The sequence below is a fragment of the Mesoplodon mirus genome (assembly GCF_964341445.2).
Source record: "Mesoplodon mirus genome assembly, contig: HAP1_SCAFFOLD_838, whole genome shotgun sequence".
NCBI classification, from domain to species: domain Eukaryota; kingdom Metazoa; phylum Chordata; class Mammalia; order Artiodactyla; family Ziphiidae; genus Mesoplodon; species Mesoplodon mirus.
Window position 1 is genome coordinate 132,549 of NW_028295201.1, and position 72,089 is coordinate 204,637.

The following is a 72,089-nucleotide window of genomic DNA, read 5'->3' on the forward strand; positions in this document are numbered from 1 at the left end:
ATTTACTAGAAGTTTTCAGCTCTGCATTGAAGTTGAAATAAAAAAAATATATTATTTTTGAGGTGCAAAAATTTCTTGTGAAAATCAATTTTTCTTTTCCATCCATACAAACAAAAGTATGGAATGACATTAGAGGTCAGGTTTATTTGGTAATAGAATGTAGCTTCTTGATATTTTTGATTTTAGGAAAGGAGAATATCAACATCAAAACGTTTTTCAACTTTACTTTTATTTAAAATGAGACCATTTTTTCCTCTTATAAAAAGAGAGTTCGGGCCTCCCTGGTGGCGCAGTGGTTGGGAGTCCGCCTGCCGATGCAGGGGATACGGGTTCGTGCCCCGGTCTGGGAGGATCCCATATGCCGCGGAGCGGCTGGGCCCGTGAGCCATGGCCGCTGGGCCTGCGCGTCCGGAGCCTGTGCTCCGCAACGGGGGAGGCCACAACAGTGAGAGGCCCGCATACCGCAAAAAAAAAAAAAAAAAAAAAAAAAAAAAAAAAAAAAAAAGAGAGTTCAACTAGAACTGTCAGTTTCCTCATCTTTAAACAAGATCACTGAATCAGCTGACTGTATTCATTCAGAACTCAATTTCCTTATCTTATGATCACTAAGGTTCTCCCTACATCTAATATACTAAGGTTCTAAGGAAAGGAAAATATATTACTAACGACATGTTTTGAATTTTATTTCTTAGAGTTCAAATGTCCACCATTCACCTTGGTCTAAGCTTAAGGAACCATTCAAGGGGATACAATGCAGATGGGAGGAGAAAACAGAACCCTCACACAAGCTGTGCCGTGTTGCAATCAGGCTTTCATTTGAAAAACAGTCTTCTCTATAGCTTTAAAGTGATAACTTTGTACCTGCACTGCTTCTTGTTTCCAACGGATTTTCTCTGGCTCTTCCTGAACACGTTCTGAGGAATCATCAGCCTCTTCCACTTCTGAGGAGGAAGGACTCTCTACTGTCACAGTCACAGGAAATTCTGATGGACCTGAGTGTCTGAGGAAGAAGATAAGAAATCACAGAGTTGTTACACTAAAGTGCAAAGAAAGAAGACAAGATTGTATAAAAGATAACACAAGCCAGATACCAAGTATCCAAATATTAGAGGACATTTAACAAAAGTGATCTGAGGTATCATTCTTTATAAATGTCTCTCACTGCTCCTTAGTCTAAAACAGGCAATGACTAAGTAAAATTACAGGAACTTATTTTTGCTATGTTACTGTACAGACCTCTGTTGTACGTGCTTAGGATTAGTAATGGGAATTGTCCATATTATTTTATTAAGTTTCTTTCACAGAAGCCCAGCGAAGATCCAAGGTAAACATTTTTTCTCAGATCAACTTTATACTGCAAATAAAAAATTTATTCTTCACCATCAGACAAAAACAGTCTGGAAGGAAATGTACTTTTTCAGATGAAAATACATCAGTAAAGGGACTGATGAATAATCAGAAAGTCAACATATCTAAGCTGTGAATAATAGACATTAGAATTTTAAAAAATAAATCACATACACATACACAACTAAAACTGACCCATCAAAAATTTCATCTTCTCACCACCCTCAAGCCAAAACTAGGGCAACAGTAATACAATTCTCCCAGCAAGCTTCACTGCCAATGCAAAGTTGTTCAATAGGACATTTCCAAACATTTAAAACCTGACCTGGCCACAACCCCATAAAAGTCTACAGATCATAAAGAAGTGTGCTGGGATTATATAACCGCGCAGAAGACAAGTCACTAGGACATCCTTTTGACAACAGGCAGCAAACCCTGCGGCATAGGAAAACCCTAACAGGAGAACGAGGTGCACAGCCCTCTCTCCGGGAACGCAAGGCCAGTACTGACTCCCAAGACGCTCTTCTCTCAACCTCAGCAGTGGTGCCTTTCACAGAGCAACTACGCAGTCTCCCAAGACCACTGGGAAGGAGAATCTGATACTGACAGTATTAGCTTGCCACGAGGCCATAAGCGAGGGAATGTGTGTGGCCTTGGTGAGAGAGCAGAGGTTTGGGAGATGCTGCTTTATATTGGCTTTCAGATCAGGAATTTGTACATATAGCCCGCAAACAACGTTTCTTGAAAACATGTGAACATTCTTGAGTATGACAGCTCCACGTGAGGGGTCAGAAATGGCAGTCAAGTTCGTTTCCCTGGGTAACAGCTGATTTGCGGACTGGAAAACTGGCTTCCTTGTTTACAGACATAACCACAAGGCTGCCCGTTGTGTGCCAAATCCACACAACTACACAGTTGCATTGGGAGAGCGACCAAACATGTTTTACATGGATTTATTTCAGAGAGGGAAATGCTTCTTGTAAGGCTCTGTCAGTTTAAAAAGCAAGAAGAATGACCATCCACCTTTCCCCATTCAAGCCCTATATATCAAAAATATGATAGCTACACACCAGCAACTGATTACATACATCACAAGCTTTGATGAATGGAAAGCCCCTAAAAAGATATCAACAAAACAAAGTTAGATCTTCATGTAAATACATCACCAGTTAAACCCACTTAATACAACTATTTAGTATTATGTACAGTATCCATACAGAATTGTGTATAAAAATAAATAAGCTCAAAAGAAGGACCTGGAAGGCTCTGCTATGGAGAAAACTGAACAGCATTAAGCCGACTGGCTTGGTAATAACTCTCTGAACTGCTGAGAGGCCCCTTCAGTTCCTATGTTCAGGATGGTTGAGATTTCAGTCTCACTTCTTTAAATGGTGATATTAATCGTTCTCTAATTGACCACTCTGTGTAACGAGGATGGACCTGAGATTAAGTGTCTCAGGAAGAAGATAGGAAACCACAGAGTTGTTAAACTCAAGTGCAAACACTGGGGATTCAACACTATAGTTTATGCAACAGCAATTCACATCACCATTTGGTCATATTTTTTCTACAAAACAAAAGCTGCACTCACATGTATGATAAGACAAAAATTAACTGCCATCTGTATCAATATGTTAATGTGCTTCAATCACATATGTTTTCATGAAAGTTTAAACATAAAATCACCTTTAAGATCTTGACCATGTGATCTGTTCCCTGCCATGTCAGATTATACCCCGTGAAGTTTACTGTCTTAACAGTGATAGAGTTCTTTATACCTTGACAAGTAACTAAAAGGAAAAAAAACACACACACACACAATAAGATGAAGAGCCTATACATTTGTCAATCTTGACTTATTTGCTTTTCTTGAGTCAATTGGAGGTTTATAGCCACATTCTTAAAATCATTAACTACAATCTTCCCAAACAGGTAATTGATGAACTGATGCATCCTAAAACTCGTCAGTAACAAAGTGTTATTCCAGTTTACATCAACAGTTTAATTCTATTTAGGTACTAAAACTGAATATACTGAATACTGCAAACTTTATTCCCAACCACTCAGTAAAGTACTACATACTTTTGAGACAAAGGAAAAAAAAAGAAAAACCTAAAAAGCATAAGACTCCTCCGATTTTCATTTCCAATGATACATGCCAATCTTGATGATCAATCAGCGATTTAAACACCAACTATAAACCCAGTATTTTATTAGCTGCTATGCAGTGTACTAGAGCAATAGAAGAGAGAGGACCTCAAACCCACTGTTCCCTCAAATTGAAAGGCAGGCTTCCTGACCCCTCCAGACCACTACTGGACACAGGGAAGGCACACTAATCTTTCAGGACCCTAATCAAGAGTCATCTGCTTTGTGATTACTTCCATGACACACCCTCACCAACACCACTGAGTTTGCTGCTCCTACGGGACGTTACATGTATTTACTATTTTAACACATACCACAGTGCATCATAATTATGATTGCAGATAGATGTTCTAACAATTTAAAGAGAATGATGACTTTTTTGCTCTTACATCTTGCTATTTCCCTTCCTAATTCTTGAAGAGAAACCATAAAAATATAAACAAACAGAGAAAACAGAAAATATACAAAACATGTGGTTTGTGGCTTAACACAAACTTAAGTAAGATTAATTCTGACAGTATCCAGCATGACAAACTTCCATGGTACAAATGAGAATGGACCAAGGTTTGAGCAGCTACAGGAGACAATCCAGGCCTGAACAACACCAACAAAAGGTAGACAGTCATGGTGTGTAGGAAATCACGAGACCAGTCTGATGGGAAGAGACTTAAACAAGACTGAAACTCACTTTCTAAACCTCCATCCCCAACTGGACAATTCAAAAGACACAGGTGCACCAAAGAAGCCAATTATTCAATCCCTTTAATGGGGACGAACAGTTTAAACTTTTATTGGTTAAGTTCGCCCCAAAAGCAACTATCAAATGTTGGCAGCACACAATGAAGGCTTACCTTTGTTAACATAGTTAAGTCTCTCTCTCTCACAACTAGCCCACTTCGCTCCACGTTCCTTAGCGCACCCGACGCACTTACACAGCATTTATGAGCTTTACACAACTGGAAGGTCACATCTTTATTTCTTATCGCAGGAACACGACTTCTGTAAACTTTATTTCTGTCACAACCTAAAGCAAAATTATTGTAAAATGAGTGATTTAAACCATACATTTTATCATCATTAAAAAGTATCTAAATAAAAACAAAAGCATCTGCTCTGTGCTAAGGATTAGGAACGACTCCTGCCCTTAAAGCCTTCATTAAGGAGGAAGATGTATAAACTCAAATTTCAATCACATGAGACAAATAAACGTAACCTTTATGCACAGAGGTTCCCATGGAGGCAAAAAGTTATATCTGAGTGACGGCTTCATGATAACCCTGAGGTACAGTCTAGAAAGATGAGGCTACGCAGAGCTGGAGTAGGAGGTGCATTAACTGCAGAGGGAACATCTGTGAAAAGACACTCAAGCCTGACTCCTGCTGGGCACTGTAAACGCTGCAGGTGGGGATGACTAAGGCCAGGGGTCCAAGTGTGAGAAGAGACAGAAATGAAAATAGAGGTGTTGGCCCAAGCAAGCCTGGGAGAGAGCATGGCTTGTATCTCACAGGTGGTGAGACCTGGGGCTACCACTGGCTGAGCAAGGGTGCCTCCGCTGATTAGAAAAATGCTCCCCGCTGCTGAAGGACCGACTAGATAAAGGGAGTGATCACAAAAAGCTCCCCTTCCTCAGGGCAAAGAGCCCCAGGAGGCTTGGCCGAACACAGTTCAGACTACACGCCTCCGTGCAGAGCACACGCTGGGCGGCTAGTCTGCACTAACTCTGTGTGGGCAAGCCATCAGCAGCATTAGTTTAAGCACATCTGTTTATGTTAGAAGATCACTTAACCCGAGTAGGCACATGAACTTAGAGGAACTGAACCCAGGGGCCGTGAAACCACCCAGGAGTTTCTGCCATAGTCTGGGCAAAATGTAATATGGATGAAGAAGCAAATTGAGGAGGAGGCCAAAATTTACAGGATAGACCCACTGGGTGCAAGACATAAAGTAAGTTCAGTGAAGGAACTCTGAAGAGAATGGGCTCTGCAATAAACTTTTCTTACATTCAGTGTAAAATATTAGGCAAAATTAAGTACAGTGGCCTTTTAGGTCCCTTCCAGCTCTAATTTCTTTTGATTTCTAACTTATTACACTGGTTGAGTAAAGTCCCTTCAGAGGTACAGAACAGTTCTTATACCTGCATGGGATGCAAAGAATAATGTGACTTCTCTTCACCAGGGGATGAGTTGAACTGTTCTTGCAGAAGAGATAACAGATGGTGTGAACCCCAGATCCTAGAAAAGGGCCAGGCACACGATGAGTATTCAGCTTTTCAAAATCAAATGAACAATCATTTCCTGTCCTAGATCTTTACACCCTTCGTCTGCTGGCTACTTTCTCACAGCTTATAAACATCCTCAAATATACCCACTTAAAAATCTCTCAGACCTAGGATTCTTTGGATCTTCTTGTGGATGACCTCAGTCTCTACCATGCCTCCAAACACCTGTCCTCCCCAAAAGCCCAGATCTGTACCTTGGGTCCAGACCCGTCTACCAGGCCCCTCTAAAGCACTGAAGATGAAGTAAGATCCTCTCGCCACCCCCAATCCCTTTCTACTGTGCTCTGTATCTCTCAAAAAGATGCAGCTGTAAAGTGTCACCCACGCTAGCTGCCCTCCCTTTTCTAACTGGTCACCAGGCCTCACCCATTCTCTCTCAGATCTGCAAAACCCAGTCCCACCTTTTATAACTTAAGTGGGACCCTCAGATTACAATTCACGCTGCACCGAATCAACTGCCTTCCACATGGAGGTCCGAGTGAGCCTCTAAACCACGAGTCCATCTCACTGTTCTTTGGTGGAAATTTCCCACAGCCTTCAGGATAAACATCCAAACTTCTGACAGGACAAACAAGGCCCCCATCACTTGGGCCTCACTAAGTTTCCAGTATCCACTCTCATTTCTTTCCAAAACCCTGACTTCCAGTCCTGTACATTAGTTTTGCCATATTTTCTTATATTTCTCAAACTTCAACACACACTGCTCTCTCCGGCCACCCCAGGACCTTCTACATATCCTTAGAAAGGATGGCACCTCCTCCAAGAATCCTACCCTGAAGTCTCCCTTCCAAGATTCTGTGCTCTGCAAAGGGGAAAGGTGGAGGGGAGGGATAAATTAGGAGTTTGGCATTAACATATACACACGACTGTATATAAACTAGATAATCAACAAGGACCTACTGCATAGCACAGGGAACTCTACTGCATATCCTGTAACAAACTAGACGGGAAAAGACTCTGAAAAGGAATGGATATCTGTATAACGGAATCACTTTACTGTACACCTGAAACTAACACAATATTGTAAATCAACTATCCTCCAATATAAAATAAAAATTAAAGAAAAAAGAGATTCTGTGCCCTGTAGCACCAGAACTCACTTCTTCCAGAGCACTGACTACTGTGCTTGTGTTTACTTGCTGCCCAGTAGAAGGGAAGATTACATACGGCAGAAGCATCGTCTCCAGCAGCCACTGGTTCTGACAACTCATTCAAGTGCCAGGCTACTTTACACACATAACCTGCTTAACTAATTCTAAGAACCCACAGAAAGAGTGGTTATTAACGTCATTTTACAAGTGTGGGGATTGCAGTGCAAAAGAAACCTGCCCAGGCCACAGAGAGCATAAGCCCTGGAATTCACACCCTAAGCTGCCTTCACACCGCTGCTCTTTGCACTATATGATACGACTATTGAAAAACAATTTTTTTCCTGAGCCCTGTTTTAATGGAAAGGAAATGAAGCCGGGATATATCTATTTCCTAATCGCTTTGGTGTGCACCAGGCAAAGTCATTCAACAGACCAGGTAACATCTGTGCAACAATTAACGATGCTCCAAACTGTGCAAAGTGTTCTACTTTGTAGAGTCTAGAAGCATTAACACAGTGCATCCTTGTATCCACCACAGAGACTGGGTCCTGTTCAGCCCACGCTACAGATGGGAACACTGAGACCTTGAAGCCTTAAGGCACGCGGCCGGGGTCACCGAGCTGGCAGGAGTCCTAGGCCGCACGCCCCGTCTAGTGCACGCACACCCGGGCACTGGGCACTGGTTCTAGTGCCCACCCTCCACCTTGCACCATTTAAAACCCCGCTTCTCAGCGCCCACACGAGGGGCCCTGGAAGCGGGAAGTACAAACCTGTCTCGACAAGCCGTGGCTGGAAGAAGCTCTGGATACAGATCAGGGGTAGCGGGTGCTCAGGAGTGGCGCCCAGTGCACCCCGCGGAGGCGGTCGGCCTTAAGTCCAGCAGGCCCTCCTGTAGGGAAGCGCGCACGGAGGGCAGAGGCACCGAGTCCTGCAGCGCGCACAGGTCCTCAGAGCGCGGAAAGATGTCGGCCGCGCTGTCCCGGCGCAGCTTCACAAAGTGAGCTCGGCCTCGGGGACGCTGGCTGCGGACACGATGGCCACACCCGCCTGGGGCCCCGGCTCGCCTCCCGGCCCCTCGGGCGCCCACCGCCCGGCGGCTGCAGCCCCGCAGCGTGCACAGGACCGGCGTCGCAGCCAGAAGACATAGGGCCACGGGCCCCAGGTGGCCAACCCCGCCATGCCGCGCTCCGGAGACCCCGCGTGGCCTGGTGTTGGCGCAGGGATCCACGCCCTCCACGCCGCGGGGCGGCGGTTTACGTCGGCGGGCGGTGCCGTGGGGGCGGGGCTCGAGGACGTCATCACGCTCGCCGTGCGTCGCGTCCCCCCGCAGCCCTGTCTCCCTTGGTGACGCGGCCTGAAGAGAAGGGGCTTGAGCCCTGAGACTAAGGCAGCGCGAAACGTACGAGGTGTGGAGACTTCGGGGTTTCCAAAAAGCGTTTGCTGACTCATCCTAAGAAACGTGAGACCTGGTTGTATCAACGCATTTTAAACGTAAACTCCCGTAAGTGTCTGGGCTCCCCCGCCCTGGAGAGAGCGTGTATTCCGTGAGGGACACACGAAAGGCGGAGTGAACGTCTGCCTGTGGTCCCTCACCTGGTGCACGGGTGTGTGAATTTATGCGGAGAGCTCTTAATTTCTGGAGTTTCTGCTAACTTGACACGGTAGTTGGCAAATGGTGACGTGTTCCATGCATTCAGGACATGATCCTGGTTACTAATAATCACTTTGTTGTGTACTGACAACTGCACAGAGAATTTACTACTGAATATCCACTTCACAGAAGGGAAACTGAGGCGTAGGAAGTGAAGTGACCGAGTAAGAGGAAGGACTCAGACAACTGGTGTTAGTAAATGAACCCTGCAGGGGGCCGTTAGCCTGCGGTGGCTCGAGTGATGCGGCCGCCTACGTAAACCAACCAAAATCTAAGCCTGTCAACGGCTCAGGGTGACGCACACCGCTGAGGACCACCAGTCACAAACCACCGACTAGGCTTTAAAGCGATAGCAAGTCAGTCACTTCCTTGCTTGGCTTCGGCCCTTTTAAGATAAACATCTCTGCAGCTCCTGTGGCTGGAGCGCTCCTCACCACTTCCGCTTTGGTGGTGCCGGAATTGAATCTATTTTTGCTCACGGAAAGTCTTATTTTAAACGTGCCTCAGTGTGTCTTTTAACATTGGCCGTAGAAGTTGGATTGGTGTCCAGTTTCTAGAACAGTGGTCGTCCTCTGGTCAGGCCTTAGGCGTTATGCACACAGCGTTCCTCTTCTACCACCACCTTCTGGCTGCCTCCACCCACTACCAGCTCCCGCGTATCAGGTCCCCTAGATGTGGTCAGCAATGGCTTTCACACGCAGCGTGCTCACATTATAACATCGCAGACACTCCTCCGTCCTCCAGCCGGCGTGTGAACTGAAACATGACCATTCCTGTGCAAGAGCCTGCTGTGACCACTTTCCCCAACACAGCCACTCCCCAGCTGACCCTGGGTAACCACGCTTCTGAACTTGGTCTCCATCACTGCATGCATGTCTTTCTATTTAGGCTCCATTTTGAAGTACTCTTAAACCTCATATAGTATTCTACTATGTTTTCTCTTCTTCCTTGCTTTTTTTAGTGTTATCTTGGCTAGGGTCATCCATGCTGACACGTAAAGATCTGTCTAGTTCACGTACTTTCCTCACTATGTAGGATTCCCGTGTAGGGAAATACAATAATTTATATGTGCATTTTCCTGTTGATGGACATGTAAATTGTTTCCAATTTTCAGTATGATTTCGGTTTCAAAAAAATTTTGTATACTTTCTAACGGTTACTTTACATTTACAGTTATTACAAAGTATTGGCTATATTCCCTGTGCTCTACAATACATCTCTGAGCCTACCGTACACCCAGTAGTTTACGTCTCTCGCTTCCCCACCCCGTATTGCCCCCGCCTCCCCCTCCGCACTGACAACCATTAGTTTGTTCTCTATATCTGTGACTCCCCTTCTTTTTGTTATATTCGGTAGATTGCTGGATTTTTTAGATTCCATATATAGGTGATATCCTACAGTGTTTGTTTTTGTTTGACTTATTTCACTTACCACAATGCCCTCCAAGTCCATCTATGTTGCTGCAAATGGCAACATTTCTTTCTTTTTTAAGGCTGAGTAGTATGCCATTGGTTATATGTACCGCATCTTCTTTATCCATTCATTACTTGATGACACTTAGGTTGCTTCCATATCTTGGTAATTGTAAATACTGATGCTCCAAACATTGGGGTGCATGTATCTTTTCAAATACATGTTTTTGAAAACACGTGTTTTTGTTCTTTTTGGATTTATACCCAGGAGTGGAGTTGCGAGGTCATATGGTAGTTCTATTTTTAGTTTTTGAGAACCCTCCATACTGTTGTCCACAGAGGCTGCACCAGTTTACATTCCTACCAACAGTGTACCAGGGTTCCGTTTTCTCTAAAAATTGTAGATTTTCTTCCTAGGGTTAATTGAGATGATAGTTGAATAATAACGTAAGATCAGGTGAAGTCTAAAGAAATTTTAGAAAAGCTGGATAGAGTAGGAAAACTTCTGTTTGCTGGCGTCTGAATGTTAGAGAGACACCAAGACATGTGGGCCAAGTTCTGGAGAGAAGGGAAACACAGACGCAAGCTTGACATTTGGCGCAGCTTTTCTCCTTGGGGCATTTGCTGATTCAAATGTTACAGCCTAGGAGCTGAAAAGCCAAAGAGTTCAAAGGACTCTAACGACAGAAGCCAAACGGCAAGAACCGTTTTCCATTGATAAACAGCATTTTAACTATGTAGAAGCAGAAAATGAAAAGAAAGAACTTTGCTTTACATTTAATAAAAGTTGAGGGAGATCTTTGTGGCATATTAGTGAACTTATTTGTGGAAATTTAGCCATGTACATTGTGTTGGAGAGGCACCAAGAGTTCAAGGTTTCTCACAAATTGAGTACACAGTTCCCTTAAATGTAGGCATGGTGGCACCATTTACATAACAATGATTTGGAGGATGTTGTGTTAGTCAGCTCTTGCTGTGATAATGCTTTGGAACAAATCACACCACAGTCAGTTACATAAACAAGAATTTATTTTTCTTGGACCTATGGGCTAGCTGCAGTGGCTCTCTTTTAGACCTCTAGATGGCTAGTTTTGCTCCGTGTTTTGGGTCAATTTGAGGTCTGTCACACACCTCTTCGTCTGGAGCCCAACTGTGAGGCCGCAGCTCCCAGGCCCTGTCTTCTCTAAAAGTTCACTGAAACATAAGAGGTGAGCCCAACCGCAAAGCGCATTTAAGGCCTCTTCTGCTCATTTAAGGCCATCATGTCTGGTCATACTTCAGTGGCCAAAACATGTCACAGATCTAAGCTGTATTTAGAATATGTGTATTTGTTTAAAGTTGGGTGCTCTCACAGAAGAAGATTGCATTTTGGACAGTGTTAGCTTAGCATTTCCATCGGCATTTGCAAACGTGATAAACGTCGTGTGCACTTTTTCACCTTTGAGAACTTTTTGAAATTGTGGGACAATTTCTATGGGAAAAGAGGAAGGTACATTTTAGAACTCAACTTTAGTTATGGCAGTGTTGGGAGAAGAATTAATGAGATAAGGTCAATACAAATGAAAGATTGGGGATTCACATATTCGTAATTAACATTAGCATTCGAAAGAACATTCCTGGAGAATTGTGATGCTTGCTTTACGTGATTTCTATCATAAATCATTATAATCTGACCAAGCCACTTCAGTAAAACATGCATCATACAGTACACATCACATTTTAGTTGTTCCTACCACTGCACAACTTATCGTCAGGCACGAAAGGCTACATATGTTATGGTTCCATTTATACGAAATGTCCAGCAGTGGCAGATCCATACACACCGCAAATATTATACATTAGTGGTGGCCAGGGCTTTGGAAGAGAGGGAAATAGGGAATGAGTCCTTAAAACGGGTGTAGGTTTCCTCTTGGGGTGATGAAAATGTTTTGCCGCTGGACAGAGGTGATAGGTGCACAACATTGTGACCGTACTAAATTCCACTGAATGGTACAGGGAATTGTAAAATGATCAAAATGGTGAATTTTGTGTTCTGTTCATTTTACTACAATAAAAAGGAGAAAGCATTAGGGAAAGACTTAGAGTTTGGGAAAGTAAGGTGAACTGGTCAAGAAAAAGACAGCTCTACTGTTCAGTTTTCTCTGAGCTCTCCCAGTGCATTAATCCTCAGCAAAAAGTAGCCTTAACGTGTACATGATAGTCATTCAACACAGTCCAGGGAAAAGTAAATAAAATAAAAGCCAACTCTTCTTCTTTAGCACATCTATGAGAGGCTAACTTCCTGCTCAGCCACATGGACATTCATGAGGACGTTTCACTTTAGGTTTCCTCTACTTCAGTACTTTACTGACAGCTCATTCACACGTGTAGGCAACAGCATTCCTTAATTCGATGGGATCTGCAGTGCTGGTTGTGACCAGTGTCATGAAAAGAAAAGGGAAGGAGGAAAAAGCCTCCACGTTGACTTGGTGGTCTTGACGAAATGGATGCAGAAGACAGCTTGAGTGTCCAACTGGAAACTTTTATTTTCCTTTTCCTTTTCTTTTTATCTTTCCTATCAGGTCTTCTGCCCACTTCCCACCCCCTTCTTTCAAACAGGAGAGACACTAATTAGCTGCTTTTTTTGGTTTGTGCTAAAACAACTATTGTTTTGGGTTTCTTGTTGTTCGGTGAACATTATTGTTTTTACTGCCAAATGAGCTTTGGTGGTTGATGTAGGGGGTCTCTTGGGAACTTAACTTTTTCCAGTTTAAGTGGAAAAGCTTTTTTGTTTGAATGGGCTTTTACTGGGTGCTTCAAGGTTTGCTCTTGGCTCTTTGATGGGGGACTGGATAGCACTGTGTTTCCTTTGAGGTTCCGATAAATAAAGGATCCTATGTCCTCCTGGGGACTTTTTGTTGATTTTGCTGTGTGTCCTCTCTAATAGCCAGATGCAGATTCCAGGAAAATGGCATATAAATGAATATAAGTAATCTAATATTTTTAGAATTTGCTTTGGCCATACTCCTGGTCTTATTCTACTTGTAGCAGATGGCATTAAAGAGCATTAGCTATGTATATATTAACTATAATATACCAATATTAAATATTATATAGATATATAAATTTAATATACTAATATTTATATTAATGTATAACAAATTATGTATTATATTTATATATATTTTTGCCTCACATATATTATATACAAAATATATGAGTAATGAAATGTATTTATATGGTTAATCTGTTCATAATATTAATATGATATATCCTATAATATTGATTATCAAACAATTATATCATAATATATAAATTATAAATATATATATTTATATATATATTATAAATATATAATTATTATTATCTGATATAATACACTCTAGTTAATATATTCTATATAACACAATACATAATGTATTAGTATGACAATTATATTATGTAATATAAATATAATGCATCTATAAAACTATATATATGTTAATTATACATTACACATACAAGTATGTATAGCTATTTATAATTTTATTTACATAGGAATCTGTTCATCATAACAATTGATGTAAAAATAGGCAATATTTTCAATCAAATGGGCCTTAACCTCACTACCTACACATAACTACTTTTACAATCGTGAACCCTGTCTAACTCATGCTTCCATATCTCTCAACCTGCTGTTCTACACATGCACATAGACACACATTTATATACGATATATATGTATACTACCAGTTTTCAGTTCAATGTATATAACTATATAATATATATAATTATATTCCTGTGTATGTATACAAATATAAATCATAGGTATGTGTATAGGTATGTATTTCATATGTTTACATAACTATATCATACAAATAATGTATGTGTATATAAATACATGACTATATACATACATTCACAGAAATATACTTATTTAAACAAAAGGGACCTAAATAAACATAGTTCTCTAAGAATAAAACTAGTTATGTCTCACTGTTTCAATAACAGTTTATAGTTTTCTACTGTATGTGCTTCTATAATTGTTATGAACAATTCCCATTTGTTGAATGTTAAGTTGTTTTAATTTTTTTGCCATTATTAATGAAGCTCTAAAGAATACGGTGGGCAAGATTACTTGAAAAACTCTCCTAAAGGAAAAGGGTTAGGTATGCTAGGTTAAATGTACACAACTTATTTTTCAGTGCGTGGTTGATTTTTGAAGTATGCAGTAGAAATTTCCAGGACCCATGAAAGAAGGGTGGTACATGTGTGAGAGTTATAGCTATATTAGGAGTGGATTGAAGATCTTGATAGCTTAGAACAGAAGCTGGAAATCCTGTTTTTATGGAGCCAAGTGGCAAATATTTTAGGCTTTAAGAGACCAAAGTGGCAAAATTGAGGATATTATTTAGGTACTTAGGTAACCATTTAAAATGTTACCAGTTAAAATGTGAAAATTATTCATAGCTCATAGGCCATAAAAATAGGCATCTGTCTGGATGCCTTAGTTTAATGACACACCTGACATAGAGACTTGTTTTTAAATGGCCATGACCACATGAGAAGCAGGAGGTAAGACTCCATCCCTACTAGATGGGAAGTTAGAACTAAACCTATCTATCCCTAGCTTCACCTTCAATGAAAGGGTGTGCCAGGAGGAAAAATATCTGCTGGCAAAGGGAGACTAAGACCAAATTCTCTTAGCCTCTGCTCTGGGTAGGAAACAGGAAATCTTGAGAATTCTGAACCCCAGATCTGTGTTCACAGTGTTTGGGTTGCAAAGTTATGTGCAAACAGAAGCTAAGAAATTAACTTAAAAGGCTCCCAAATCGGTGGTATTCCAAACACAAAACTAAACCCTTTCTGGAGAGGTAGACCTTCAACACAGGCCTATAGCATTCCCACAGATAAAGTTTAGCTAAACATGAGCTCATGATCTAAATTTACACAATAATGAAGAAATCAGCTAGAAGTGGAGAGAATCAGCAAAAAACAATCAAGACCACAATTAGATTCCCAAGGCCATCCATCAGATGTTGGAAGAATCAGTTGCAAGGCAGAAAATATACATAAAACTAGAACTGAAACAAGGAACAAGGATGTTCTAAAAGACTGGGCAGGATCTTTAAAACATTTTTCAAGTACATGTCATTGATAAAGCTAAAAACTCGAAGGTCATGTAATACAGCAGATTAATCATGGAGAAGAGTGAATTTATGCTGTTTTTAAAAATATGGCAGATCAGATTTTCTGCCTAATTATCTAAGTAGATTTATCTTTAAAAAATACACATTATTTTAAAGACTTATTGGCTGTAAAATAAGTTAAGGGTATTTCAACGGGCTTCTCTCCAAAGAAAAGTGAGAAGTAGCAAAACACAGAAAGTCGATCGGAAAAAATATCAATATATACATTGCGATAGGGTGAACTAAGCCTTAGGCTAGCAACAATGTGGACGAGCTGACCCTTAGATACTTACAACTAAGCTGGAATCTTCAAAAAGTTCAACTATTTATAACTAAAAAGATTTCCTAAAATTAATAACCAAGTGTTTTAATTGACATCAGAAGAGTAAAACAATAAACCCTGAGAACATAGAAAAATAGATAATAAAGATATGAGCCGAACTTAATAAAACAGAAAAAAGTATAAAATTGCGGTGATGCAGTAAGTCAAAAGAATATTCTTTGAAAAGATTTAGAAAACACACTTTGATTAAGCAAAACAAAAACACAAGTAAATAATATACAGAAAGAATCAGGACAATGTTACAGCAGAGAGTACAAACAGAGAATATATGAAATGCCAGTAAATTTGAACATTTCTGTAAAGTGGACAATTTCCTAGCTCCTAAAGTTTACCAGAACTGACACAAGAGGAAATTTATAGCTGGAGTTCTTTCACCAGTAAAGGAATTCTGTCAATAGTTTACAATCTTTTACCAAGAAAATACCAGGCCCAGCCAGATCATTTGGGAGGTGAATTCTATCGAACTTCTATTAAACAGATAACATCAATATTAACAAAGAAAAACTTCTAGAGAGTAGCAAAGTAAGAATGCTCCTTTATTCATCTTATGAAGTCTATATAATCCTAATACTGAAAATAGATGAGGACTATAAGGAAAAAGAAATTTACAGGTCAAATTTACTTGTAAATATAAAAGCAAAAATTTTAAACTGTGATGTTAGCTACCCAAGTTCACCAGAGTAAGAAAAAGCATGAGCAAGTTAGGTCATCCAATGAATGAAAAGGTAGTTTAAAGTCAAGAATATATATCAATAGATTGAAATCACCACATTTGATTTCTTTCATCTGTCTCTTTAAAAATTGATAGGGCCTCCCTGGTGGCGCAGTGGTTGAGAGTCCGCCTGCCGATGCAGGGGATACGGGTTCGTGCCCCGGTCTGGGAGGATCCCATATGCCGCGGAGCGGCTGGGCCCGTGAGCCATGGCCGCTGGGCCTGCGCATCCGGAGCCTGTGCTCCGCAACGGGAGAGGCCACAACAGTGAGAGGCCCGCATACCGCAAAAAGAAAAAAAAAAAAATTGATAAGTACTTCTATTGAGCTCTCTTGTACTAGGCACTGTGCTAAGTCACTTACATATTTACTCCTTTAAACCTTCTATCATCCCTGCGGAAAAGTTCTGTTTTGCTTCCATTTCGTAGCTAAGACTCTAACCCCCAGGAAAGTGAAGCAACATTTGTAAGTTTCTGTGGATGGTCAGTGATGGGACCAGTACAGGAACATCCAAAGTCTGTGCTTGGAAACAGTGCCGCATGCTGACACTCACATTACAGATGAAAGGAAAGGAACCATGCACTTACCATATAGATTAAATCTCACATTACAGGTTAAAGGAAAGGAACCATGCACTTACATTATAGATTAATACCCCCATAACAGGTTAAAGGAAAAAGAAATATGTGCTTCTCTCAAAAGTTGTAAAGAAAGCATATCCATTTCTTAATATATTTCCCAATTTCTTTTGCTTGTTTTCTGACCTTTGTAGTGCATTTTGCCATGAGGCAAATTTTAATTCTTATATAATTAAATGTATCCTTTTTTCTTTGTATCTTAGAAAGGTATTCCTCATGAATACTTTATTTCATGTCTCCCAGGTTTCTGATGCCTTTACAGTTTCATTATTTTTTAACTTTTAACTAGTTGCTGTATCTAGAATTTAGTAATGATAGCCATATTTTCCCACTTTTGTTGAATAATTTTTGCTACTGATCCAAAATGTGAATTTTATTTTAATCTCAATTCCCTTATGCTCTTGCATTTAATTTTAAGATGCTTCCTATTCCACTGGTTGTTCTATCTAAAACAAAATGCTACCTTAATAATAATGTAATTATAATGTAATAAATGTAATTAGTAAATGTAATACAATATATAATAAATAGCATATATAAAATAACAAGTATAATTTACCATGTAACAAGGTCCAAGGAGAGCAAAACTATACAATCACTTGAAATATCCCACAAAAGATAGTTTATAAAATTCAATATTCATTTGTAATTTAAAAGAAACAGTAAAATAGGGATTGATGGATGCTTCCAAAATAAGAAGAAATGATATGTCTAAAAGAGAAAGAGGTAAATGATAAACTTTAGTAACACTGGCAATATGCAGGACAAGATGAGGATGCCTGATATAATGTTAAAGAAAAAGTATTATGTAACATTGTTTTTGCAGCACTGATGAGTTCAGTGAAAAGAGAATCTCATAGAAAAGAGTATCTCGTTCTTCTTAATGTCTGTACACTTGTCCACTGCATGAACATAACAGCTTATTTAGCCAATATGTTACTGATCTGCATCTGGATTTCTAGGTTTTCATGGAATTTTATTATGCACAATTGTTTCAAACATTAGGACTTCCTCTTATGTTTATATCTTTTGAAAGAAACAATATGTCCACAGATGATTTATCTGTGCTGGCTGCTAGCTGACTTTGGGTACTTCTCAGTTCTTCCCTTTACCTTCCTTGTCAATATGAAAAGGGAAGGCAAGAAGGTCTCCTGTTTAGAGACTGTAAAGATAGATCTTGGTGATAAAGTCTTGGTGGTAAAGGCTAAAAGTATCAACCCAGAACAAACGTTTTTCCAGCTGTAACTATGTGTGATTCCCTTGGCTTGATTCCGTAGAAGGTGTAAGACAAGACTGTAGAATCTACGTCAAAGTGCTTCCAGTAGGATGGGCTAAGTCAAGTATGGTGGCTTATGTAATTCAAGACAAAATATAATGTCTCCTTTTCTCTCCTAGCAAAACTTGGTGGAGTGAATGTAGAAGTCACTGTCTGCTTTGAATTAAAGGAACACAATAAATCTTGTTTTGGAAGGTAAGTATTCTGGTCTCTTTGTGGAGATGAATTGGAAATTGTCTAGAAGAAGGAAAACGAGGTTAACCAAAGTTAAACTCGTAAATAATTGAGCATTAATTAAATATCTGTGGTCTATGTTTGTCTTTGATCATAATTTCTCCCAATTTATAGACCTCTTTGATACTTGATGAATCCTTGTCAAAGATGCACTTAACAATGATTATTACTTGTGTATTAGGTTTTGCCTGGGCCCTGAAGAAATTACCCTAAATTACCAGCTATGATTGTCACTTGATTTCCTCACAGAGAACAACCAGACCTCCTTGTCTTAAGTGGCTTGGAATGTGAAACTAGTTAGTCTCTTAGAAATTGTTAGAGGACCCTACAGAGCCCATTGGTGAAAGTTTGGAAAACATTGGGCTTCTTAAAATTGATTCTGAACCAAAAGGATAACAGTGTTTCTGGTTCTGTTGTTAGCGTTCTCCATGGAAACATTGCTGAAGCTTCTGGACTCAATTTCCTTCCCCATGTGTGAATGTCACTGAAAATATCCAACTCCATTCTATCCCCATATAACTTCAGAAACTAAGCAAAATGAAGACTCAAAGTGCATTTCAAATAATGAAATGAATATATAACGTAGAATGGAACTGGGAAATACCTAGTTTAAATTCTGGAAAGTACCAACTATACAATTCTGGATAAGTTGCTTACTCTTGCTTAGTCTAATTTAATGCCCATCTCACAGGATGTTATGATGATTAATTTAATATCTTTGTATAACACACAGTGTTATGTAATTTCTTCTTGTTTTTCTTGAGTAAATTCATATCCTTAAGCAACTCACTGTAAACAATAGTTACTTACTTGCTTAAATTACTCTTATCTTCTATTATCACCTGAACTGTGTCCTGCTCAAGTTAATACGTGGAAGTCTTCACCCCCAATACCTCGTAATATGACTGTATTGGAGATAAGGCCCTGAAATAGGTAACTGTGGTCAAATGAGGTCAAATGGGTGGGCTGTAATTCAATATGACTGGTGTCCTTATAAAAAGGAAATATTAGGACACAGACATGCACAGAGAGAAGACCATGTGAAGACAAAAGGAGAACATGGCATCTACAGACCAAGAAGAGATACCTCAGAAGAAATCAATCCTGTTGACACCTTATCTCAGATTTCTAGCCTCTACACCCGTGAGTAAGTAAATTTCTGTTGTTTAACCTCCTCAGTCTCTGGTACTTTGTCATGGCAGCTCTAGGAAACTAATACAACTTTTTATGGCCTCCTTGTCTCAAGTTGAAAGTTCAATATTTGGCATCATAGCTAAGAAACAAAAATATCATCTACATTCCTTGTTGTAGTCTTTCTTCCCCATTCTCATTGATAGTAATTTTCATATTTGGGTCTGTTTTCTGTATCTTGTAAACAGAGTGTAACGCTCATTTCTAGTCTTACTGCTAATATACAATAAATGTGCAGATACCGAATAGATTTTGGAGAAGTGCAACATATAGTTGGTACATGTGTGATATATGTGTGTATTCATATAATTTATACTTTTTCTCTATTTTCTTCCTTTGGTGTGAGCTAAGATTCTCTGCTTTTGTGACTAGCACTCCTGAATACTAATCCCTGAATTTAATTCACCAAAAATTGTCAATAATAATAATAATATGGGGAAAGAGAGAGTGATAGAGGGAGAAGAACAAACAATCAGGCAAGGGCAGTACTGTGAATTATTAGGGTCTTCTTAATAACATTATGTTAGTCTAGAGGAAATGACCGTAAGGATCATCAGTGAGCCCAGTTGGTCTTTACTGACTGCTAGACACATCCCTGAGTTCTGTTCTTAGTCTCCAACTGTATGATGACTACTGTCTGGAAGTATTATCTGAACGACTAAAGTCACTTAATGGAAAAGGAATCTGTCTTTAGAGAAGCAACAGTAATTTTTCTATCTGATTGAAAAGCAATGTTGACTGTCTGGAAACCTCAGTCATATTTGTAAGCAGAAAAGCATTGGCTATTAAAAGTGGATGATGTAAAGAGATGAGCAGAAACTTTGGCGATAGGTGTACCTGGATTTAATTCTCACTTCTACCACTTAGCAGCTGGATAGCCTTAGACAAGTTTCAAACCTCCCTGAAATTCACTTAATTCAGTCTGTAAAATGGCATAATAACTTATTATAGCATCCTTTTAGGAATTTTAAATCAGTTATTGAAATAAAAGTACACACTATATAGACAAGTATGGATTCCTCAGTAGGTGTTTGACCTTTCATTTCTCCAGTATCCCACCCCCATCAAATAAAGAAAAATACCTTTTAAAATTTATGAATATTTCATTGTTCTAAAGTTAAAGCCATAAAAATAAAAATAATCAAATGGCCTACTATCATACCATTAGAAGAACAAAAAAATAGGTGTTCATGAGAGTTCCAAATTAAAATACAAGTTTTCATTAGGCACGTGTTTATGTATGCTACTCTGCTCTTTACAATAAATAATTAAATTTAAAAGACTTATTTCCTCACTTTTAAGACTTTATTAGTTTACAAATTACATATCGACCTATGCTAAATTTTATCCCGACCCATGATAATGAATTCAGTACAGAAAAAAAAAACACTGCACTCAAGCAGAGTACATATATATATATATTACTTAAATGCATTTATATCCTAGCGTGTCTCCTACAGCATTGTGGTAACTCACCGGAATACAGACAATCCAATAAAATGGTAAAAGCACTTAATATAAACAGGGCCAAGGATACATAGACAGAAGATGAAGAAAAGATGAGGGAAATGTGAACAGGAGGAAATGTAGTTAATCGAGTTGTATGTTTTGACCTTAAGATTCTCTGTGTGGGGACTTCCCTGGTGGCACAGTGGTTGGGAATCCGCCTGCCAGTGCAGGGGACATGGGTTCGAGCCCTGGTCCGGGAAGATCCCACATGCCACGGAGCAACTAAACCCGTGCGCCACAACTACTGAGCCTGCGCTCTAGGGCCCGTGAGCAACAACTACTGAAGCCCGCGTGCCACAACTACTGAAGCCCCAGTGCCTAGTGCACGTGCTCCACAACAAGAGAAGCCACAGCAATGAGGAGCCCGCACACCACAACGAAGAGTATCCCCTGCTTGCCCCAACTAGAAAAAGTCCGTATACAGCAACAAAGACCCAACATAGCCAAATATAAATAATAAGTAAAGTTATTTAAAAAAAAGATTCTCTGTGGATAAAACAACATGTAAATAATTGGTTACAAAGCCACATTAGTTGCAGGTGCCAGACTGCACATTAAGAGTCTGACACAAAGGGACAGCACAGGAAAACTATTCAAAGATAAAGATTTTTAAATCTTTGCAGTTTGAAACCTTTTAGAGCAAGTATAATGAGCTCGACACACACTTCAACACTCAACACGTTAATCACATGTTCAAAGTATGTCTCAAAGTCATTGGAAATAGCTGTTGTCTCTGTCCCTGATATCCAAAACTGATCTGTGATGTGTAAAACTCAGGAGGTATTGATATCCACTTTTTGGCATCTGAACAGGAAACAAAGTTGTTTCGCAGTGATAATAAATATTGAAGTAGTGCTTCCCTGATGGCGCAGTGGTTGAGAGTCTGCCTGCTAATGCAGGGGACATGGGTTCGAGCCCTGGGCTGGGAGGATCCCACATGCCGCGGAGCAACTGGGCCCGTGAGCCACAACTCCTGAGCCTGCGCGTCTGGAGCCTGTGCTCCGCAACAAGAGAGGCCGCGATAGTGAGAGGCCCGTGCACTGCGATGAAGAGTGGCCCCCGCTTGCCACAGCTAGAGAAAGCCCTCGCACAGAAACGAAGACCCAACACAGCAAAAATAAATTAAAAAAATAAAAATAAAAAAGTATCAGATACTTGACTTCTTTATAAAAAAAAACAAAGAATGAAGTAAATGCAAAAGGATCCAAAGACAAAGTACTGAGGGAATGTATTAACAAAACGAGTCAAACTAAATTCTGGTGAACTGGGGCCTACAATTGTACACACTCCATGGAAATACCCCAGCCTAAATACTGGCATAGGAGGAAGGGTACTGCGAAGCCCATCACAGTATAATCCTTTAAAATGTCCCTTTCAAGGTTGGCTCCACTCAACACTGAGTATAGGAAATCTTCCCATCAGGCAGAAACACTGGCTGCCCAATGATTGACCAAGAAATTAACACACTAATGAATAAATGATGGTAATTTATTTCTATCCCTGACAACGGGAAACAGCACACACCCTGTGTCAATGGTATGTCCTCTTTCCCACTTTTCTAAATGGTAAATTATGTTTTTCCCTTCATTGCTTTATATCATGTGTGGCAGGCATGATGGGAAATGGCTATCAATGGTTCTGTTATTGATTTCTACCTTCATTTCACTGTGGCTAAAGAAGATACTTTGTATGATTTCAATTTCTTAAAAATGTATTGGTACTTGTATTGTGGCCTAACATATGGTCTTTCCCTGAGAATGTTCCATGTGTACTTGAGAAAAATGTGTATTCTGCTGTTGTTGAGTGGAGTGATCTATACATGGCTGTTAGGTTTAGTTGGTTAAATGTGTTATTCAGTCCCCGTGCCTCTTGACTGATCTTCTGTCTAGATGTGTTATCCATTATTGAAAGCAAGGTATTGATCTCCAACTATTATTTTAGAACTATCTATTTCTTCCTTCAATTCTGTCAATGTTTGCTTCACATATTGGGGGGTTGTTTGGTACATATATGTTTATAGTTGTTATATCTTCTTGATAGATTGAACTTGTTATCAACATATAGTGGCCTCCTTTTCCTCTTGTGATAGTTTTTGATTTAAAGTTTATTTTGTGTGATATTAACATAGCCATTCCAGATCTATCTTCCTTCCTTCCTTCCTTCCTTCCTTCTTTCCTTCCTTTCTTTTTCTCTCTCTCTTTCTTTTTTGTTACTATTTGCTTGGGATATTTTATTCTGTGCTTTAGCTTTCAAGCAACTTGTATCTTTTGAAATCAAGTGAGTTTTTTGCGGACAGCATATACTTGGATTATGGTTGTTTTTAAAGTCCATTCTGCCAATGCTTATCTTTTTATTGGAGAGCTTAATCCACTTACTTTTTCAAAAATTACTGATGAGGAAGAACTTAATTCTGTCTGTTTCCTGCTTGTTTTCTGTATGTCTTATGCATTTTTTGCCCCTCATTTACTCCATTAGTGACTTCTGTGCTTAGCCGATTTTCTTGTGGTGAACTCTTGATTCCCTTTTCATTTCTTTTTGCATATAGTCTATTGATATTTTCTTTGTGGCTATCAAGAAGATTACATTTACCATTCTAAAGTTAAAACAATATAATTTCAATTGAAACCAACTTCAGTAGCACACAGAAACTCTGTTCCTCTACAGTTCCGTTCCTCCTCTTTACATTATTGTTGTCACAAATTACACCTTTATACTTTGTGAGCCCAATAACATGGATTTATGATTATTTTATGCATTTATTTTTTCAATCATGTAAGAAATAAAAAGTAGTGTTACAAGCCAATAACACAATACTGGCTTTAGTATTTGCCCATGTATTTATCTTTACTGGAGATTTCTATTTCTTTCTACAGCTTCGAGTTGCTGTCTAGTGTCCTTTGATTTCAACCTGAAGGTTCAATTTAGCATTTCTCATAGGGCAGTGGTAGGAAGTTGTAAAACAAATGCCCTCAGCCTTTGTTCATCTGGGAATGTGTTAATTTCTCCCTAAGTTTTGAAACCAGTTTGGGCAAATATAGAATTTTTGGTGGACAATTTTTTTCTTTCAGCACCTTAAATATGTCTGGCCTCTTGCTTCCGTGGTTTCATATAGGAAATTAGCTCTCATCTTTCTGAGGATCCCTGCTTTGTAACAAATTTCTTTTTTCTTTCTCCTTTGTGAGAAAAGATTCTTTCTGTGTCTTTTGGCTTCTGAGAGTTTGATTGTACTGTTTCTTGCTGTGGGGTTCTTTGAGTTTCTCTTAGTCCTGAAATCAGCCAAAGATTTATAGCAACCAAACACATACTGAACCAGGGAAGAGGCAATTTGAAAATGGCAGGAAAGCTTTGTGGCATTTTTACTTGCCCTCGCCCCATCCACTGTTAGTGTAGTGATGGTCTTAAAGCGGTGGAGTCTTAATGCAGTGAGAGTCTTAAAGTAGCAGCAGACCATTCCTAGTATGGGACCCTCAATCGTGCTTGAGGAGGGAGCAGAAGAGACCGTACTGTCAGATTATTATGTGTATCTGTTCTAACCTGTCTGGGAGCTACCTGAAGGACTGACACAAGATGCTTATCTCTGTCTTAGCTAACTTGGAACACAGTCTGGAAAAGCGGCGGTCATTGCTCAAAAGAAGTGCAAGGTGAACTAACAAAGCACAGATGGCTGGGGCAGAAGACTGTGGGCTGAAATACAATAGACCACAGAAGATGCAGGAGCCAAAGTCGGGGGAGATTCTTTGGGAAATTAGAACCTACAGAAAGTACACCTGTGTCCAGAGAAATTAAGAAAGCCACATGCATACTCAAGATAAGATGCATGTTCTGAAACCACCAGAGGAGTCTCTAAGCTTTTACCATGGGCTGAGCCCTGAACTCAATGCACGTCAGCTAAATGTTGAAGGAGTGATCCAGCAATCTGCACAATGGGCAGAGGTGTGTGGTTCTGGGTGTGCATGTGGATGTTCTTGTGTATATTTGTTTTTGTTTGTTTTAGGTGCAGGAATTCAAGGAAATCTCTGTCAAAACAGTAGCTAAACATGAACTAAAGGAACAGAGACTTCAGTGCATACATACGATAAGGAAAACAGTCATTGCAAAAATAGTTTGGAAAGGTCCCTAAATAGACTACTACAGCCTTCAACAATCAAAAGCCCAGGAAACCCTGGGAAAGTGGGAGAATCTGATTTCCATAGATACCACATTATAATATTTGAAAGACAAATTTTCAACCAAAAAAATCACAAGGTATACAAAGACATGGAAAAGTATGGTCCATTTAAGAAAACAAATTAATTGATGAAACCATCCCTAAGGAAGCCCAGACATTTCTCCATTGCATATTCTTGCCTCCTTTGTCATAGATTCATTGACCATAAGTGCATGGATTTCTTTCTGGGCTCTCTATTCTGTTCCAGTGATCGATGTTTTTGTGCCAGTACCATACTGTTTTGATTACTGTAGGTTTGTAGCACAGTCTGAAGCCAGGGAGCATGATTCCGCCAGTTGTGTTCTTCTTTCTCAAGACTGTTTTAACTATTCAGGATCTTTTGTGTTTCCATACAAACTTTAAAATTATTTGTTCTAGGTCTGTGGAAAATGCCCTTGATATGTTGATACAGACTGCATTGAATCCGTAGCTTTCCTTGGGTATGATGGTCATTTTAACAATATTAATTCTTCCAATCCGTGACCATGGTATATCTTTCCAGCTGTTTGTGTCATCTTTAATTTCTTGTATCAGTGTCGTATAGTTCCCTGGGTACAGGTCTTTTACCTCCTTAGGCAGATTTATTCTTATGTGTTTTATTCTTTTTTACGTGATTGTAAATGGGATTGTTTCCTTAATTTCTCTTTCTGATAGTTCACTGTTAGTGTATAGAAATACAATAGATTTCTATATATAAATTTTGTATCCTGCAAATTTACCAAGTTCATTTTTGAGCTCTAATAATTTTTTGATGGTGTCTTTCAGATTTTCTATGTATCATGCCATCTGCAGTAACGGTTTTACTTTTTCCTTTCCATTTTGGAGTCCTTTTATTTATTTACATTTCTTGTCTGTTTGCTGTGACTAGGACTTCCAAAACTACCTTCAATACAAGTGGTGAGTGTGGGCATCCTTCTCTTGTTCCTGATCTTACGGGAAATGCTTTCAGCTTTTCACCATTGAGTATGTTAGCTATGGGCTTGTCATATATGGCCTTTATTATGTTGAGGTATGTTCCCTTTATGCCCACTTTCTGGAGAGTTTTTACCATGAATGGATATTGAATTTTTTTCAAAAGCTTTTTCTGCATCTATTGAGATGATCATATGGTTTTTAGTCTTCAGTTTGTTACTGTGATGATAAGAGACCTAAGAGAGCTACAGAGGCTAAATGACCTTTCCTTCCCTGAATGGGTAGGTATCCTTGTTCTGCCTTCTAATTGAGTTAGTATCTGAGTAAAGAACTGCCAGGTGTCATTTAGTTCACAATACACTGCTGTGGCAATATAGAAATGAATTTGCCTAAATCATTTGGCTTTTCTAAATTATAGTAAATAAATATACTGAATGAATACTTCAACTTAAGGAAATGTTCTTAAAAATATATTAATGTAGGCACTTCAGTGGAGAATTGAAAACAAAACAAATAGTTCAGGTAAAACTAAAGTACACTCAGTTGTCTCCAGTTTCCTCTTGTAAATCTCTCTTTTTCATTTGAGTGGACAGTCACTGGAGAATATCTGACTTGTGGCTAAGGAGATCTAAGCCTTCTTGGCCACACTGTATTCTCTTATGTCGTTTAATAAAGATACCAGTTGGGTTGCTGAAAAAATAGTGGGAAAAATCAATCCCTCACATCCAAAGGGCAGCTCTTGAAAATATGTTGTTTGTTGTAGTCATTTTGCTCTTCTGGCCTCAGAAGTTCTAATCTTAACCTTAGCCCCTCATGCAGAGAGACTTTTTTAAACCAATTCCCACATTACTCATTATGTGACTGTTGAACAAGAGAAACCCAGTTCTTTTCCTGTGCTTTCAACCAGTTATCTTCTTCAAAAATTTGTTTGGATTGTTATACCTTAATCTTGCCTGGCAAGGGACTTATGGGAAGGTTCTTATTGTTTGAAAGTTTGGTGCCAGTATCTGCAAAGAAAGAAGAAAGTAAAGAAGGAAAGGTGGGGCTTCCCTGGTGGGGCAGTGGTTGAGAGTCCGCCTGCCGATGCAGGGGACATGGGTTCATGCCCCGGTCCAGGAAGATCCCACATGCAGCGGAGTGGCTGGGCCTGTGAGCCATGGTCGCTGAGCCTGCGCGTCCGGAGCCAGTGCTCCGCAACGGGAGAGGCCACAACAGTAAGAGGCCTGCGTATCGCCAAAAAAAAAAAAAAAAAAAAAAAGAAGGAAAGGTGTGTTTATCAAACATCCCAATAGTGAAGGTGTGTGAAAGAAACTTTTGAAAAAGTTAATCTCTCAGAATTTAGCCGTATTATTACATTTTATTTTATTCATTGAACATAAATAATTATCAGTGAATCCTTTCTAGATTTTCTAGTTTCCCAAACTTCCCTATATTCCCATTCTAAGGTGAAAAATGGTATTTTTAGTCACTGCTCTCCACCTTATATTATTTATAATCACCCTCATGACCTCTTCCTTCAAAGAAACGTGATCCTGAGAAGTGTCCTTTGTTTGTCTTTGTGGAATAAGTGATGGGGATGCATCCTGGAGACCTGTGAGATGTTTAAATTGTGGCCTAATGAAACTAGGATGGAGAGTTGTGGAAAGATCTGGAAAGATGGCTGGTAGAGTGTGGCCAGATGTGGGAGAAGAGACACGTACAGAGAGGGGGAGAGGAAATTTTCAGAGGGAGAAAATTAAACAAATAATTCAATAAGTTTTGTTGTGTGGTGTGGGATACAAGCCTTTCTCTCCCCCTTTCCTTCACAATCTCTTTGTTAAAGACTGTGTTTTTCATTAGTTTTACTAAGATAGGATTTGCCGTTTTCTTTGGATACTGAGAATGGACCCATGGAAACAGTTACATTTGGGTTATCTCTGACTATCTTTAATGAAGAACATAAATATTGGCCACACTATCTATGCACATGCTATCACCATGCCTTTTTTGTTCTCTGTTCACATATCTAAGTCCTCTTCTTTGAGGTCAATCTCAAATCTCATCTGAAATGTACATTTATTGATAGATTCACCCCATAATGAACTGTCCCTTCTTTGTCCTCCTTAGGCTCTGATTATTTATAAAAACTCATTTTGGAACTTAGAAACTGTCCAGTATGATATATTAGTTATTTCATCAGCATCTGTTATATCCTCAACACAGTTATAAGCTTTTGTGGGGCTGGGATCATACATTCTGTAATTTATCTCGGTACTTACACTTACTTTGATAGAAAGTGCATTCATTCATCTAAATATCATTTATTGAGTGTTAATTAAATGTCTCAACTCAGTAAATATTGTTTGAATGAATGCATGCATGAATGAGGGAGTATGCAATAGGTAGCCTAATGTACCGCCCGATGTGAAAAAACCAAAATCATAAGCACAAAAGCAAGCCAAAAAGTGGCCCAGGACTTTCTGTAAAATATCCTGCTTTTGTTGGATGAGGCCATGAAAATCAAGATGCTCCTGAAAGGTCTTAAGAGCTGACCAAGAATAGTAAACAATTGAAATTCTCTCAGGCTTATTCAACCCTATCACTGGACACATTTATACCTCTCAGGAATGTTATTAAAAGAAGAGATTAATAAAGCTTTTATAGATGAGTTGATAAATCTCTAAATATTTAAATATTCATTTCCTCCTAGGTTTCTCTATTTTGGGTTTCAAAAGATTTCAAGAAACCGCAGGATAATTAAAAAATTAGACATTAGCTTTCTTACCTTCATGTTTTTTGATGGTAAACACATTTTATTTTCTCCATAGTGCTGCCCAATTTCCACCAGTACAGTTCTTAAGTGAATTTTGCTCTGGATGGTGGGATATATAAGATGTAAATGAATTGTTTGTATATGTTTTAGAATTCTTCAAAAGGGCCTGGCCATGGAAATGCATTGAATATTACTTAAATAAGTAAAGTAACTTCCTCAGAATTATTATTCTATTCTGGTTAGGATACTCTCTGCCGTGGTTTGTTAAAATTTCCCTCTAGAGTGGTTTTAATTTTGTTTCTGGTAGGGTCCTAGGATTTATTGCCACACCCATCCTGCATCTGTTTTTCTTTGAATTACTCTCCTTGCAGTTTCTGATTCCTACAAGGCCTTAGAGGTTAGTGACAACCTGGCCATCACAACTCTGGGCAGGACAGGCCTACTTTTCAGAAGTGTTGATGTTTTCTGAACCTGAAGGTTTTCAAGAGATATCAATCTTTCTCACCACCTCCCTTGGCCCTCTTAATGGACTAAGCAGTTCCTCATGAATTTTCTGTAGGATATCTGTACTAACTTCTCAATATTGTTCCATCCTGAGTCTAAATTCCTGGCCTCAAGGTAATGTTAGATTTCTAGCTCCAGCCCCTATTTACATAAGGCCTATACTAAGGATCAGAACCCATACACATCAGTCTGCTCTTATTTCTCTGAATTTAATTTCTCTGTTACTTTCTGAAACATGCAGGTGTTCCTTTCTTTCTTTTAATCTCAGCTATGTGCTTTTAACTTTTTCAAAATTGACCCAGAATTCACATGTGTCTCCAGTAAGAGTACATTAAATTGAACTTAGTCTGCTCTTCTACTGGCATATTTGAGATCCAAATAATTTGCTACTTAACTGGATTCAGTTACCTGTATATTTCAGGCACCTAAAACTCACCATGTTCCAAATTTCCCCCTTTATTGTTAGTAATTTTCTTGGGAATCTGGATAACATTAGATGGAATAAAGTTAGTGAGTGGCCCAGGATTGCCTGAAATTTTGTTTGTCAGAGTGGCCAGGGAAAGTTAAGCAAAGAAGAAAACCAAATGAAAAACAGAATCACATTATTATGGCTGAGACAAGATTCCATGCAGAGCTCTCTGTAGAACTGGGTTGGGTCATAACTTATGCCAGAGCTCTAGGTGGGGTTGACACCATCTCATGCCAAGCTGTCAGTTCTGGGCTAACGTCATCTCTGGTCCACTCTATGGAGTGGAAACTTTGGAGGAATGACCAATGTGTTCTGCGGTGTAGGAAGAGGGAAATTGTGAACGTTACTTTCTAAATTGTGGAGGAAGTAACCACTGTAAATGTGCCTTGAACTATGGTGTTTAATTTAACCAGTCAGATCAATGACTTTCCCCTTGAATGAAATGCTGCTACGTATATGAGCAGAAAAACAAAACTGGTATAAGGAATAGATAGCTAGTGGGAAGGAGCTGCATAGCACAGGGAGATCAGCTCTGTGCTTTGTGACCACTTAGAGGGGTGAGATAGGGAGGGTGGAAGGGAGGGAGATGCAAGAGGGAAGAGATATGGGGACATATGTATATGTATAACTGATTTACTTTGTTATAAAGCAAGAACTAACACACCATTGTAAAGCAATTATACTCCAATTAAGATGTTAAAAAAAAACTAGTATAAGGAGATGGAGAGACTGGGAGTCTTCTTTTCCCAGCAATTAACTTTTCCTCGACCATGACCTTCCCTTGGAGTCTCCTAGACCTTGGGGATGATCGCAACCCCTTGGGTTGGGTGATGACAACCCCATCTTCACTAGAACCTCTATAGTTAACTTTGATTTTTCCCACTCTGTCTATCCATCCCATGTATGCAGTCAGACATTTGATCTTGGACTTTTACTGACAAAATATCCTTGAATATAACCATTTCTTTTCACTCCCACTGCTACTGCTTTTGTCACTGCCTTAACTAGGGCTTTATCAAGTTCTTTATATAAATATCTATATATAAATAAAATATACAAATAAATAAAATTTAATATTAATTCTGATGATTTTGAAGTCTTTTCTTTTTTTTTTTTTGCGGTACGCGGGCCTCCCACTGCTGTGGCCTCTCCCGTTGCAGAGCACAGGCTCCGGACGCACAGGCTCAGCGGCCATGGCTCATGGGCCCAGCCGCTCCGCGACATGTGGGATCCTCCCAGACCGGGGCACGAACCCGTATCCCCTGCATTGGCAGGCGGACCCTCAACCACTGCGCCACCAGGGAAGCCCTGAAGTCTTTTCTTTTTTTTTTTTTTTTTTTTTTTTTCCTATTTTATTTATTTATTTTTTTGCGGTACGCGGGCCTCTCACTGTTGTGGCCGCTCCCGTTGCAGAGCACAGGCTCCTGACGCGCAGGCTCAGTGGCCATGGCTCACGGGCCCAGCCACTCCACGGCATGTGGGATCTTCCCGGACCGGGGCACGAACCCGTGTCCCCTGCATCGGCAGGCGGACTCCCAACCACTGCGCCACCAGGGAAGCCCTGAAGTCTTTTCTTGATAAAGACTTTTCCTGATAAAGATACACAATATCTTATATAAATATTTTTGTATTATCTGTTCCTTTCTTAGAATTTTAGTCATATGACTCTATCTCTTGGTATGTCTAGAACTTTTTGATTGAATGCTAACTATTTTATTTGGCTTTTTAAATTTTTCTCAGTGGAAATGGTGTTTTGATTCAAAATATTTTACTCTACCTGGAAGTAGCAAATCTTCAAATTACAATTTTTTAAATGCTTTCAAATATCAATACTATAGGTGTCACAAAATCTAGAAAAATGACATTTGAAAATTAACTCCTGCCAGATGTGTCTCTATAAAACTTTTTCCCCACTCTTGTAGGTATATATTCTTTAACTGCCTCCTCATATGACAGTTTATGTGTTTTAGAAATAAAATTTTAAGATATAAACTTTGTAGTTTATAGACATAGATTTCTTTTAACATGGTTAATTAGAGTTTGCTTTTAGTTATTAATAGTTTAGAAAAGTTTATTTCAGCGTCACAATTTATTATTGATAATGTCACATTAATTTTCATTGTTAACTTTGAGAAAACCTCTATGGATTACTTCCTCATAAATATTTACTATTATAAATGCATTACTGATTTCAGTACTGCTCTAGGTTTGTGCATTATAGGAATTCTGATAAAATACTCATTCACACCATTCCATTACACACATTATTGATGGGGTATATTCTTTTATTTAGTTATTTATTTATTTTTGACTGTGTTGTGTCTTCGTTGCTGTGCACAGGCTTTCTCTAGTTGCAGCGACTGGGGGATACTCTTTGTTGCAGTGTGCAGGCTTCTTATTGCGGTGGCTTCTCTTGTTGCAGAGCACGGGCTCTAGGCATGCAAGCTTCAGTAGTTGTGGCTCGCAGGCTCAGTAGTTGTGGCTCACGGGCTCTAGAGCGCAGGCTCCATAGTTGTGGCACACGGTCTTAGTTGCTCCACAGCATGTGGGATCTTCCCAGACCAGGGCTCGAACCCGTGTCCCCTGCATTGGCAGGTGGCTTCCTAACCACTGTGCCATCAGGGAAGCCCCTGGAGTATATTTTTTGTTTGTTTGTTTTGTTTTGTTTTTTTGCGGTATGCTGGCCTCTCACTGTTGTGGTCTCTCCCCGTTGCGGGGCACAGGCTCCGGACATGCAGGATCAGTGGCCATGGCTCACGGGCCTAGCCGCTACGTGGCATTTGGGATCTTCCCGGACCGGGGTACAAACCCGTGTCCCCTGCATCGGCAGGCAGACTCTCAAACACTGCACCACCAGGGAAGCCCTGGAGTATATTCTTGACAGAAGGAATTTTCCGTTTTGACTAAGCATTGAAGAAAACTGAATCTTTGATTTATCTTTCACATGCCTGATGATTGAAATTATTTTCCACAGAATAACTTCTGGTTTTATACTTTTCAGTTCTTTTTTTCTTCTTCAAATGCACATGCTTTGAGAGCTGTGAAGTGCAAGACATGGCTATATTGTAAGGTGGTTTTTGTCCTTACGCTTCTGTGTCTTGTGCTAGTTAAGTCAATAGAGTAGTCAGTAAGAGTACTGGAAGTTATTCCTGTAATGGGATATTATATAGTCAATTACATATGGTGGTGTCTGAAAATCACATAATAGCCTCACTTAAAACATCTCCTTAGCCAGATTTCAAAAAAGCCTGTGACCAATCCAATATGATCCAACATAGCAGAATATGATAGAAGGAAAATTGGCAAAGAAATAGACGCTGGTCTTACCTGATGGAAGTTAAAATACCTCACTTTTGACAATTTTGCAAAATCCTATAATTACATGAACTAATTTCTAGGGTTCTTCGTAGGACCTAAGAAGGAACCCATAGAGTTGTGGAACAACAAGAGAAGCTACTGTGATGAGAAGCCCCGGCACCACAACAAAGAGTAGTCCCCACTCGCCTCAACTAGAGAAAGCCTGCACACTGCACTGAAGACCCAATGCAGCCAAAATAAAAATAAATAAATAAAAATAAATAAATTTATCTTTTAAAAAGTAATACTCAGGTTTGAGTCATGAGAAATTTGATGAAGAGAAATTAGCTAATGTTTTCAGAACTTTTAAAAATATCAAACTCAGTCTCTAAGATTTTATCATTATATACAACATCGGTTACTTATTAGTGGTGTGGGAAGGCCATGTTAAAATTTTCTCATCTTACTGTATTGAAATTCATGGCCCTAATGTTTTCCACGTTGACTATATGAATGATGAAGAAAAGTCAATCATGTATTTCATTTCCAACTGGACAGAAAACAATATTTTAAAAAGTGTTTGGCCTACTGACTTTTGATTTCTTCTAAGGCAAATGGATAGGTAATTTTTATTCCCTGATTAGGAGAAAAATGGTGGAAGAGGGCAGGGTTAAGAATTAAGATTTCAAGAGCATGAGAGGTAGATGGCCAACCAGAGTTCCTAAGGTTCGGTGCCTGTAACTGTTGCCGCCGCTTAAGCCTGTCAAAGCAGTGGTACGGCTGCTGCGCTCCTGCTTGCTACCACTACAAACACTCTTGCCAGTAGTGGCGGCAGCGGGACTCAATTACCCCCTTTTTTCACTCTCTCCAGAAGCTCCAGATGGCGTCTTCCGTGGGCAACGTGGCCGACAGCACAGAACCAACGAAACGTATGCTTTCCATCCAAGGGTTAGCTGAGTTGGCACATCGAGAATATCAGGCAGGAGATTTTGAGGCAGCTGAGAGACACTGCATGCAGCTCTGGAGACAAGAGCCAGGCAATACTGGTGTACTTTTATTACTTTCATCTATACACTTCCAGTGTCGAAGGCTGGACAGATCTGCCCACTTTAGTACTCTGGCAATTAAACAGAACCCTCTTCTGGCAGAAGCCTATTCGAATTTGGGGAATGTGTACAAGGAAAGAGGGCAGTTGCAGGAAGCAACTGAGCATTACCGGCATGCATTGCGTCTCAAACCAGATTTCATCGATGGTTCTATTAACCTGGCAGCCGCTTTGGTAGCAGCAGGCGACATGGAAGGGGCAGCACAAGCTTACGTCTCTGCTCTTCAATACAATCCTGATTTGTCCTGTGTTCACAGTGACCTGGGGAACCTGCTCAAAGCCCTGGGTGGCTTAGAAGAAGCCAAGGCATGTTATTTGAAAGCAATTGAGACGCAACCGAACTTTGCAGTTGCTTGGAGTAACCTTGGCTGTGTTTTCAGTGCACAAGGGGAGATTTGGCTTGCAGTTCATCACTTTGAAAAGGCTGTCACCCTTGACCCCAATTTCCTGGATGCTTATATCAATTTAGGAAATGTCTTCAATGAGGCACGGATTTTTGACAGAGCTGTGGCAGCTTACCTTCGTGCCCTAAGCTTGAGTCCAAATCATGCAGTGGTACATGGCAACCTGGCTTGTGTATACTATGAGCAAGGCCTGATGGATCTGGCAATAGACGCCTACAGGCGAGCTATTGAACTGCAACCACATTTCCCTGATGCTTACTGCAACCTAGGCAACGCTCTCAAAGAGAAGGGCAGTGTTGCCGAAGCAGAAGATTGTTATCATACAGCTCTCCGGCTGTGTCCCACCCATGCAGACTCTCTGAATAACCTAGCCAACATCAAAGGAGAACAGGGAAACAGTGAAGAGGCAGTTCGCTTGTATCGTAAAGCATTAGAGCTCTGCCCAGACTGTGCTGTTGCCCATTCAAATTTAGCATGTGTGTTGAAGCAGCAGGGAAAACTGCACGAAGCTCTGATGCATTATAAGGAGGCTATTCGAATCAGTCCTACCTTTGCTGAGGCCTACTGTAATATGGGAAACACTCTATGGGACTCTATGCACAAAATATGGGCCTTCCCCCGAACCGTATCATATTTTCCCCTGTTGCTCCTAAAGAGGAACATGTTCGGAGAGGCCAGCTGGCTGATGTCTGCTTGGACACTCCACTCTGTAATGGACACACCACAGGGATGGACGTCCTTTGGGCAGGGACCCCCATGGTGACTATGCCAGGAGAGACTCTTGCTTCCCGAGTTGCAGCTTCCCAGCTCACTTGTTTAGGCTGTCTTGAGCTGATTGCTAAAAATAGACAAGAATATGAAGAGATAGCTGTGAAACTGGGAACTGATCTTGAATACCTGAAGAAAATTCGTGGCAAAGTCTGCAAGCAGAGAACATCTAGCCCTCTGTTCAACACCAAACAATACACGATGGAACTAGAGCGGCTCTATCTACAGATGTGGGAGCATTATGCAGCTGGCAACCAACTCGATCACATGATTAAGCCTGTTGAAGTCACTGAGTCGGCCTAAATCATGACTGTGTGCCCAGGAGAATTACCCCTATAGCTGAGCCTCAACCTTCTGGGGGAAAGGGAACTACTTTTTCAATATCATGTTGCAGATGATAAGAAATAGCACAGCCAGACTTGCTTCCTGCATGATCATGACAGGGAGAGACACAGGAGATGGGAAACTGCTGTTCCACAAGGAGATTCCATCGAATTTTGGCACAGCCAGGTGTCTGGAAGGTCTGGAAGGTAAGTCTGGAAGGTCTGATCTCCCTTGGTCTTCCAGGGGATGGATGGTTAGTGTGGAAGGGAGATAGAGATTGCCCAGCCGTTTTGTGATTATCATGGATTGATTGAGTCTTCTGAATTAATTTTTTTCTTTATATTTTGGGTATTGGAGCTTTTAAAAATGTTTGGTTTCAGGTATTTTTATTCATGTGAAGTGTATATGATTCTCTTGAGATAAGATGTTAAGCTGAAATATTCCTTGTTTTAGTTTCTGAACTCTACAGATAAATGGGGACTTTGCTGGTGTAGTCTTTTTATAGGTTTTATCAACCACTTGAGCTTGTATCAGTCACTTTAGTGTCTGACATAACGTTTGGAACTCTCGGTGCTTTCTTGGTTTGTAGATGATGGCTTCAGTTCTTTTTCTGCTCCGTTTCCTTCTTCCCTTCCCCCCACTGTAAAAATTCTCCTGTAATTTGGCTAACACAAAACCAAGTGTGATTCAAAACCTCTTAAACACATCATCTGGTGTCAAATGAAGATTCTTAGGAGTGCTTATTAATTATGAAGGGCACAGTTGTGGTCCTGTCACTGATGATAATAGTAATGGATTTTTGGCCTAGAGTTTTGTCTTATTTCACCAGTGTTTTACTGTTGACTGCCCCTCTATGCTGCTTCCAAAAGTGATTGTGTGTGATAAGATGTTTACTTTCATTTCTAAAGTTTGTATTTTTTTAGGTGGGCCCTGTTCTTCCTTTTTCTTTCAGCAGAAATGAAATTCCAGGTAAGTATAAGTGTTCAAATATTTGATCTGTAATTCACAGTTATCTCCAGTACATTAAATAACTTTCATCAAAAAACATGTTATAGGTAAAAAGCTCTGAAGGACCAGCTATGTATATGATAATTATGTTTCAGGCCTTCTAGGGTATTATATATAATAACTTGTCTTCTGGTCGTGGTCTTGAGGTCTTTATGGATTCAGCCTCAGTAGTAGCGAACTGCACTGCTACTTGGTTTGGAGTACAAATTAGACTTTAGCCCTCCTGGAGGTTGAGTTTTTGGTATTGAAAACCATAGGAATGAAATTATTGTATTTCAACAAAGGATCGAGGGCTTGAGGCTTAAACAAGCCAACATATGTGTGGGAAGCAGTCAGCCTTGAGAGCAGGCTACGGACATGCCAGGCATGCCGCCGCTGCTCGAAGGGACTGTCCCTACTTGTTCCCCTCCTTGTTCCATTCCACGGGAGATAAATCACCAGGGCCCAGAAATCAGAAAGAAAGTAAAATGAGACAAGCAAAGCTGTCTCCCCCCTGCACGTGCAGGTTATTTTGGATGATTCTGGGTTTATGGGTTTTCTCCCAGGGAAGTTAACCTTGAGCCGAGACAGTCATTAGATAATGTAAACCACCGTCTGGCAACCTTCCCTTTTCTAGTCTATATAATCTGCAACCGTAGCATACTAAAACTTGCCTTGCAACCATCAGTTGTCTTGGTCCTTCTGACCCCATTCGTCGGTGCTACTTCAGTTCCTTACCCCGTCCCTTCTGACCCTGGGCCGTGAAATCCTCTTTCTGAGGCTGTTCCATGGCAAGTGGCGCCCGAACAGGGACCTGAAGCGTGAAGGCAATTAAAAGGAAAAGAAAGTGCAGGTAAGAGAACCCTTATGCAAAATATGTGTGGCCACGAGTAAAAGTGAAACTAATAGAGGCATAAGGCAACAGTCAGAAGTAAAATAAGATGGGGCAAAAGGGCTCAAAGGAGCGTGAATTATTTGCTCCGGTTTTACTTTCGATGCTTAAAGCTCGGGGTAATAAAGTTTCTACCTCACAGTTGACTGAATTTTTGCAGCATATCCATGATGTATCTCCCTGGTTTCCTGAGGGCGGCTCTGTGGCATAGAAATCTGGCAGAAAGTTGGAGAAGATTTAAAAAATTATTATGAGTCTCGAGGGCCTACTCATACTGCCGTTGTTACATTTAGTTTGTGGAATCTGATAAAAATATGTTTAGGTTCTTCTCATGATAGTGTTGATTTGAATGTAAAGTCAGAAAAACATAAGCCTCTGACAGAAGAAAAGACTGTATTATCAGCTACTGTGTCGCCACTTCCTAAACCGAAAGAGCTAATTAATTTAAATATTTCAGATGAAGAGGAACATTTTGACTTGACAGATGAGGCTTTTAAACATAAAAAAGAGAGAAAAAAAAACATAAAAGAGAGAAATATCCTGAGGATGATTTTCTAATGGCTATGATAGATAAGTCAGTGAAAAAGCTGCAAGTTAGTAAGGACTGTCTTCCTCAAAAATCTACATCTGTAAAAATGCTCAGTCTCTTGCAACGTGCTGTACAAGCAGCAATAGAACGAGGAGAAGATTCTATTTTCTGTTGTCCTGTCCTAGAAAGACCTGATCCTAATAATTCTCAACAGGCTATTAGGGAGCATCAGGCTCTTCCTTTTAAAGTTTTGAAAGATCTAAAATCTGCTTGTGCTCAATATGGGCCCACTGCTCCTTTTACTACTGCTCTGGTTGACACTATGGCAGGAGAAGCTCTTTCCCCTGCTGACTGGAAGTCTATTGCACGAGCTTGTTTAAATGGTGGAGATTATTTAATATGGAAGTTTGATTTTTATGAACGGGCTGCTGAACAAGCAGAAAAGAACGTTACCCATGATATTCCAGTTGATTATCATATGCTGATTGGGGAAGGACCATATATTTCTTCACAAGATCAATTAACTTATACCTTTGTTGCTTATCCTCAAATAAATCATTTGGCATTACAAGCCTGGAGGAAATTACCTTCTACACACAAAACTGAGGATCTTTCAAAAATGAGACAGGGACCTGATGAACCATATGCTGATTTTGTAGACAGATTGTTACAGGCGGTGGGGAGACTCATTGTGGATGGACTCACGGGTACAATTGTAGTTAAGCAACTTGCTTTCGAAAACGCTAATAATGCACGTCAGGCTGCGATTCGACCTTGGAGAAAACGGGGAACACTGGAGGATTATATTGGCCTTTGTGCAGACCTGGGGCCTGCTTCTATACAGGGTGCTGATATGGCTGCAGCGGTAACTGAAGTGGGGTTTAAAAACAATCCAAAGAGAACAAAGACTAGTTTTCAGTGCGGAAAGGCGGGTCATTTTGCTGGAGAATGTGGATCTTCTCATTGTCACCCTGCTCCTTCCTTCCCTACTCAAAACCCTCCAGCTGGTCAGGAAATCCCTGGTTTATGCCCTAAATGCAACAGGGGAAAACGTTGGGCACGAGATTGTCACTCAGTGGCCCACAGGGATGGGACACCACTGTCGGGAAACTCCTCCCAGGGCCTTCACCGGCCCCAACGAATAATAGGGGCAACGTCTGTGTATCCTCCTCAAACTATCAATCAGACATTAACCAAAAACAAAAACATACAATATCTTCGCTCTCCAGAGCTACAGCAGGAAGCGCAGGACTGGACCTCAGTACCTCCGCCCGATATGTATTAACTCCTGAAATGGGTCCTCAGGCCCTCTCTATGGGCATCTATGGACCTTCACCCAAGGGTTTGATTGGACTATTATTGGGAAGAAGTAGTGTCGCCATGAAGGGTTTAACTATTATGCCAGGACTCATAGACTCTGACTACGAAGGAGAAATAAAAATCATGGCACAAACTATAAAAAATATAATAACGATTTCTCCTGGTGATAAAATTGCACAATTGCTACTTTTGCCCTTTGTACCTCATGGACAAATTTTACAGCATCAAAAGAGAGAAACAAAGGCTTTTGGGTCATCTAGTGCTGCCTACTGGATTCAGAAGATAGGGAAAGAACGTCCAGAAATGAAATGAACCATTAATGGAAAGGTTTTTTCAGGTTTGTTAGACACTGGAGCTGATGTCTCTGCTATGACGCAGATGCACTGGCCTAAACATTGGCCCGTTAGTCCTATTATTACAGAACTTCAAGGAATAGGACAGAGTTCTTCTCCTATGCAAAGTAGTCAGTTATTATTATGGCAAGATAGTGAGGGCCATTCAGGATACTTCCAGCCTTATGTTTTGCCTGGGCTGCCTTTAAACCTCTTGGGACAAGATATATTAAAAGAAATGGGAGGATTACTTTATAGTCCAAATTCTCAAGTCTCTAATATGGTGTTGGATCAAGGATTTCTTCCCACAAAAGGGCTGGGAACAAATCAAAAAGGAACTGTCTATCCTATTGATGTGAAAATAAAAAGGGATAGACAAGGTTTGGGTTTCTCTTAGGGGCCTTGGATTCTCCTCCACTCACTGCTGATCCAATTACTTGGCTGAGTGATGACCCTGTATGGGTGGACCAATGGCCCCTCACAAAGGAGAAATTAGAAGCTGCAGAACAATTAGTACTGGAACAATTAGGGCATTTAGAAATTTCCAATAGTCCTTGGAATACTCCTATTTTTATTATCAAGAAAAGAATCTGGAAAATAGAGGTTATTACAGGGTCTAAGAGCTGTTAATAAAACTATGATAATAATGGGAGCTCTTCAACTAGGCCTACCCTCTCCAACAGCCATACCACACAATTATCATCTTTTAGTTATAGATTTAAAGATTGTTTTTTCACTATTCCTTTGTTTCCTGAAGATAGAAAACATTTTGCTTTTAGCTTGCCTACCTTAAACTTTAAGGAACCCATGAGGAGATTTCAATGGAAAGTATTGCCTCAGGGCATGGCAAATAGTCCTACATTATGCCAAATATATGTGGCTCAGACCTTAAGTCCTGTGAGAAAAAGGTTTCCAACGTTATATCTCATACATTATATGGATGATATACTTTTAGCCACTGATAATATTTCTTGATTAGAGACTGCTTCTCAGTTTTTACAACAATCCTTACAATCATTTGGCTTGGTCATTGCCTCAGAAAAAATTCAAAGACAATCTCCATTTTTCTATTTGGGAAAATATATTGATAACTCTACCATTAGGCCTCAAAAACTGCAAATTCGAGTTGATAATTTAAAAACATTAAATGATTTTCAAAAATTACTTGGAGATATTAATTGGCTAAGGCCTTCCTTAGAACTTACTACTGCTCAGTTAGAGCCTTTATCTGATATTCTTAAAGGTGACTCAGATCCTCCTACTTCACGATCTATGACTCCAGAGGATTTCAAGCTTTACAAATAGTTACTAGAGCTATCAGCTCTGCACAATTAACTCGAATACACACTCACCTGCCAATTTCTTTAGTTGTTTGTCCAACACCTCATGTGCCTACTGCCATCTTATGGCAAGCTGTTGGAATTATTGAATGGACTCATATGAAAACTACATCCTCTAAAGTTATTAACCCTTATTATGAACTTATTAGTAAGTTAATAATGCAAGGTAGAACTAGATGCTTACAACTTATAGTTATAGAACCTTCTCAAATTATTATCCCTTATTCAGTTAGTCAACAAAATTGGCTTTTTCAACATAGTAATGAATGGGGTCTTGTTCTTGCAGGATTTTCAGGTACCTTGGAATGCCATTAGCCTGCTGATAAATTGATCCAATTCAGCAAACTTAACTGTTATACCTTTCCTTCTATAGTTAGGCAACAGCCTATTCCTCATGTACCTTTGGTTTTTACAGACGGTTCTTCTTCAGGAGTGGCTACTGTAATCACTGACGACGGAACAAAACTCATTAAACAAACTTCCTTGACTTCAGCTCAACGGGGTGAACTGTATGCTGTCATTATGGCTTTGAAACATTTGCCTTCTATATCTCTTAATTTGTTTTCTGATAGTAAATATCTTATTCGCTTATTATTTCTTCTGGAGACTGCGACCAGAGGATATACTAATGACCCTGAATTATCATCCTGTTTTCATTTGCTTCAACAGCTTATTCGTTCCCACGATGGTCCTGTTGCAGCTCTGCATATCCATGCTCATTCTAACTTGTCTGGTCCATTGTCTAAAATGAATGCGACTGCAGATGTTTTAACTCGATCTAAACGTGATCTTTATCCTGTGCATTTTCCTCCCAAAGATAAAGTTAAAGTTACTCTTCCTCCTCCATCTCTTTTCCCTAAAGCAGGACATATCCCAATTTACCGTCCTCCTCCTTTCCGTTCGTCATGCTGTCAAGAATGGCCAAGGTATTGCATTCATTATCTTCACACTGTTGATGCTCATGGTCCATGTCCGGGACACCCTCATATTATGGTAAGTTACGATCCAACTGCTTCGCAAGCAGCACAGCAATCGCATGCTTTACACCATCAGTCGGCGCCTACATTACGCAAACAATTTTCCCTTCCTCGTGGAGCCGCCCGACAAATTGTTAAGCAATGCCCACGATGCTTACCTCACCTTCCTGTCCCACATTATGGTGTTAATCCTCGTGGATTATTACCTAGTCATTTATGGCAAATGGATGTTACTCATATCCCGTCTTTTGGGACATTACTGTTTGTTCATGTCACTATTGATACTTATTGTGGTTTCCTCTGTGCTACAGCACAGACCCGAGAAGCTACTAAACATGTTATCACTCATTTATTACACTGTTTTGCTTTCATGGACCTTCCCAAAATTATTAAAACAGATAATGGGCCCGCTTACACTCGTGTTGCTTTTGCAACATTTTGTGATTCATCACAAATTACCCATATTACAGGCATTCCATATAACCCTCAAGGACAAGGTATTATACAACGTGCAAATAGATCTTTAAAGCTAACTATTAAAAAATAAAAAGGGGGGGAATTATATAGAACAACACTACATAACCTTATAAATCATGCTCTGTTTATTTTAAATTTTCTCACTGTTGACAGGGGAAAGGTTGGTGGCTGAGCCAAGATTGGCCTTTCAATCTCTGGAGGTCCTCGGGAAACATCCGCTAACCAGCACATGGCGTGGTCCTGATCCTGTGTTGATTTGGGGACGTGGTCACGTGTGTATATTTCCCAGATCAGCTCCTGGACCTCTCTGGCTTCCTGAGCACTTGCTTAGCCAAGCAAATAGATGGCTCGCCACAGCTCACAAGAAGTTCAGAAGATGAAGAAGCTCTGCATCTCTCCAAAAACTTGACAGTGTTGATTGAGAAAAAGAAGAAGAAGAGGAGACCACTTGCCAGGACGACTCAAAGGAGTGATGTTCCAACTTGGGGACAAATTAAACAATTGGTTTCACGAGCTGAAGAGTTAGTGAAACAACAGAATAATCCTGTTACACCTGTGACTTTATTTTTGGGTATGTTGGCAACCATTTCATGTGTCCCCTCTGTTAATGCAGCAACTTACTAGGCCTATGTACCTGATCCTCCACTATTACAACCCATATCTTGGTCTGAAGCAGAGTTCCCTGTATTTTACAATGTTACAGTTTATGGGCCTCTTATTGGGAATATAAAACAAATCAATATGTCTGTAAATTATACTAACTGGTTTAGTACCTATCCTGTCTGTCTTAGCCCATTGAATCTGGAAACTGGATGTGTAAAGGCTATTAGTTATGAGCATACAGATGTTGATGAGGGAACGGATCAATCAATTAGTTTGTCAGGCTCTCCAGGCATCCTTCGTTTTACAGGAACCAACTTTACTCTTACATGCCTGGCTACCAGCCGACAAGAGGATCTTAAGGATACCACCATTTGCTATAAAAATGGGCAACCTATTAATATTAGAGGTCGAATCTCATACGCCTCACCGCTTAGGGATTCCGCTATTACTGTAGCCAAGGTTACAGGTGAAGATTCAGGAAATTATTTGTGTATGAAGCGTTTACTTGGAGGACAAGGGATACTTATGGCTGGACATATGGTTACTATTCTTAAGAGAAAATAAAAAAATCAATTTCCTCCTTTTATGACCATTAACTTTCCTGTATCCAATTTTGAATGTTGCAATGCATCTTGGAATAATAACCAAATATGGTGTACTATAGATTATACCAAGGGGTAAATTCTTATCTCTTCTATTCCCGTCATAGATAGGTTTATCGCATTTCCAAAGATCTGGGATATATGGAAACTAGCTCTAACTTATTCCAATACACCTGTTATAACTTGCGTTGCTCCTCCATATACACTTTTGATTGGTTCTATTAACATTGGTAATTCTTCCAAAGGAGGATAGAATATTAGCTGTGTTCATTGTATTTTTACAGTTGCATGTTCCCTTCTGCAGGAACACAATCTGTGCTCACACTAAGGCAACCCATATATGTTATGGTGCCTGTACAGCTGAGAGAACCTTGGTATGAAGATACTGGAGTACAGGCATGGGTGGAACTCTCTAAAGCCTTGCAGAGAAGGAGACGCTTTACTGGGTGGCTAATAGTAAGTTTACTTGCCTTGGCTGCTCTGTCTGCTACCGCGGCTACTGCCCGTCTTGCTCTTTCACAGAGTATTAATCATGCTCACTTTGCTAATCAATTATCTCAAAATACCAGTCTTGCTTTATCTTTACAAAGTCACATAGATTTACAGATGAATAACGAGTTAGATGAATTTAAAAACGCAATTTGGGGGATTGGAGATCAGATGGCAACATTACAATTGAGGATGCGTTTAGCTTGTCATGAAAAGTATACATGGATTTGTGTTACTCCTTACAAGTACAATGACTGTATTTGGGAATGGGAAAAAGTAAAAATGCATCTGCTGAGTGTTTGGTCAGATAATAATATTAGTCTTGATCTTAAGAAAATAAATGCTGAAATTCAGGATATACAAAATGCCCATCTTGATGATATTTTGCAAGAAGATGTAATTAAAACTTTACTGGACCATTTAAAGTGGTTAAACCCTCAGTCGTGGATTACTGGAGGGTTGTCAGGATTTATTACCCTGGCCATAATTTGCCTATTATTGATAATAATCTTCTCATGTCTGTTTCATATCCTCATGAAACAATATACTACTCTCGGCACTAAGCTTCATGGAATTATTTTGCAGCAAAAATTAAAAAATAAAAAGGAGGGGACTGAGGGAAACAGTCAGCCTTGAGATCAGGCTACGGACATGCCAGGCATGCCGCCGCTGCTCGAAGGGACTGTCCCTACTTGTTCCCCTCCTTGTTCCATTCCATGGGAGATAAGTCACCAGGGCCCAGAAATCAGAAAGAATGTAAAATGAGACAAGCAAAGCTGTCTCCCCCCTGCACATGCAGGTTATTTTGGATGATTCTGGGCTTATGGGTTTTCTCCCAGGGAAGTAAACCTTGAGCCGAGACAGTCTATAGATAATGTAAACCACCATCTGGCAACCTTCCATTTCTCGTCTATATAATCTGCAACCGTAGCATACTAAAACTTGCCTTGCAACCATCAGTTGTCTTGGTCCTTCTGACCCCATTCGTCGGCGCTACTTCAGTTCCTTACCCCGTCCCTTCTGACCCTGGGCGGTGAAGTCCTCTTTCTCCGGCTGGTCCGCGGCACATACGAATAGATGTTTCTGTCCTGCTGTCCTGTTCACATGCTGTCGAGTGACAGAAGTTGTGTCTGTTAGTACTGTTGTAGATTATGTCTTTCCAAGCGCTGAGGCAGTGCACCTACTCTGCAGTTGCGGCTGATGCCTGAACGTATCCTAGCTGACAAAGTATTGGTTAATGAGAACTTGAATTTCTAAAGATCAGTACTGTTAACCCAAATCTGAGCAAGGAGTCTCAAATGTAATTCTTAGCCAGAATTACATGTTAATGAACCATTTAACAGTGTAAATCAAGGAACATCAGTGTAGGGATTTCTTTTAATTTATTTCTTACCTGCTTGAAATATCAGTTAAAGGTTGCCAGCTTGGTTGCAGATGAACGGACGTTTGAAGTTCACCAAACTACTTAATGTGGAATAGGATAATAGACTTCCAACGCCCTCAAGGCTGTGACTTTGCAGCCATTTTTCACAGCACATCATCATCCTATAGGGATGAACCTTTCCCTGGCCTCAAAAGTAGCCGCTCCGTTGAAGCTTTGCTTATTGTAACAGGCTTTTGTTTCCAGGTTACATGTCTGTGGAAGACTTAATTCTGAATAGAGATATAGATATTACTGGGAACTGTTTTTCTATTATACTCTGCTTTATCAAAAAAGTAAAACATTTAAATTGTGCTACAAAAATTCAGATGTTGTCTTGCAATCTTTAAACAATAAATGAATGATTTGCCCTTCAAAAAAAGAATTAAGCAGTTAAGCTGTTGGTCCCACATCAGACAAATCATCCTTATACCTCCTGTCAATATTGTTAACAGAGACTGTTATTTTATGAATCCTTATGATCCCGTGATTCTTTCTTTCATGTTTCAGGGCACAGCAGGTGAGAGAGTGGATTTGTTAAACTGGGTGGGTTTATCCTTCTTTTATGCGTTCATTCAATTTTATGTTCATTTACTTACTACACACATATGGCAATAGAAGCTGCTAAAGCAATCATGGCTATTCTGCAAAACAACAGGGCACAGAAGCAGATGTCTTATTTCCGAGATTTCTCCCCCCAGGATTATTGTGATTAAAGATACTTTCCCGCAATTTCCTGGAGAGGACAAGGGGCTACTCGCTGGAGGTTTTTTAATGACTTGGAGAAAGGCTCAAATATGCCCCCATTATGGTAATCCACCCTAGGGGCAAACCACACAAGAATATTATGAATTTATTTTATTTTTCTATCCTTGCAAAGGTAATACTCAGCTCATTAGAATATGAAAACTATACTGTCAAATTTCAGAATTACATGGATGAAGAAAATCACCAAAGTGGCATCATATCATGTGTGTTCTAGTTGTGTTGACTCTGTTGACTATATTAACTATGTTGTGTTAACAATGTATTGTATAACTATATATTGAAAAGGCAAAATGCTGTACCTTATTTCAGAGAAAATAATTATGTTGGCAAACCCCAAATTGTACATTGTAGACGGGTCCTAGGAAAAGAAGATTTCATTCATAGTGGACAAGAGGTTAGCTTCTGTTTTCAGCCATGTGCTATTTCAAGAATTAAACATCATGAATAATACAGGATATAAGAGGAATAGTCTAAAGATGGAAAAGCACATTTTGTTTAGGAAAGAGAATTTAAGGCTTAAGTCTTTATTTTTTTTATGGAAAACTGCCTTATTACTATGAGATGATAAGAAAATTGTTTCCTTCTTTTCTTCCTTGCTTTCTTCTTCTTCTTCTTTAACCTTTTTTACTTTGGATATTTGGATATTTGACCTCTAAGCTGAGATGACTGGAAATGCCTTCTCTGGGCACTAAATGCTGACATCTCCTGATAAGAGGGAAGCTGCAAAGTAGAAGAATTGAAGGTCAGTATGTTGATATTGGTCTCAAGCACATTGATGTACATTTGTGTATTGGGGAAGGGGAGTGAAGCTTGAGAGTGGGCCAGTGGGGAGGGGTAAATATTTTGTGATGCTGTCTACCTATGGGCTTATAAAGTTTACAGCTGCATTAGGAGGACAAGCATTACCATTAGCATGAAAAGTAGGGCAGACGTCAGTTGCAAAAGCTTCTAGCCATACACATAGGGCCATACGTAAATGATACACCTTATTGCATTCACCCATTCACCCTCCCCTGTTCACGCTAATTGGAAATTTCTATCCATTTCAGAGAAGTAACACAACTATCAATCATTTTCCCTGGCACGAATCTTCCAGGAGGAAGAAAATGGAATACACCTAGCAACAGAGCTCACGCACTAGCCCATGTGTCTTAGATTTAATATCTGATCACTAGCTGGATTGAAGCCAAGAGGTGGTTCACAAAGTTGCTGCACATTAGAATCACCTGGGGAACTCTGAGACCTCCCTGTGCCCAGGCTCCTCTCTAGACCTACTGAATCAAAATCTCTGGGGCTGGGACCCAGACACCAAAGTTTCTCTTAAAAGCTCTTTAGGGGAAGGGATATGGGAACAGATGTATATGTATAACTGATTCAGTTTGTTATAAAGCAGAAACTAATTTAAAAAAATATTTAATACTAAAAAAAAAAAGTTCTAGGTAATTCATACGAGCAGCAAAGCATGAGAACCAGCCCAATAACGGGAACAAACGTATTTCACACAGATAAAGTGGGGCAATTCATATGTTAAAAGAACATGAATATATATATATATATATATATATTTCTTTTTTTCTCTTTATTCTGTTTGTGTTTCAAATAGGCTTTTTTTTTTTCCTTCTGCAAAAAGCGTTATTGTTTCCATTTGGTCCAAGGCTTGGGAGAGGGCTCCAGGGCGGTTACAAAGCTGCCTAGTGGCTGCAGAGCTGGGCTTCAGGCAGAAGCTCTGACGCCAGAGGGGCTCCTCAGAGGCCGCTGCACTTCAGAGACTCCTGTTTGTGCTCGAGCGTGAGCCTTTCGAAAAGATACTCGCCCAGCACAGCCTGCGGACCAGCCAGCCTGCGGAGGTTGGTCAGGTGGTCGCCCATCTTCTTGATGAGTTTCAGCTGCTCCTCCAGGAAGCGGCTCTCCAGGAAGTCACAGAGGTGGGAGTCTGCGCGGGCAGGACCCAGGGCGCGCAGATCCGATAGTGCCTGGTTCAGGTTCTTCTCCCTAAGAATGGCGGCTTGCACAGTGTCCTGGCTTTTACCCCACTCATCTTGAGAAGGCTTCCGCGCATCCTGGAAGAGGGCGCGGCCGCAGCACTTTATTTGCATTTTCAAGAGTCGCTGGGCGCCCTCACACTTCTCTTCAGCCAGTTGGCGAAAAATGTGGCCCCCACTGTCCAGAGTCCCACTGTTGCTGTCGAAATAGAAGCTTAGAGAGAGATAAGTGTCCACAGATGCATGTTAACAGGCGGTGGACGGCGGCCTCCACCTCGATGGAATAATTCTGACGAACCTGGGAACTCGTGGTTGATCAGTGATAAGGAGCTGAGCTAAGCTCAAAAAACGGTGTTGGCCTGTCCTGGAGGCTGAGGATAGCTGAGTGGCTGATTCCAAAGGTTGCGACAGGAAGAAAGGTTGGAGGGTGGTCGGGGGCTGGAGCAAGGAGCGTCCCTGGGTCTGTTCATTCCAAACACTGTTGAAGCAAAAGGCAGATCTGCAGGACTGCCGAGCACACGGCCTCAAATAGGCTTTGATACAAGTGAACAAGAAGTCCAAGCAAGGACAAAACTTACCCTTCCCCCCACCAAAATAGCTGGCGATACTAGAAGCTAGATCTGGGTAGGGATTCTTCCATTACTTTCTTAACATTCCAAGCCACTAGAGCAGTGGTTCTCAAAGTATGGTCACCTTGTAACCAAGCAGTACCCTATGGGGCCTTCCTAGGACAGACCCATCCCCCATAGCCTCTGCTGTAGTTCCTCTCTGAAGTACTCAGATAATAGTATCTCAGGCATATTTCTTGAGTTTTCAGATGCTAAAAACCACCACCCAATGGAAGAAATGGACTCCTTGATGATCATGAGCACATAGCCCCCAGACCTTCTGGCACCTAAGGATGGATAATGTTACCTGTCCTGTGGCCTCAACATCAGCCAGTCAGAGGATTGTGCACGAGCTGATCACATTCCCTGGGACGTCCCTCCCTCACCTGGCCTTTAAAAATGCTTTGCTGAAATCCTTTGGAGATTTCAGGGTTTTTGGAACACGGGCCACCCCTCTCCTTGCTCGATCCTGCAATAAACCTTTCTCTGCTCCAGACTCCAACCTTTCGGTTTGTTTGGCCTCACTTTGCTTCAGACACACGAACGTGCATTCGGTAACAACCTGACCAGCTTTACCAGCGTCCCCTGATAATGTGTCAGATACTCAAGTTTTAGGGCCCTGTCCCAGCCCTATGGAATCAGCAACTCTGGTGGGGCTCAGTGATCTCTGTTATAACTGGCCCTCCAGATGGTTTTTATTCACCTTAAAGTTTGAAAATATCTGCATTGTCAGCTGGCCAAAGCGTCCACCAACAGGTTAAGGGGAGAGACGCCTGGAAAAGTTAGGGAGTAGCCAAGTCAAGTACAGCAGCATTTGCCGTGGTGGTAATGGAGAATGCCTTTTCTCCACTGGTTGGCACAGACTAGTATCTGGGAGCAGTGGCAGGGTTATTTAAGATGCTTACATTTCAGTGTAGAGTGACCTCTGTCCTGGTTTGCCAGGGACTTCCCCTGTGTGAGCACTTAAAATCTCATCCTGGCAAACCCCTTAGCCCTGGATTTGAAAAGCTTAGGGAATAACATGAAATTTAGGGGAAACATGATCCAGGTTTTGGGCAAGTCACAAGTGCTAATTAAAGCTAAGCAAGTATGGACAACATCTAGCCTTCTTTATCCAGTTGCGGCGGCGGGGTGAGTGTGTAAATCTGATAGGGTGAAAAGACTTATTGTTAAGAAATCTTTGTAGAAACATCCTCTTCTGCTTAGTCCGCTGGTTCTCAGTTCTGGCTAGACATTGGCATCGTCTGAGGAGATTTAAAATGATTTTATTGGTTTAGGATGCCTAAATGTTGGTGTGAGGGTTTTTAAAAAGTGCTTCAGATGATTCTAATGTGCAGCCAAATTTAGGTGCCACTGCTTAAGCTTTTGAACCGCTGCTACATATTTTCACCTCATCTTCCTATGAGAATACCCAACTGTAGTTGGTTTTTTTTTTCTTGTTTTAACTGTCTTATTATAAGATTTACTGTCTTAAATAAGATTGAATGTACAGAAAATCCTGCTAGTCCATCTGGTATAGCTGGATCCTTAGAATAATATCGTTAAGATATATACCATTTAAGTATTGTGACTGGCCTTTTTAAAATTAACATATGCATTGAATTAGTACCATCTGTTTTGAAGTTGTCATGTTGGGTAGCTATACCTCTAATCTGCTGCCATTGCTAAATATCTGGACACCTCTTATTAGGAATTGCTTTTAAACATCTTTCGGGGTTAAAACCAAGATTACTGTATTATTTGTACTGGGACCACACAAACCTCACAAAGATCCCCCGCTGTACTTTCTACCCCCATCTCTAACCCTTGGCAACTTCTAATCTGTTCTCCATCTCCACAGTTTTGTTATTTTAAGAATAATATGTAAATATCATCATGAATTACTTAATCTTCGGAGATTGGCTTTTTTTTTTTTTTTTTTTTTTTTTTTTTTTTTTGCGGTAGGCGGGCCTCTCACTGTTGTGGCCTCTCCCATTGCGGAGCACAGGCTCCTGACATGCAGGCTCAGCGGCCATGGCTCACGGGCCCAGCTGCTCCATGGTATGTGGGATCTTCCCAGACTGGGGCACGAACCCGTGTCCCCTGCATCGGCAGGCGGACTCTCAACCACTGCGCCACCAGGGAAGCCCCGGAGATTGGCTTTTTAAAATTTTTCCCTCAGCATCATTCCCTTGCAGTTCATTTCAATTTCTGCATATATTAATAATTTGTTCCTTTTTGTTGCTCGGTAGTATTCTATCATAAGATTTTATCACAATTTGTTTCAACATTCATCCATTGAAAGACATTTGGGTAGTGGCCAGTTTTTGGCTGTTATAAATAAAACTGCTATGAACATTTATGTGTAAGTTTCTGTGGGAACTTAATTAAGTTTTTGTTTCTTTTGGATAAATGCTCAAGAGTACAATTACTGTGTTGTAGGGTGAATCTAGTTTTAGGATTAAAAGAGACTGTCAAGCTGTTTCTCCGAGTGGCTAAACCATTTTATTTTCCCACCAGTGATGTGATATAATTTTTCTATGTACTCACCAGCATTTGATGTTGTCACTATACTTTAATTTTAGTTATTCTCTGATATCTCATTATGGTCTTAATTTGCATTTCCCTAATGGCTAATGATGTTGAGCATCTTTTCATGTGCTTCTTTGCCATGTGTATATTCTCTTCCATGAAATGTCTGTTCCGGTCTTCTGCCTATTTTCTAGTTGGGTTTTTTTAAGTTGTTTGGAGAGTTCTTTGTATATTATAGATACAAGTCATTTGTCTCATGTGGGATTTTCAAATATGTTTTCCCACTGTGTAATTTGAGTTTTCATCCACTTAAAATGATCTTCTATGAAGCATTTTTAACTCATTTTGATGAGATCCAACTTATCAATTTTTGCTTTTATTGATCATACTTTCGGTGTCAAGTCTAAGAATTATTCACGTAGTTCTAGATGCCAAAGATTTTCTCCTATTTTTTTTTCTAAAAATGTCCTGCATTTCCATTTAAGATTATGACCCACTTTGATTTAATTTTTGTGTAAGGTGTGGAGGTTTAGGTTAAGGTTCATTTTTTGTTTGTTTGTTTTTGTCGAGGGATGTCCAACTGTTTCAGTACCATTTTTTGAAAAGTCTATTCTTCCTTGATAGCTTTCACACTGCTGTCAAAAACAAGTTAAATGTATTTATGTCAGTCTATTTCTGGGTTCTCTATTCCATTCCATTGATCTGTGTATCTAACCTCCATCATGACTGCAAAATCTTGAAATTGGGTAGATTAATTCCTCCCGTTTTAATCTTCCTTTACAAATTGTTTTAGCTATTCTTCAGCCTCTTTTTACCATATAAATCTTAGAATAAGCTTGTCTATATCCACAAAAACCTTGAGGGCATTTTAAGAGTAATTATGTTAAGCCTCTTAACTTGGGGAGAATTGACATCTTTATTATGTTGTGTTTTCTAATCCATGAACAAGGTATGTCTCACTATTTGTTTGGGACTTTTAAATTTTTCTTCATCAGCATTTTGTAATTTTCAGTATAGAGGTCCTATAAATGTCTTATTGGGCTTATATTTAAGTATTTATTTCGGTCCGTTGTAAATGGCATCACATATTTTTATTTAAGCTTCTACACATTTGTTATTAATATATAATTTGATAAAACTGTGTTGATTTGTACTCTAAAACATTTACAAACTAATATGATTTCTCAAGCTTTTTGTGGATTCCTTGGCATTTTCTCCATTTAGATTATCATCTCCTCTTCAGATACCGTTTTACTTTTCCTTATTTAATATAATAGTATATATTACTATTCAACATTCAGTAGGATATATTCCTTCCTGTTCAACGTAGTAGGAATAGTCCTTCTATCTTTTAAATAAATGTTTTAAAAATTTAACTTTTAAATTTATGTATTTATTTATTTTTGCTTTATTTTCTTACTAGAAACTCCATTAATATATTTAATAAAAGTGGTGAGGGCAGATATCGGTGCCTTGTTTCTGATCTTACAGAGAAAGCATTCAGTCTTTCACAGTTAAATATAATGTCGGTATAGGTTGTTTGTAGATCCTCTTTATGAGTTTCAGTATGTTCCTTTTCTATTCCTATTTTGCTTGGGGTTTTTTTTTCTTCTTTTTTTAAATTTTTTAATTTTATTATTATGTTTTTACAACTTTATTGGAGTATAATTGCTTCACAATGGTGTGTTAGTTTCTGTTTTATAACAAAGTGAATCAGTTATACATATACATATGTTCCCATATCTCTTCCCTCTTGCGTCTCCCTCCCTCCCACCCTCCCTATCCCACCCCTCCAAGCAGTCACAAAGCACCGATCTGATCTCCCTGTGCTATGTGGCTGCTTCCCACTAGCTATCTACCTTACGTTTTGTAGTGTATATATGTCCATGCCTCTCTCTCACTTTGTCACAGCTTACCCTTTCCCCTCCCCATATTCTCAAGTCCTTTCTCAAGTAGGTCTGTGTCTTTATTCCTGTTTTACCCCTAGGTTCTTCATGACATATTTTTTCTTAGATTCCATATATATGTGTTAGCTTACGGTATTTGTCTTTCTCTTTCTGACTTACTTCACTCTGTGTGACAGACTCTAGGTCTATCCACCTCATTACAAATAGCTCAATTTTGTTTCTTTTTATGGCTGAGTAATATGTCATTGTATATATGTGCCAAATCATGAATGGGATTGGATTTTGTCAAATGCTTTCTCTGCATTAATGGATAGGATCACATGACTTTTCCCCCTTAATCTATTGGATATGGTAGATTACATTGTTTGATTTTCAAATATTTAACCAACTTTGCATAACTGGAATAAATACCACTTGGTCATGATATATTATTCTTTTTATATATTTCTGGATTTAATTTGCTAATATCTGGCTGAAGATTTTTACAGGCAATTTCATAAAACATATTGGTCTATAGTCTTCTTCTTTTTATACTATTCCTGTCTGGTTTTGGTATCAAGGTAATACTGGCTTCATAAAATTAATTAGGAACTGTTCCCTCTACTTCTATTTCTTATCAAATCATGTAAAATTAGTTTTAATACTTTAAGTCTTGGGTAAAAATGAAACATCTATGCCTGAATATTTCTTTTGGGAGTTTTTATATGAAAAATCAGTGTTTCTAATGGTTACAGGAAAATTGAGATTATCTATTTCATCTTGGCTGAGTTTTGGTAGTTTTGGGTGTAGAAAAATTGGCCCATTTCATCTACAATTTTGAATTTATAGTGTAGACTTGTTCATAATAACTTGTCCCTTATTAACATGCAGGATATGTCATGGTATCTCTGGTTGCATACCTGATATCTGTGATTTGTGCCATCTCTGTTTTTACCTTTATCAGTCTTGCTAGATCTTTATTGATTAAATTGTTTATTTCCAAGAACCAGCCTTTTGTTTCATTGATTCCCCCCCCCATTTTCCTGTTTTCAGTTTCATGGATTTCTGTTTCATCTTTATTATTTCCTTCTTTCTGCTTGTTTAGTGTTTTTTCCTCTTCCTTTTTTACTATTGTAATATAGAAAATTAGGTTATTGCTTTGAAATATTTTATTTCCCAATTTAGTTCTATAAACTTCCCTTTTAGCATTACTTTCACTTCATTCCACAAACTTTGATCTGTTATATCTCCATTTTCTTTTATTCTATGCATTAAAATTTTTTCCTTGACACTGTCTTTTTTACCCATGAGTGATTTGGAATTGTGATATTTAGTTTTCATGTGATTGAAGATTCTCCTGTTGTCTTTCTGTTATTGATTTCTAGTCTGATTCCATTATGGCTAGAGAACATACTCTGTATGATTTTAATTCTTTTAAATCTGCTAATGTTTTTTTATCACCCAGTATATGGTATATGAGTGAATGTTCCACGGACACTTGAATATGTATTCTGCTCTTATTGAGTGTGTTCTTTAAATGTCAGTTATGTCCTGTTGATTGATGATGTTTTCAGTTCTTCCATGTCCTTGCTGATTTTTCTGTCTGGTAGTTCTATAAATTGCTGTGTTGAAGTCTCAAATAATAATTGTGGATTTAAAATTTTCTCCTTTTACTACCTTTTTCAGTGTTTGCTTCATGTAGTTTGAAGTTCTGTTGTTTGGTGCACACACATTTAGTATCACTAGGTCATCTAGGTGGATTATTCCTGTTATCTTTATGTAATGATGCTGTTTGCCCCTAATAATTTCCTTTGCTCTGAAATCTACTTTATCTGATATTAATTTATCCATTCCTGCTTTTTCTGATTAATGTTCACATGATATATCATTTTCATCCTTTTACTCTGAACTACCTATATCATGATGTTTAAAGTCAGCTTCTTATAGACAGTATATACTTGGATCATGCTTGTGATTTTTTAATCTACTCTTCTAATCTCTGTCTTTGGCTTGGTTATTTAGATCATTTACAGTTAATGTAATTATTGCTATGTTAAAGATTAGGTCTACCATTTTATTTTTTGTTTTGTCTTTTACCTTAGTTTCTCAATCTTGTGTTTCTCTTATTGTGCCTTCTTGTGGGTTACTTAAACATTTTTTAATAAGCCCATTTTAATTTATTTATTGATAATCATTTGTGTATACTGTGTGTATAGTTTTCCTAGTGGTTGCTTTTGGCATTACAGTATACATATGTAACATCATAGTCTACTGGAATCAGTGTTTTATTACTTCAAGTGAAGTTTCAAAATTTTACTTCCATTTAGGTCTCTTAATATTCCCCAGTTTTAAAGTATGATTTTCTGTAGTATTTCCTTTCTCTACATTGAGAACCACATCAGATGGTGTCATAATTTTTGCTTTGACCATCATATAATATTTAAGAAACTCATGAGACTAATGATAGTCTCTTCTATTTACCCCATTTGTTTTCACCCATTCCATTGTTCCCCTTTTCTTTCTGCAGTTCCCAGTGTTCTGTTTTTGTTTTTTTATGTTTTCATAACTGTAGGTGATATCTGGTCTTTCCAGTGCCATTGGATATGAGTTTCAGGAATCCCTGAGCCTGGCTCACTTAATGCTGCTGAGTTGGAGGGTTTGTATATGTGGGGCCTGTTGGCTCAGCAGATGCTAGCAGACTAGACTAATGTTGATGGGACTAGTGCCACAGGAGGATGGGTTCCCATTCAGGCTATGCTGCTGCTACAGTAGGTCAAGTCCCCCTCTACTCCAAGTGTGGGGCAGTGACCTGCTGCTGTCACTGCTTTGTATTAGGCTGCTTTTCCTCAGGTGTGATGGGATCCCATGGAAGCTGCTGCTGCTGCTGTCAATCACAATGTTAAATTCATTTCAGAAATACTTAAGTATAAATATATAGCCTGGCTCTTGTAGAACCTCTGTATTTGTTTTTTATTGCTTTCATGCAAATTACCAAAAACTTAGTGACTCAAAACAAGGTAAATTTATTACCTTACAAGTCTGACATTGGTCTCAATTGAGTAAAGTAAAAGTGTTGGCAGGATCGACAGACGAAAGGATAAAGATGTGGCACAGGGATTCCCGGGTGGCGTGGTGGTTGGGAGTCCGCCTGCTGATGCAGGGGACACGGGTCATTCCCTGCTCCAGGAAGATCCCACATGGTGCGGAGTAGCTGAGCCCATAATCCACGGCTGCTGAGCCGGCGTGTCCGGAGCCTGTGCTCCGCAACGTGAGTGGCCGCAACAGTGAGAAGCCCACTTACCACACACACACACACAAAATGTGGCCCATATATACAATGGAATATTACTCAGCCATAGAAAGAAATGAAATTGAGTTTTTTGTAGAGAGGTGGATTGACCTACAGACTGTCATACAGAGTCGTAAGTCAGAAAGGGAAAAACAAATACCATATGCTAACACATATATATGGAATATAAAAAAAAATATGGTTATGAAGAACCTAGGGGCAGGGCAGGAATAAAGATGCAGCCATAGAGAGTGGACTTGAGGACACAGGGAGGAGGAAGGGTTATCTGGGATGAAGTGAGAGAGTGGCATGGACATATATACACTACCAAATGTAAACTAGATAGCTAGTGGGAAGCAGCCACAAAGCACAGGGAGATCAGCTCTATGCTTTGTGTCCGCCTAGAGGGGTGGGATAGGGAAGGGAGGGTGGTAGGGAGACGCAAGAGGGAGAGGATGTGGAGATATATGTATATGTATAGCTGATTGACTTTGTTATGAAGCAGAAACTAACACACCATTGTAAAGCAATTATACTCCAATATAGATGGTTAAAAAAGAAAAAAAAGTGTTGGTAGAGCTACATTCTTTGCTGGAGGCACTTAAGGGTGTTTCTGTTCCCTGGCCTTTATCTGCTGCCAGCGGTCACTTATAGTCTTTGACTCAGAGTCCCCTTTCTCCACCTACAAAACCCAAAATGTTGCATCGCTGTGATTCTGCTTCTATTAAGTCATCTCTATCTTTCTCTTTCTACAGTTGGAAATGGTTTTCTGCTTTTAAGGACTCATGCAGTTAGATTTGTTCCATGAGGTAATCCAGGAGAATCTTTCTATCTCAAGGTCTATAACTTCAGTCATATCTGCAAAGTCCTCTTCACCATGTAAGGTAACATATTAATAGGTTCCAGGGATTAGGGTGAGGGCATTTTTAGGAGCCATTATGCTGCCTACCACACCCTTAACAAGTGACCTTGAGAAAATGACTGAGATTTCTAAAGCCTTACTTTCCTCAAACATAAAATGGAAAGAAAGATAACTAGTTAATATCATGAAAGTGAAACAGTGTACATGAAATCAACTAATTCAGAAAATAAGATTTCTTCTTTTTCTTTATGATTTACATGATTCTCAGAGTTCAGTTACTTGAAGAGTTACTTTTTTTTTTAACAGAACTAAGGAATTTCAGGGTTCAGGTGCTGTAAGATTGTCTGAATTACCTGAGTAACAATTAGCTAAGCACAGGTGTAAAGCATTTGATTTACTCCCTAGTGTTGTTTATCTTCTCATCCCACTAAATGCATACCCCTTGTCTAGCTCCAGCCAGTAGAGTCAGAGCTTGTTTTACTGTTTAACTAAAGTTCAATTTAAATTCTCTCTACATCTCCAGATTCTCAGCCCTGGTTGCATATTATAATCACCTGGGGAGATTTCAAGAACTACTGATGTCAAATTTCTACCTATCATGGATATTTGAGGAGGGACCTGGAATGAAATGCTCTAGCTTATGGCTTTTGGCGCCAAATTATGTTACCTGTAGAAGGTATCTTCTAGGTATGAAAATAGTTGAGATAAGTCAAATTTTTCAGTAAAAGATGACAAAACTATGGCTTAGGTGGTAAATTTTCCATGTCAATTTGTCTGGGCCACCATGCCCAGTTATTTGGTCAAATATTATTCTGGATATTTCTGTGATGGCGTTTTTGTGTTTTTAAAATTCTTTCTTTCTTTCTTTCTTTCTTTCTTTCTTTCTTTCTTTATATTTTTGGCTGTGTTGGGTCTTCGTTGCTGCACGTGGGCTTTCTCTTTTTGCAGCAAGCGAGGGCTACTCTTCGTTGTGGTGCACGGTCTTCTCATTGCGGTGCCTTCTCTTGTTGCAGAGCATGGACTCTAGGTGCACGGGCTCAGTAGCTGTGGTGCATGGGCTTAGTTGGTCCACGGCATGTGGGAACTTCCCAGACCAGGGCTCAAACCCGTGTCCCCTGCATTTGCAGGCAGATCCTTAACCACTGTGCCACCAGGGTAGTCCCTGTGATGGTGTTTTTGGATGAAATTCATATTTAAATTGGTGGTGGACTTTGAGTAAAGCAGATTATCCTCCATAATATGGGTGGGCCTCATCCAATCAGTTAAAGTTCTAATAAAACAAAGACTGACTTCCCTGTGGCAAAAAGGAGTTCTGCCAGAAGACTTACAGAAATTGAACTGCAACTCTTCCTAGAGTCTCTAGACAGCCTAACCTGCAGATTATGAATTTACCAAGCCTCTATTATTGTCTGAACCAATTGTTTAAAATCTCTCTCTCTCTCTATCTTTATATAGATATGGATATAGATCTAGGTATCAATATCGATATCTAGATCTATATCTATCAATATATATGGGCACATTGTATACACCTGCTGTTGGTTCTGTTTTTTCTGGAGAAACTTGACTAACATAGTGGCCCATATAAATAAAAGGATGAACCCAAGTTCACCCAGGTAGAAAGTAGTACAATGAGAACTGGAACTGAAGGCCTCATGACTCATTCAGCTGTGAACACTGACCCAGAACTGGGGTCCGCAAACTCTGGCCCACTGATCAGATCTCGCTTGACTCCTGGTTTTGTGCATAACGTTTTGCTTGAACACAGCCACACCCATTCATTAAGGTATTGTGCAGGGCTGTTTCTGTTCTACAGCAGCAGATAGGCAATTGCAACAGATACGTATGGTACACAAAATCCAAAATATTTCCTATCTGACCCTTTACAGAAAAGATCTGCTGACCCTTGCTCTAGGATGCCATCTGATTTCTGATAGCCCCGAGGAGAATAATTCATGCACATTGGGATAGATTGTTAATCTCATGTCCTCCTTATGTCAAAGATCTCTTAAATGCTCACCCTTGCAATAGCCAGCTTGGGGAACACTGTCTGAGGATACAGAAATATTTCTTGTCAGGTCTTTCCAATCCACACTGCTCCCTGACTATGGTTCTTAAAACTTATTTTTGCAAAAAAATTTATTGGAGTATAGTTGATTTACAGTGTTGTGTTAGTTTCAGGTGTACAGAAAAGTGAAACAGTTATACATATACATATACCCAGTTTTTTTTTTTTTTTTTTTTTTCGGCACGCGGGCCTCTCACTGTTGTGGCCTCTCCTGTTGTGGAGCACAGGCTCCGGACGCGCAGGCTCGGTGGCCATGGCTCACAGGCCCAGCCACTCCACGGCATGTGAGATCTTCCCGGACTGGGGCACAAACCCGTGTCCCCTGCCTCGGCAGGCGGACTCTCAACCACTGCGTCACCAGGGAAGCCCCACTTTTTTTTTTTAAGAGTCGTTTCCAAATAGCCCATTACAGAGTATTGAGTGGAGTTCCCTGTGCTAATAAGAAGAGCAGGTTCTTATTAGTTATCCATTTAATGTAGAGTAGTGTGTATATTTCAGTCCCAATCTCCCATTTTAATCTCCCCTCCTCCCCTGGTAACCCTAAGTTTGTTTTCTACATCCGTGCCTCTACTTCTAAAACCTGTCTGTTTTAACCAACTACCACTCATTGCTTACTGTCTCTGTCTTCATGTACTTGATAATAAATCTACTTCTTGTTCTATCCTGGATGACATATCCCAAGGACTGAGATAATATCTTATTCTACATAACTTGTCCTTGATATTGTCTATCTTGGGGTCTTCAACTATGTCCCAAAGAAGACAGTCACACTCTGTCTTCTAGTACTACTAATAATACCACATTTTAGGGCATGAATTTGACCCAATGCACTGAACTATCCTTTTAGAAGCTGTATGCAACCTGTCACTGGGTTTTAGCACAGGGGTAGAACTCAGATTAGTGCTCATATTTAAACAAATCTACTTGACCAGAAACCTTTTGTCTCACCATTTATTTTATTACACAAGTAACTTCTGTCTTTGCATCTATGATGTAAATATTTTTAATTTCCTAAATTATCTGAAAAATTATTTAGAGCTTCTGTTTCAATAGGCATTGGAATTGCTGTGTTATGATTATTTCATTATTTTATTTCCAAATGTTAAGGTAGGCTTCAAGCTTTGGCCAAGAGTAGACAGGAAAGGGTTTAAAAAGAAATGAAGAGTGGGAAAGACTTCTGATGCAAGGGAGACTTAATAAAGGTTTGATTTTGACTCAATAATTTATGTCATTGCAAAATAGCTCCTTGGTAAAATTCCATTCTTTGGTAATCATTAAGTACAGAAATTAACCATCAAAATATGCAGTGGTCTTCTTCATTTTCTAAAAACAAACCTGTCTCTAGATGAGAGGAGAATTCATTTCATCACTCAGGCTCTGGACTTACGACTCCAAGTCCTGTCTTCTTTCAACCATACCTGCTAAGTTTCTGTCTAACTTCTTGAGCATGAGGTGATGGCTTCAGCTTTCATCCCCTTCCTCAGTATATAGCTTGGTGACTATGTCTAAGCGATCTAAAACTTGAGAACTTGGGTTCAAATCTTGACTCTAAAATTTACTTGTTGAGTTCTCTTGAACATGTTATCTGTTTTTGCCTCAGTTTTCTCATCTATAAAATAGAGATAACATTATTTCTCTCAGCGAGTTGCTATGAGGGTTAAAAGAGAAAATTCATACAATGCAAGAATTTATCAGTTCTTGGAACACAATAAATACCAAAAAGAAATGTTAGCCATTATCAAGGGCCCCTCATTTTATGGATAATATAGATTAGTTTATATAGGTCTAATATTTACATATACATAAACATTTTGTACCTATATGTGTGTGTACGTTCTTCTTAGAAATTGAGCAGTCAACATTCACATCTAAAAGTATGTGCTCTGTGAAATATAGATCTCCTGTGTACACAGTGCTCTAGTTGTCTATTGCTACATAATAAAGAAGTCCAAACTTAGTGGTGAAACAAACAAAAATTTTAACGTGCTGAGATTCTGTGGGTCAGCAGTTCAAAGAGTACACAGAGGAGATGGCTTGTCTTTACTCCATGACTGATATCTGAAACGTCAGCTCATGAGGATTCAAATGGCTGGGGCTGGAATCATCTAGATAATTTTAATACCCATGTCTGGCTCTTGAGATGGGATGACTTGAAGACTGGGCCCAACAAGGACTGTTGACTGGAGTGCCTATAGATGGCTGCCCATGTGGCTTGGACTTCTCATAATGTGGTAGTTAGGATTCAAGATAGAGTACCCAAGAATGAGTGTCCAGGGTTCAAGCATTCCATAAGAATCATGCAAAAGCTGCATGACCTTTCATGACCTAGTCTTAGATGTTACATAGCATCACTTTCATTATATACTATTGCAGGCGTTGGAGACCTTTTTCCATAAAGTGTCAGACAGTCAATATTTTAGGCTTTACAAGCCATACAATCTCTTTTGCAACTACTTAGCTCTACTGCTGTGATGTGAAAACAGACACAAACAATACATATAGTGAGGAACATGGCTGTGTTCCAATAAAGCTTCATTTATAAAAGCTGGTAGAGGACTAGATTTGGCCCACCAGTCATAATTTACTGACCCCTGCTCTACTGTTTGTTAGGATTTGGGAACCAAAATGTTCCTCAGTATTTACTGCTTTGCTAGTCCATTTAAGAAAATGGACTATTGAAAAAATAGCTTCACGCAAAAAAAAAAAAAAATAGGTTCAGACACAATATGCCATTTTATGATTTAGCATAAAATCTGAGAAATATAGAGGTTATCTGAAGCCTGCAATGGTAAAGTTCCCTCTGCTATTGAAGTTATTGTCTTTAAACAAAGATTCTACATCAGTAAATATATATATATATATATATATTTATGATATTCAGGTTAATTTCTTATTCTCTCTAAGGAAGTAATTGGTTGGTTGGTATGAGAGATAGTGTGGCTTCCAAAGGTGAAAAGTATTATTTTGTTGTAATTTCCGGCTACCTAAGGATGGGAGAGGCCCAGGACACTGCAGTCAGTATATTATGTGGAGCAGGTTATATTGTGGTTTATTAATGAACTTTTACATGTTTATTTTCTATGCAAGTTTGTGTGCTCCTTTTTGAGTTTTGGTAGATAAGTGTTTTGTAACTTTCAAATACTTGGAGTTATATATATATATATATAACTTTTATATATACATATTTTAACGTAGTAGTTAAAGCAGTGGAGAGTGTACTATAGTCTACCTAGGTTCAAATTCTGGCTTTACCCTATGACTTCCCTGTGGCTTCTTCTGCTCACCTATTAAAAAGGAGTATAATAAGACTGCTGTGGTGAGTTATATACTAAGTGCTATTTAGGCATATGCTATAATGATTATGTATACTCGAAGGCAAGGAACTTGCCCCTTGATCGTGTCTGTATTCCTAGTGCTTAAGAATTCCTAGTGCTTTCCTAGTGCATTGTCTTAGGATAGAGATAGCTCAGTATAGTTCTTCTCACTATAAAGTACTGTTATGTTGAAAGTCTTTGCTTGTGTACTAATAATCTATGACATATCTGCTGAAGACAAGGAAACAAATAGTTTTAAAACGGCAATGGATTACAAAAGATTGTATGATGTAATGCCTTTATTATGTAATTATAAAACTAACAAATGATCATGGTAGAAAATTTGAAAAACTCCTAGACAAAATAGAGATCAATAAAATTTGGAGTAACTTTCAGAATGTAGAGTTGTCCATGAATATTAGTGCTTTCACATTTTCCGGGACTTTAAGTAGACTCTGCTTCTTTTTTTTTTTTTTTTGCGGTATGCGGGCCTCTCACTGTTGTGGCCTCTCCCGTTGCGGAGCACAGGCTCCGGACGCGCAGGCCCAGCGGCCATGGCTCACGGGCCCAGCCGCTCCGCGGCATATGGGATCCTCCCAGACCGGGGCACGAACCCGTATCCCCTGCATCGGCAGGCGGACTCTCAACCACTGCGCCACCAGGGAGGCCCGTAGACTCTGCTTCTTAAGAGTCTATTCATGATATCTAATTTTAATGATGTTTTCATCATGGGGACACACACACACAGAAATCTGCTAAAAAAAAAAGAAAGACATGTAAATCACTGATGTTTCAGATAGCCACATGAAATAAAGTGAGAAAGGTCAACAAGCTGAAAGAATGTGCAGTAGCATCTCCTTAATTGCTTACAGAATTCTGATAATTACCTCTTTGTGGATAAAGTAATTAATGGGGAATCTAATTCAAGAAAAATGTATGAACTTCAAGCCGTCTCGAAGCCAAGTATTTCTTTCCACAGGAGGTTACTTTCCACAGCCGTGCTTCCTTATTACCTGACAGGGAAAGAGTATTATATGGCAAAGGATCTTCCTGAAGGAGGGTGCTTCCCACACTGATTGTCATAAACGACTTCGGAATTACTGTTGCTGTATTACCAAAATCTTGAACTAGGATATTTTGGACAAATGTGGTCCTTAGTTAATTTTTAGAGCTACAAACTATCAGATGGCTCTGCAATAGCAATTGTCTGGCTATTCTTCAGGGTGATCACAATATGATAATGACCTTGAGGTATCACTAAAAAGCAGGAAGGTGGAAGTCTTCCTTTGGTTCCAGAGTGAAATGTGAGTTGGAGTTGGAGTTGGAAAAGAGGCCGACAACCAAGTGATAGAGAAGGAAATGTGAGGTCATTAGTGAAAAACCAGGTTTAAGTTAAGGTGAAGAGGCATGAGGAAATGGTCAGCTGTTACAGTATTACAAAGATCATCAAGAAGCAAATCCATGAATGTGGTTTGTATTGCAATCTGCTGAAAAAGAGACAAATATCCTGGCCTGGGCTTCATGGAGATTATATTTTATTGATTCTGATAATAGATTATTGTTGAAAAGGGCCTCCTATAAATCATAACCATGCAAAGGCAGCAAGATAATTTTTTTTCTTTATGTATGTGTTTCTCATTCCTACTCACTTGTCACTTAGGGGAAGAGAAAATCACAAAAAACAAAAATGTCAAATCTCAGCTATTCATTTTCAAAATATTTATTTTCCCAATTCCAATGGAGGCAATAGGTTAACTGTTAAGATTTGTAAGGCTCAAAAAGCTAGATTTTTACAAAGTGTAGCCAAATTTTATTCCATAAATAATAGCTTTGGAAAGAATATGTGATGATGCAAAGTTGGAAAAAGCTGGTTTTTCTTCCGTAAATGACTTCACCATGTTGGGAGAAGAGGCAGAGAAGAAATCAAAGTAATAAAACATGGGGTGAGTTTTTCTGATACGGGACTCTAGTGCTTTAAAATAGACTAGATAATCCTAGGGATAATCTGAGGTAGAACAGACCAATGCCTCATTTCCAATCTGGTACCCTGGAAGAAAACAGTGTATTTCCTTTGAGGACTTGAGAGGTTTTTCTTCTGCTTTGTTTTGGTTTTGGTTCATTTTGTAATCAACCTTATTAAGGTATCATTTACATACAATAAAATGCAGACATTTTTAGTCAACGGTTCGGTGACTTTTAATTAATGTATACATTTGTATAACTACCACCCCCATAAAGATCGATAACAATTCTAAAACCCTAGAAAGTTTCGTCCTAGGCTTTTGCAAAAGTATCCCCATCTCCCAACCCAAGGCAACCACAGATCTGTTTTTTATCATTAGAGATGAATTTTGCCCAGTTTAGAATTTCATGTAAGTTGAATAATACAGTAGGTGCCCTTTTGATCTGGCTTCACTTGCTCAGCATACGGTTTTTGAGAGTCATTCGTGTTGGGATGTTTTAAAGCAGGACTTTAGCCTGGGTGGCGATGTTGTCTGAAGGCACCTATAGGTACATCTGAGTCTCTGGCATTGTCACTGTCTGTTCCTGGCTTAGTATTTTCAACTTTACTAAGAAGCACAAGGTTGAAGTAAGGAAGACCATTGTCAGTATAATGGAGGTGAAGTGGGTTCTGTTCTATAATATTCTCAGCATAAATTGACCTGCTTGGAATCATCGTGTTGATAATCGACAAAGATACTCTTCCTCCAAAAACTTTGATACTATAAAACTTCTAAAGGACGCTGTCCTAGGACTCTTTTAGTTTTCATTTTTGGGGAAATATTTCCGGAAAATTCAGATGCTCACAACCTGAAAGAAGCAGTTATTCACCTGAAGGCTAGCTCTGCTAAAGTTGAGTTGTCCGACCTTTACATGCTGATGGAACCCAAATAGCCTTGCAAAACAATGCTCTCTTATTGGACATGAGCATATAGATTGTTTAAGTTGGACGTGTATATGCAATAGGGTGAAAAAAACAAAGAATCTTTGAGTTTCCCTTGCTGGTTTTTTTAAATTTTTTTCATTTAAATTTCTATAGCATATGCTAATAGTTTAGGGTAACCTCAGGTTAGTTTTAGGTCCACTCTTTATGTAAATGTAAATACCCAACTTTTTTCTACCTTCCTTCTTTTCTTCCATCTTTCCTTTCTAACTTCTTATAATCCATTATACTTAATCCTGCATTTGTTGAGGTGGCAATTACTGTAGGAAAATTGAAAGCAGTGTGAAATTTTGCTGTTCAGAATGCATGTTGACCAAATTCTATATTGAGAAAAGGTCTGAATTTACCCACAGTAACCCTTTCTCAGCGTCTCTGAATAAAGGCCATAGAAACTGGGCTATATATAATATCCTGACAGGTATGTAGAATTCGTAGCAATTGCCCTCAAAGAGCTTACCTAGCGTAGATGCATATGAATGTATTTAATGATTGCTTTATTGGCAGCAGTGCCAACATACACAGTCTATTTTGTTTTATATCATTATCATTACCTGCTGTTTACCACTGTATACATTGCTAATGGTGTGGTTTCTATGGCTTGTGAATTTCATGGCCAAATAATATGTAATTTATTGCACACTTTAGTGTAGAAGATGGAGACTCCATAAATTTTCGTGTGCTCTTTGCCCCTTTGGAATGTATTACACTGAGATCAGGCAAAGTAATAAATTTATTTCAAATGTGCGTGATAGCTAAACATCAATTAGGACTGATGGGCAATATTTCACCTTCCAGCAACAGAACAGTTTTTAAAGACTAAGCCATTGAACGTGGAGTTCCTGAACATGGGACTCAGTTCACTGGGATCCCTTCTTGGAAAACTAAAGGAAAACTTGAATTGGATATGTGTGGCTTATTCAAGTAGTAACTAATCAGCTACATTTTGGTTAACTTAATTGGTCACAATGGTTTGGTATTTTATTAACTCTCTTGCCCTTCTTCCCCTGACTCTCACGAGAATGGATCATGAGTATCTTAAAACATACTAAGTCGTCTTCCATCCCTGTTAATCTAACTACAAAAGCACACTTTCCTTATCCAGTTTAACTTACTGTCTTTTAGAGTAGCTGTGGTTTTCATTCTCTCAAAATTAAAACCAGCAAAGAGAAACATTTTCAAGGAGCCAGCACATTGTAGAGCTTTAGGAAGAAGACTTTAGAATTAAGGGCAACTATATCATTTTATAGCCAAAGCACCTGAGGCCTAAAGTAGGAAGGTAACCATCGAGGTCAGGGAAAGGGGTTGAAGATCAGGTTTCCAGCTGAGAAAGAGTCTACAGGGACTCAATCTGAGCAGGTCAAAAACTGAAATGAGACCACGAAAGTTCTGGGAAGGCTGGCATCTGGCCTCAAGTGTGGGATTCAGACAGGGAGTGGGCCCGGGGGGAACTGAGCTTCTGCAGTAGGCAGAGAAGTCCACCTCATCTCCGGAAAGTGCCACTGACATCAGGGAGTTGAGGAGAAAGAGCAGTGAATTCCAGTCCACCTGAGAAAGCAGGCCAATCTGATTCACTCTGAATTTAGGCTTATTTCAGATACTTCTTGAGAAAGAACTTGGACAAGAGCAAGTCCCACACAGCCTCTTTAAATCCATGCCCAGTATTTTCTGGTGGAGCTGCTTAAACCCTCCCAGTGACTCCAGTATTTTAATTTCACTCTATATTTAATTCCGACAGTTCTATGATTGATTATTTAATGGGCAAATAAGTAGGGTCACAAAAGAGTGTGAATGTATTTTATAGGATGAGGATGGGCAGAGTGGAACAGTCTGGAATAGGACACCAATAAAAAGGGATCTTGGTAAATAAGAAGGTCTATTAGAAATGGAGAGGAATTCTCAAGGAAATTACTGCCTGACACCACGCCCTTCTCTCTGCATGTTTAGAAGCTAGTTTCTAATTTTATTTTCATAGGAGATGTCCCTGTGATGAATTGTCTTTTACCTCCACACTACTTATCACATGGACACATTGTGAAGTTTGTGTGAGAGAAAGTATTAGAATTTGTCCTGGAAGCAGCTATAAACATTTCCTGGAACAATCTACGGTAGAAGGAAAAGGAAAGGAAGGTGGAAACAAAGGAGAAAGACAGCTAATGCTGCTGGAGTCTCTCACTGGGATTTGTGGTATCTCTTTTTGAAACTAAGTACAGAAAGTCAGAACTTGACTGATTGTTTCTTGATCACGGTTTGTTTTCATTTTTGTTTTCTTGCTGTCTCATCAGTTATTCCAGCCAGTGATATGTCATTTTCAGTTAGCATGCCTGTCTTGTCTCCATTTGCATTATTCATGCAAACGTTGATTGAACTGATGACCCCGAGTTATCACGGAAACATTAGATACACCAGTGGATACATTTCTTAATTTTAGAAAAATATTACCGAGTGAAGGTTAAAATAACTCCCTTTAAATTTGTCATTTTAAAAAAAACTTCTCCTAACATACAATACCTCATTGCCTAATAATGCCAGATAAATGAAGAATTCCTATGTATTCATGAATGCAGGCTAGTCTGTATATTTTTTGGCAGGTATGGCCGAGGGTAACGGCCTGGTTTGCTGGCCATGTCCTGTCTCCTAGAAAGTTGTAGTTTCTGTTGTCTTTAAGTTGGTCCATTGGATATCAGAGGTGAATTTATAAAACTATACTTCCCTTTCCACTTACTTTGTTTTGTTTTGTTTTGTTTACTTGAAGTATAGTTGATTGACAATGTTGTGTTTCAGGTGTACAGCCAAGTGATTCAGATATATATATTTCTTTTTCAGATCCTTTTCCATTATAGGTTATTACAAGGCATTGAATATAGTTGCCTGTGCTCTACAGTAGGACCTTGTAGTTTATCTACTTTATATATAGTATACACTTACTTTGTGTGATCCAGGCTGGTCAGACCACATGATTATTTTCACTTTTGATATAATTTTTTCAGGTCCAACCTCAGATCTTTGATAAGAAGATATTTTAAAATAAGTTTAGCATCTGCATGCTCTAAATCCAACAGTAGTTATTAGAGATATGGTTTTGCACTAGGTATTCCTCTCTTTTTTGTTCTTGGCCAACCAATTGAAAATTAGCTTTTATTTTCTGGTTGGTTTGCTAGATGTTTATGACTATAATAAAAATCTTAAATTTTGTCTCATATCTTAAAACACAATCCGAATTAGCAATGGATATTGTGCTATACATAGGGGCTGTGATAGAAATATAGTTTCTAACTTCAAAAACATATAACCTAGCAGGGAACACAGACACATATGCAGCAATTATGGCAACTGCATTTGTTTACTAAGTGAAATAGTGCTGAGATGGATAAAGTGCTAGCAAGCCTTGAACAGCCAAATCAGCTTCAAAAATAGATGTGCAGTTCTTTAAAAATATTTTTAACATTTTTCCAGCTACATGTAGAATATAACAGCATAAAAACGGTATGGGTTTTATTTTAAGTAATTAAGCATTTTGACATCGTCGTAATGAAATTAAATCCAGAAGGAGGTTTCTCTCCATGATCTCTTGAAATGGTCCTTGATCATCCACAGTATTTCTCATCATCACAAAGGTGATACCAAGGGCAGGGAACTCCAACATTATTAAAGTTTCATAAAGCAAAGTCAATTTTAAGAATATAATGTCCCCAAACTGATAAAGGTCTTGACAGACAATTTCAAGGGAAGCATAAATTATTTTCTGTTTGTCAGAGGGCAAAAATATTTAGATTGAGTTAATGAATGGTAGAGTTTTTGAGTGGAGAGTGTCCTTAAAATATTATGTAGATCTGTACTGTCAACAGATGCTAGCTATGTGGCATTATTTATATGTAAACAAATTTAAAAATAAGATTAAAAATTCAGTTCCTCAGTTGCATTTGCCATATTTCAAAAATGTTTACTAGCTCCATGTAGCTATTGAATACTGCTTTGCATAGTACAGATATAGAATATTTTCATTATCACCAAAAATTCTATTGAGCAATACTAAAATTATACCCAGGTATTCACAGAGAAGGCAACCAAGTCTCAAGGAAATAATATAACTTCCCCAAGGTCACACAGCTATGTTTTTAAAGAAAAACAGAATGACACAAAGGACATAGTAACAGAGGCATTAAAGAAACCCAGTAAGTTTCTGGAGCAGTCAAAGTAGGGTTGAAAAGTGCATACTTAGCTGTTAGCAGGGTTGAAGCTCTTGATGGTTGGTAAGATCTACCTGCCTGAATTTGGACATTAGCATTTTATGCAATGAATTAAAAGCAAAAAATCCTTTCAACGTGTGGCTGCCAGCTCCATATTTTTAGCCACTGCCATGCTTCCAGATTATGTTTATCACTTTCATATACAGGGCACCACTGTGAAATGTGATGGTTTATCTGACCCCAGAGAAATCAAGGAATCTTGTGGGGGCTATGGCTATATTTGAAAAGGTTGATTTTTAAATGCATCATGCAGACTGGCCCTGTTTTAAAAGGGATTCCTGCCATCAATAATCAAAATGTAAACTCTCTTTTCACCTTGCAAAAGTCAAAGATAGTCCCTGCATCTTTATTATTTCCTTGAAATCCAAATGGTATTTTTCCATTCTCTAACTTGTTTTCCTCACAGTGTGATCAACTATTGCCAAGGAAAGAAAGGTTAGATTTATCAATCAAAGTTTGCTAAAGGCCCCCTAGGTAATTGAACGCTCAGGAGAAACAATCCTCATGTATTCTTTTTCTGTTGTTTCAATAGCTTTGTAAAGAGTCATTTCAGTATGTTTGGTTCTGTAGCAGAGGTTCTGTGAAGCGCTTATCTTCCTCAGAGGTCCAGAAAGCCTGCGAGTCTGTGGGTAAAGATGGGTAAAGAGAGAGAGGGAAGGAGGGTAGAGAGCGGCTCAGGGCTGAGATAAGGACAGTGGTCTACAGCCTCCTGGGGTGAGGCTGGGGTGCACAGACACCCACGACTAATCTAGACAGAAACTGAATAATCAAGGGGACGACCACTGTGAAGTCATGTGGTCACCTCTCCCTCTACAAATAAACATTGCCCTCAGTAAGTCTCCTCCCGCCCCAGAAGAGCATTACGAAGGTCTGGAGAGGGGGATTATTGGCAGAAATGGAAAAATCAGGTTGAAGGGATTAGCCTGGAGCAGAGAGACCAAGAACCCCAAGCCAGTAGGTGGAAGGCAGACTTTTCATGGAAGTCTCCAAGCCCAAGTCAAGTTCTGGGACCACCAAGTACAAGTCAAAGAGTGCTCATTTAGCCCCTTTGGGCCCCCATGGGAGTGGAGGAAGACTGGAAAGAGAGGGAGAATTGAAGGTACAGTATTTACTATGGGATTTAACTCCTGAAAGGCCTCCCAGTAGCTTCAGATCTGCTCAAGAATCCTTCATGTCCTGCTGGTTTGCAGTGAGTGGCTCACAGCTTCAAGGCCTCCTCTGCCAGATGGAGAACTATTTCAAACATCCTGCCTCTATTTTGTACTGTAGCAATGCAGACAGGAAACCTGACCCCATTTTCAGGTTCTAAAGAGAAATTCTAAGTACCTGAAGGACTGAGGAACATGGTGGCTTTTATTTAAGATGGGGAGCTAGAGAGCACACACCTGGACTTGGGCCTGCAGCAGCACCAAATTGCACCAAGAGTTCCCTTTAGTTTCTCTCGCATCTCTGTTTCTCCTTTTCTCTCTGCTGGATTAGCCACGGGGACTCCAAGTTCTTCATTGTGTGGTCCTGGTACCAAGATTCTCCTGGGAATTATAAAGCTATTCACCTTCTACATCGAGCACTTCTTATTTTTTTTTTATTTTTTTTTTTGTGGTACGTGGGCCTCTCACTGTTGTGGCCTCTCCCGTTGTGGAGCACAGGCTCTGGACGCACAGGCTCAACGGCCATGGCTCATGGGCCCAGCAACTCTGCGGCATGTGGGATCCTCCCGGACCAGGGCACGAACCCGTGTCCCCTGCATCGGCAGGCGGACTCTCAACCACTGCGCCACCAGGGAAGCCCGCACTTCTTATTTTTTCCCCAGCAACGTTAAGTCATCCTTAAGAGGAGTCAGGTGCTAGCTCTTAAATATATTTTAGTCATCCCTTTGTACATTTAGTGCTCTTTCTTGGAGACTGCTCCTGACGTGGCGTTCACC

At 39.5% G+C, this 72,089-nt stretch overlaps 1 protein-coding gene and 1 long non-coding RNA gene across 3 annotated transcripts; one reads left to right on the forward strand and one right to left on the reverse strand.

The window, feature by feature from the left end:
* Positions 1 to 693: 693 nt before the first annotated feature.
* Positions 694 to 7,857, reverse strand: LOC309797658. 2 transcript variants are annotated; one of them, XR_014292766.1, is made up of 4 exons: positions 7,635 to 7,857; positions 4,347 to 4,519; positions 3,034 to 3,137; positions 694 to 1,000 (listed from the first exon to the last, which is right to left on the reverse strand). It is a non-coding gene; the product is annotated as an uncharacterized lncRNA (long non-coding RNA). The 2 variants fall into 2 exon arrangements; XR_014292765.1 differs by lacking the exon at positions 3,034 to 3,137.
* A 462-nt stretch (positions 7,858 to 8,319) lies between these two features.
* On the forward strand, positions 8,320 to 43,196 carry LOC309797660 (uncharacterized protein; the record flags this gene model as incomplete). Its single annotated transcript, XM_082646117.1, has 5 exons — positions 8,320 to 8,365; positions 18,162 to 18,237; positions 33,989 to 35,048; positions 42,117 to 42,314; positions 42,862 to 43,196. Exons 3-5 carry the CDS (start codon positions 33,998 to 34,000, stop codon positions 43,194 to 43,196), a joined length of 1,584 nt encoding a protein of 527 aa, XP_082502243.1. The 5' UTR covers positions 8,320 to 8,365; positions 18,162 to 18,237; positions 33,989 to 33,997.
* Between the last annotated feature and the right edge of the window lie 28,893 nt (positions 43,197 to 72,089).